Raw genomic sequence first — 72,089 nt, forward strand, 5'->3', positions numbered from 1 at the left:
ATCGGTGTTAAGAGAGAGAAAGCGGGAGGACATCCAGTTCTTGATAGCAGGGAGACAGGAGGAGATTTTAAGGTGGAGGTCAGGCGAGAAGGAGGAGAAAGAAAGAAAGAGTTGAGTATCGTCAGCATAGAAGTGGTGAGAAATGCCAAACGAAGAGGTGACAGGGGCAATGAGAGAGGTGTAAAGAGAGAAAAGGAAAGGACCAAATACAGAGCCTTGAGGAACACCGTAGTTAAGAGGGAAGGAAGGAGCGGACTGGCCTCCCCACGATACAGCAAAGGAACGGGAGGAGAGGTAGGAGGATAGCCAATATAGAACAGGGCCGTTAAACCCAAAGGAGGAAAGAGTATGAAGCAGGAGTGGGTGATCAACAGTGTCAAACGCTGCGGAGAGATCAAGTACAATAAGGATAGAGGATTGCTTAGCATGTCGAGCAGAGAGGAGTGAGTTAAGGATAGAGGTGAGAGCAGTTTCAGTGGAATGTTTGGGACAGAAGGCAGATTGGAAGGGAGGAAGGAGAGAGGAAGAGGTAACAAAGGATGAGAGTTGAGAGTAGGCAAGGCGCTCAAGAAGCTTAGAGAGGAAAGGTAGAAGAGAAATAGGTCTGTAGTTAGCAGTGAGCAGTGGATCAGCAGAGGGCTTCTTTAGAATAGGAATAATCGTTGCATGTTTGAACGCAGAGGGAAAGATTGATGAGGAGAGGCAAGAATTGAAGAAGGTGGTAAGGTAAGGGATAAGACGAGGGTAGATCTTGGGGATAAGAACGGAGGGGAGGGGGACAGAGGGGGCAGACATGGGGTGGGCTTTGTAAAGAAGGGAGGAGACTTCAGAAGGGGAAACAGGAGAGAAGATGGACATAGTAGACGAGGGAGGAGTTCAATTGGGAGATATTCAAGAGGGGAGGAAGGGAGTGAGGTGTCATGTTCAAGAGGGGAGGAAGGGAGTGAGGTGTCATCTTAGCGTCTTTCATTTACATTCAGGGAATTTGATGTGGATAATTGGTTGGGAAACGATGAACAGGTACAGGTACAAGTAGGACATTTTCATTGACATAATTGTTGACAAATGTGAGCAATTGCATGACATTATTATTCAGTTCATCCATTTTTGATGATAACCTGATGAGGTCATTATGTACATTTGGGGTTTGGGGTTCTCTGTGTAAATCTTCAGGTTCTCTCAAATGGAATTGAGCCCTGGTTCCCCATTACCACTATGTACTGTTAAAAAGAAAAGCATATTATAGTGACATTTGATCAAATCACAGTACTTTTTTCTTCAGTCATTTCATTTTTGGGAAATATCCCTCTAACCATTCCAGTGTGCTTGTCATTTCTGTTAAAACAACACAATAATACTATTTCTTATAAGTTATGTATGCATAGAAAATGATAATAAAAGAGAAAGAAATATAGTGTACTGCCTATGTCCTAATATCTTCTTCCAAAATAAGTGTACACAGGGTTATACTTTGGTGATACTGTGAGGTGTACAGCTAAGCTTTGTGGTTGGTGTATTCCATTATATTGTGCACTAAATGAAAACATAGTTGTCGTTTTTGAAGTACAGATTTCCTATAAATGTTTATTTTTGGATGTAGTACAAATATCTATTATCACTTTATGTATATGTCTTTGTCGGTTGAAGGATACAACCTTGTAAGATAACCCCTGTGCTTTTGGGCAGTGTGAATGTTGTCCGAAGTCCGCAGACATTCGTGCGGTCCGAGGACTCTTTGACTATCATGTTTGAGGCAGGGGGTCAGTATGATGTAAGGGACATGTAGAAAATTAAGGGTATCCTTGTAAAAATCCATGAAATTCAGTGAAAAAAACTACTCAATATATTAAAGAATGTACTTATCTAAACAAAACATTATATGATGTGGGAGCAGATGCAAGTGGATATTGGTCACATGGCCTAAGCCCCGCCCACCTGGTACCTTCCTGGTTGCTGCTGTTTTTCCCTACTTAAGGAGCCCTCCAGCCTCTTTTCCTTTGCAGATGGGGAACAGGTGCAAGAGGATCTAGGTCACCTTGCATAAGCACCACCCATCTTCTTAGCCCTACCTCTTCCTTCTTGTTCTTAGCTCTTAAATCAAGGTGGTCTCTCACCCGGGCATCCGAAGCAAAGACTGACTGACTGTTCTGACCAGGAGGATCCAGGGCCTGAACCCCTGCTCAGGCAGCAGGTAAGCATGCACCAATCTGTGTTTAGTCCCTCTGTCCCCACAGGCCATCCCCCACCCCTCTGGTCCCCCCGTGATGTCTCCTTGTGCCCCCCCTTCTCTCACACAGGTGTTGCCTGTTTTGCTTGATTCTTCTACACTGCTTCCCATCCCCCGTTACCGGACTACTTCTGCAGGAGTTTGTCCTGATACATTCTGGTTTCACCATCACTGTCTTGTGGCCAATGCTGGATTTGACTTTAATGGACTTCATTGATTCACAGTGCGTCACCCTTTCTCAAGGTGGCCCTGAATCATGCTGTTCCCATCTTCATCTTGTATCCAGGCTTGAAACATGTGTTACTACTGACTTCTGCAATTGCATTTGCTCTCCCCTCTTGCTTCTCTGCTCTTTTTGACTGCTTACTCTGCTTACTCTCTGTTCTCTCCCCCTCTCCCTTTCTCCCTTTTCCTAGCTCCTCCCATCCTCTCCTTACTTTCTTCTATGCACTTACTCTATCAGAATTGTTCCTGGACCTAGTATGATAGCAACATCGTCTGCCTCCTCCCCCCTCCCCTTACTTGTTTTTTTCCTCCCCTCACCCCCTCCAGCACTATCTGAAATGTTGTCAGGCCGAGTACAAAAGTCGCTTGTTTTGTTCCTCCCCTCCCTTTCTGCACCCCTCTCCATCACCTTTTGTTTTCTCCGGCTGTACCAGAAATGTAGTCAGGCCTAGTACGATAGTCGCCTGTCTGTTTCCATTCATTCCCACTTTGCCCCTCCTTTCCTTATCTATGTCTTAGCTCTTGCACTATCTGAAATGTCGTCAGGCCGAGTACGACAGTTAATTTCACATGCTTACTGTTCATGGCCTGTAAGAATGTCATTTTTTTTTCCCTTATTCCCTCTCTTGCCTTGAAGCGCTTTGAAACACATCACAGGACTGAAATCTCTGCACTGGCTCCCAGTGGCGGGGAGGATTAAGTTCAAAACCCTCTGCATTGTCCAAAAAGCCCTCTGGAAGATATTTAGGAATAGACAGTTGTAGGCCTCGATACCTTCAACTCTCTCTTCCTAAATATCTTGCTTCCCGAGCACATCGCTCATCCGCCTCCAACTCCCATAGGGTTAGTCTCTTCTCCAAGCAGCAAGTTGGTGGTAGATCACTTTCTTCTGCTGGGGCCTCCCTCTGGAACAGCCTCCCTGAAACACTGAAACTTGAGGAGAACCATCTCTGGTTTCGGAAGTACCTCAAGACCTTCCTCTTTGCTTCTGCTTTCTCTCCTCCTCTCTCCTGCTGATCTCCTGGCTGAATCTGAAACTGCACTGGTTACCTGGCTACCCTCTGATCTTGGGCCCATGTACCCTCCCCACCAGTTGCACACCCGCACTGCCACCCTGGCAGCCTTTGCACTCGGGGACTGTTTCTGTATCCCTACAGCCCTACTAGCACTTGACAACTGATGTCTGTACTTACCCCTGCACTTGCCACCAGCTGGCCGCACTTTCATTTATTTATTATTTATTGTCTTTATTTATTGTACTGTTATGCTATCTAATGCACTGCCCCTCCCCTTTCCCCGTGCACTTTTCCCCTTCCCCCCTCCCCTGCACTTGCGCAATCTCAATATCACCTGGCCTAGTAGGATTGCTATTTCTTTCTTCCGTCTGTTTCCCCTCCCTTGCCTCATCGCTCCTTGAAACAATTGTGTATAGGCGCGTTATAAATGCCATATCATATCATATAATATCATTATAGGTGCTATATAAATAAACTATTATATCATATTATATCATATTGGAGAATTGTCATTAATATAGGAACCTAATCATACCTACACATAAGAAAAAGCTGCAGCATTCACTGTAGATGTACAATATTTTTATTCTGGTAATTTTGGCTGGTATTATAATGAAAGCTATCCTTGCAGAGTTTTGAGTAATGTTAAGCATGGAATACATAGCTAATAAATCAACACTTACTACATACCCGTGTTAGTACAATCAATACATATAAAACCCCACAATGCATACAAATTAGAGGCACATACAAAGAAACTAAAGTAAGGAAGACAGAAAGAACATCAATATAAAATTTCAATAGATTGGCCACCAGCGGGGGCAGGAATGAAGTAGTCTCTGCCGCTTGCTCAGCTCCCAAGAGCCGAACAGTGGGTAGAGCCCCCCCCACGAAGCCTCCACTTTAGGTATTTGCCCCTTCGTGGCATGTGAAAACCAGGGGCATCCTCCGGTTTAACTCTCATTCGCATGAGGTGAAGGGAGACCAAGAGGGAGTGCATCATGGCCAACAGCAGGGATAACTGTGTCTACGTGCCGACGCAGTGTTCCAGGAAGTGGAACAAAGATTGTGCAGTCTGTGGGCGGCCTGCTGGGTTGGTGTGGCCCCTCTTTGCTGCTTGGGATAACCTGAGACGTTGCTGCCCTCCCCTGCCCCCCCACCCACGGTCTGAGACGTAGTGAGGCCCCAGGGGCAACGAGAGGTGGAGGGCGAAGTGAAGGCACACTTCTGAGCTACAAGCGGTGAGGTAGGTGGAAGACGCTTGCAGCCTGGGCCAGCCCGAGGGGGAAGCACATTGGGGGCAGAGGGCACCCCACCTAAGAAGGCAAAAGCGCTGCACAGATGACCGTTGCTCCCCTTGAGTTTCTACGTAGCTCGAGCCCTTTCCAAAGGAGCGTTGAAAGGAGTCTCTCCCCCACTTTCATCTGCAATGGGAGCATTCGATGATTAACATCAGCCCCTCCATGGAACAGAAGGCCGACAGGGACATTTCCTCCCTTCTCGCCCATGAGAGGGAGCAGAAAAAAAAACTTTCAGACTGATGCCAGAATGCCCAGGAGCAGGACAGCAGATGGAGCTCCATCACTGGGGCTGCCAAACAAGTCAATAGGTATGTCACCTGGGAAGGCCCTTCACCAGCCATAATGGGGTGTGGCTCCCCCTCTACCTTAATGTGGCATTGGCACTGGGCCCCCATTGAGGCCATGCTTATAGGCTTCCACCCCCAGCTGCAGATTCACTAGTGGGTGTGGGTTGGTGGTCCCTCCAAGGAGAGGTTAACCACCCAGGGCGTCGCCCCTGCTAGCCTGCGAGCGGAGGGGAAGCAAAACTACTGTAGGGCTGCCGGGAGCACCAAGATTGTGTTTGTGGATGCAATCCTGCCCTTGGCCCCACAACTAGAGACTGCTAGAGTTGTGCCCCCCAGTCGTGGGGACTCGATACCTCAGGTGCGCCCCACTCCTCACCCCACACACCACAAGGGGGATTATAGCCTTTACTGGTCTCCCCAACCATAGTTCTCATCTGGACCAACGAGCCCTGGTATGGTATGCCAGGGACTTTTGACTGCATGGAGACTCCCTCTCTCCCTTTCTGGAGCCCACCGACGCAGAGCAGACAACGGAGAAGTGGCTAGAGACCGCGACCACAGTTAACAGTGACACCACCCCCAACCTCCAATCTGGGCTAAATTGAGCCTCCCTATCCCACCCCTGTCAAACTGTAAGACTCAAATGAACAGGTTCCGGCATCCCTGCAATCCAGTGATCCACCCGGAAGAGGATTGGAGGACTACCGCTGCCTCGCCCCCTCTACCCAGCACCATATCGGGGGCCTTCTTCAGACCAAGCCTAGGAGAACAATCTCTTTGCATTCTCCCATGAACTGGGCAACCTCTCTCCAAAGAGGTTAGATGGATTGGATTGGACAACAAAGTGGACAGCATGGATGACCACATCCAAGACCTAGAAGCCAATTGAACCTCCGCAGGCCTTATGGAAACCTAAATTGACATGAGACTCATGGAGTTGGATAGGAGAGAGGAGAATTGTGATAATTTTGAAAATCATGAACACAGAAATAATCTTAAGGTTTTTTGGCTTTCAAGATCCCAAAGGGGAGACCCAGAGTGACATTATTAAAGCCATAAATGCAGTGGTCAGTAAGATATTTAATGAAGGGAACACCAACAAACCTACCATAGACAGGGGCCATAGAGCCATAGAGGGGCAATAGAGCAGGAAGGAGCCCCAGGGGGCCAAGACCAATACTGACAAGATTCAATTACTGTAACGCTCACCTGATTCCCGTAGAGGCGCCGGTCTTGACTGGGCGTATACCGTATCTTCAAAGGTGATGTGTAACACACGGCTGGCTCTTTGGGCTGGACCTCTGTGCACTGTATGTTTGACTCGAAGGGTAAGATGTCTGCAGATAGAAAATATGGGATTAATGAACTGGGTTATTGAATGTCTCTCTCTTCTTCCCTTTCTCTTCTCCTGTAGAACCCCGAAGGTTAACGCTCTCACCTTAGGTAAGAGAACGCCGTGCTCTCCATCTGCCTCGGGGCAGGGTGCTGTAACCAGTTTCTTCACTGGATAAGGGGAGCAGGCCTCTTGACTTCAGAGGACTGCTGTCCGTCGTTTACTGCACGAACGGTAAGTTTCGAGTAATTCTAATGTCTTTAAAGTCTTTAGTAATGATGTCTCTTGTTTTGCAGGGTTCCGGCGATGTTGATGACGGGCTGAAGTGAGTTGAAGATGGAGCCCGTGTGATGAATAGAAGCGCCTGGAAGCACGTGAGTAAGCGCTTGTTGCCTGCTTCACGATGCGCTCTAACTGTCTTTTTATTTTGCAGGTACAAGTTCGGAGCGGCTGCAGGGTGCCGGAATACCCACTGGGTTAGATGTGGAAAGGAGTAATGGCACGTGAGTATTAAAGTTCCCCAATGTCTTTAAACGCACCTTGTTTTGTCTTTCAGATGTGGGATGCAGCGCCGAAGGCCTCCGGAGCGTGCGAAGAGTTGGTAAGCTTTTGTCTTTCAGATGCCGGAATGCAGTGTGAAGACCTCCGGAGCGCACGAAGAGTAGGTAAGCCTTGGTCTTTCAGAATGCAGCACGAGGCGTTGGTGACAGCCGATGGCCCAGGTAAGTGAAGAGCTGTCACTGAAGACCGTAATGCTAACCTGTTCTTTCTTGTCTTTATAGGTGTTGCTTAAGACTGGATTCAGGATGGTAAGCCTTTTTCCTTAGGCCCAGGATCAGATGCAGAAGACACGATGAGCGTTCTGCTGCAGAGGATGCAGAATAACGCAAAGCAAGATTCATCCATCGGGTGTGGTTTAAATAGCCTCCTGTAGTGCTTAGGTGTCTCCTTCCACAGCCACGCCTAGGTAAGAAAAGAGTTCCTGCTTTCCAGAAGAGTTCCAGTGTTCTGAACCTAGGGAGTGGCTCCTGCCCCACCCAACAGGAAAAGTAGTTCCAAACAGAAGAGGATCAGAGGCTCAACTGGCAGGCAAGTAAGCAGCATGGTCTGCTGCAGGTAAGTCCACCCAAGCATTATGAGCCCGGCGCTTCCAGCGCTGGGACTGGGCATATTTATGAGCCTGGTGCCACTGGCGCCAGGACAGGGTCCAAAAGGTCCCAATTGGGACTGGTTGGCACTCGGAACCTGGGTTATGAATCTTCTTCCAAGGGAGATGGGAAAACCCTGACCTTTTGGAAGCAGAGATCATGACAATTACTTATCTGAGAATTCAAAGATTCTAGAATTGGCATGAAAGAGTGGGGGAACTCCCAAATAACTGTGTACCACAAACTCTCCCCCTTCAATTTGACAAGGAGAAGGCTCTGTGGCCCCCTAACAAAGTGGCTTAACACCAAAGGAGTCCGCTATATGTGGGGATTCTGCTTCTCCCTGTCCTTTGAGTATGAGGGATACAAATACAACCTTGTATCAGAAGACGACATACAGAGAGTGAGCCATGAACTGCTGGGCAATGCCTCCCATGCCACAGTTTTGGCATGAGAGAAAGAACTGAGTTAATCCCAGAAGGCCAATGGATTTGTGGATAGATGCTGCGTTCGGGGCCACAGGAATTTTAAAAAACTAAATACGGCATTAACGTTGCACCCTGAGGAGTGAGGCTGAACATTTGATGGTCCAATGAGGGGGCAATACAACACAACAATTTGCAAGGTCCCGGTGCCTCAATGTTGAAGAAATCGTACCCTCTAGGGTGCAGCGGATCACACAAAGTTAGCCTTGTGAGAGGCATGGGGTTCTTCCGGGCCCTGACTTGTGACTCTGGTGTTTAGGCGATGCTGCAGTGTATCCTCCGGCTATTATTGGTGGGAACATTGATGCTTTGTGATCCATTGGGGGGGATAATCTGAATATGTTGACCAAAACCGGGCTAAATGGGGCGGGGGCTCAGGAGAATTGCTTTGCTTCCTACAGGCCTAGAGGGGGGTGGGGAATGGTGGCCTGGCCCAGAGACACTGTTAATGTTGCAAGTAGTCCATGCCCCGGAGAGGGGGGTGGGGGGAAGTTGAGGGATGTGTTGTTCATCAGAGTGGAGTTTAATTTTTGCAAGCTACCAAAAACCAGGACCATCTGGAGGGGGGTTGTAACACATTCAGTAACATGATTGTGTCCATGGCTTAGGGGGAGGGTACTCTGAGATGCCAAAGCGGGGAGATATAACAGAAAACTGCACTCCCCCGATGGCTGACACAACAAATACACTGCGGTTGGGCTCACTAAATGTCAGAGGCTTAAACTCCCCACACAAGAGGTCCTTAACTGTGTGAGAATTTAACCAGTTAAAACTGGACTTTATGTTCTTGCAGGAGACCCACTGGCAAAGGGGGAGGGAACCGATCTTGAAGGCGAGGTCAATATGGGAGGTATATCATGCTTCCGGTCCAACAAACAAAAAAGGAGTTACCCTTCTGGTATCTAGTAAGTAACATTTCATGTTGAAGTCACAGTCAAAAGACCCAGGGGGCCACCTTGTGATGGTGAAACATTTTCGGAAGGCACACTGATTATAGGGGGTAATTTCAACATGGTCCTCCACCCGGAGAGTGACAGAAAGAGGCTAGGTACTTACATGGCAACTCAAGCACAGTGGAGGACCTCTGCCCACTTCCAGAGAGTGAATAAGGAGCTGAGAGTGACAGACACCCACAGGAAGGGTCAAGGCCAGGACCCTCTATTCACATACTACTCAAAGGTACATGCCACTTTCTCAAGAATAGATTATATCCTCGTAGAACCGTCCCTTCAAGAACATGTAAGTGAAGTCACTGTAGAGGTAATCCCATGGTCTGATCATGACTTGGTGAGTGTCCGAATGGGGACACCCCCGCAGGAGCAGTATAACTATAGATGGTCATATAACGATCAGCTCTTATGGTAGAAAGAGTTATCCCTTACACTCCTGAAGGCGATCAGAGAATTCTTTGAAATTAACAATAACGGGGAAGTTGGGACCAAAGGGGTATGGGAAGCATTTAAGGCCATGCCTAGGGTAGTGTTGATAGGAATGAGGTCAAGGAGAAAGAGGGAACAGGGACTCGGGGAGAGGAACCTTAGGGGAAACATGGAGTCCATTCAGCTGGAGGGGGGATTAAAAACAATGCACTGGAGATGTGCTCTCTCCCACAGTCAATGCTGGCAGCACTTATTGTAGTGATCCCAAAAGAAGGAAAGGACCCCGCCAATGCCAATCCTATGGACCCATTTCCCTGCAGAACACTGATGTCAAAATAATGGCAAAATTGCTGGCCAAAAGAATCGGGTGGCAGATTACTTATTTGGTTCACAGAGACCAGGTGCGATTTATCCCGGGTCGATAGGGAGCAGACAATATAAGAACATCCATAAACCTAATGCATGAGGTAGAACCTAGAGAGCTCAGAGCACACCTGGTTTCAATTGATTCATAGAAGGCTTTTCACTGTGTTGAGTGGCAGTACATGGGTAAAGTCTTGCAGAAGATGCAGCTTGGAGCCAACTTTAGGCAGTGGATATCGGCTCTCTACAATGGCCCCATGGCAAAAGTGGCTGTCAATGGCACTGTCTCCTCCCCCCTGCTGCTATCTAGGAGGACAAGGCAGGGCTGCCCCATCTCCCCCTGCTGTACGCCATGGCCATGGAGCCCATGGCAATTGCCATTAGGGAAAGCCAAGGGATTAAGGGAATTCAATGTGGTGAGGTTGACTTTAGGCCATCCTTTTTTGCCGATGACATCCTCTGCTACCTGACAAATCTACCAGACCAGTGTGTCTCCCCAAACTCTTAAATCAGATATGATGCTTTTGCAGGTTCTCATGCATTAAAATAACCTCTCCAAATCAAGTGTGATGCCTATAAGAGCAGATGACTCAGCAACCAAGGGAAGACAGCATGTGGAAAGAGAGTGGAGGACTCGTCCTCCCTGTACTTGGGCATTTGCCTCCCTAGAGACTTGACAAGACTAGTAGAGGTTAGCTACACTCCCATTCTATAGCCTATAAGATTAGCTCTCCTGTGCTGGGCACCCCTCACTCATTTTTGGCTCGGGCGAATGGTATCGGTGAAAATGAATAGTCTCCCCGACTCCTGTACTTATTTATGTTCCCCCCCTTGCCCCTCCCAGAGACCTTTATTTTTACAAAACTACAAACCATGGCGAGCCAGTTTTTATGGAAAGTTATGAGGCCTAAAATCAAACTCGCCACATTGACTCTCCCCAGAGATTTTGGGTGCTTCGGCCTCCTTGACTTCACAATTTATTATAAAGCAGCACAGCTCCGACAACATGGGCACCTACTGCACTTACATCGAGGACAATCACACCCACCCAAAAATAGTTAGGGGCTTGTTGTTAACCAATGCCAAAGAAAGACCACCTCACATCAGGACCCATCCAACCCTTTCAGTACTGTGGTGTCTCTGGGCACACAACAAAGACCTTGAAAGAACTTACACCTATCCTCCTGACCCTCAAGTTCTTTGTGGGGCCCACCACTGGACCTGAAAAACAAGGGCTTCCAAAACACACATCAGTGGTTGGACAAAGGACTTGAGAGGATAGCCCAATTGTTCAGGGGGAACTCCTTCATTGATTATGAGGATCTATCCAATGCCCTGGGAACTGATCATTTGAATGTCTTGGCATATTGTGCCAACATTCTTTCTCTCATACAAGATATCCTAACTCTATAGAAATCAAAACATTTGTCAAGCTATTTCCACAGTCAAGACTGTATTCTCTGCTCGAGGATAGCTGACTGTCAGTCAAAAGACAAGTTGTTATAATAACATCTATTTGCTGTTCAGCTGCGTTTAGCATTAACACATTTCCTTTCATAATGAACAAAGCCTGATTCATAATGGACAAAAACAGACCACATTTAGCCCTTATAAAACTAGAATTTTCACTATACATAATAACAAGTATATCTTTCTGCATGGCTCTCAGCAAATGTTGATCCATGATAGCTCAGAACAAACCATAGTGCTAAACAGATTTTACATAAATGAATTAATGGATTAGCATATGCTAACCATAAATAAAATGCATAATGACAAACGTTCCTTTTAGCATGTGCTAATCGATTCTAGAACAGCTAAGCTAGGCAGTAATGTGGACGAGACGGTACAATGACATCAGGCAAGTTACATGACAGAGGTTAGTCAAAACAGGGATAGAAAAAAAACAGGAAGTGTAGCTAGATACTAAGGCATACTAAGGCAGAAATATGGACAATGCAATATTCTCTTAGTCTAAGAAGGCAAATCTGTGGCAATTTATCATGAAAGCTGGTAAGCATGTCAGATCTCAGGAAACATGCACATAGCATGGAAGCTAAGACATTGAAGCATTGTATATATAGGCAGCATCCTAGGATGATGCCTGCAAGCACTGCAATGGTGACGAAAATGTGGGTGCTATAATTTCATTAAACGGAAAACAATGCTCTAAGCAGAGCAAAGCAAGCTGTGTAAAAAGTATGCACTCAAAATGAAAACTATCAAGCATGGGTGTATGTACTTGAAAAGAAACATAGCACAGCATAGCATAGCATAGCAAGTGGCATGGACTTGGGCAACAGTTTTCTGAGATAGTGCAGTCTCTAGTACCCAAACAACAGTTATTATTATCATTACAACAGTCATTAGCAGACTATTTATCACATATTTCTTCTGGCTGATCGTGGTCTCCTGGACCTGATCATTTCTGTGCAAAAGTGTCCATATCCTCACTTCTGCACAACCGAACCATGGGCATAGTTTATCAGTGTCCATTAAGAACCTCACTGATATAGGCTCTATAAGTTCATCCGTTGGTGGCACTTGACCACATGTCCTTCTAGTCTTTTGTTCCTTACCCTCTCTACATCCAGGCATCTTTGGGCGAGTATGGTTTCTTGTGGGTACTGCACAAATTGCTGCAACACTTTCCTTCCTCAAAAGTATTTCCTTATCTCTCCTTGGTACAGATTGTATCGTGGCACTCCGTGCACAGAGTGATCTTGGAACAATTTAGGATTATTCAGATCTTAACAGACCCTCAGGTTGCTCAAAACCAGGGTTGGTATTTTTATTTCTCAATGCACACCGGGGTACGTATTTGGTACGTATTTCTCTTTCCCCTACGCCTTCCTTTAACCAGTTGTCGTAGGTGTATAGGCAAAGGTATTAATTTCAGATGTTCAATGTGGATCCAATTTCTTCCTTTGGCATCCATGCAAACAGCTTGTATAATGTACGCATGATAAAAATGTGCATTTCGAAACACATCAGGGAATTCTCTCAATTGCAGGCAGTTTCTACAAGCGTCTTGCACTCTGGGATTCGAGCCAGTAGCTTTATGACTGTTTACTTCTCAGGCGGAGCTGTTATCATGCTCGGCACTACGCATTCCACAGTGCTGCCATTGCTTGCTCGGGAGTTCACTTGGCATGGATATTCAGATGTTAGGCCAATCTGTATGTGGATCAGTAGGCAAGTCTTCCTGCATCAGATGTATCTCAAGAAACCAAAAACAAAGTGGAATATCAGGTATGGCAGATATTGGTAAACCGTTTTCAAACAAGGCAAAGCCAATTATTCCTGTATTACACTGCATAAGCAGTGACCTTCACAATTCAATTTTATACAAGGCGAGACCTGTTCTAGTCTGTGGCAGAGACAGCAGAGACAGCAATGCTAGATTCTGGGTGTCAGGCCATTCCAACTTAATGTGTGCTAGATCAGGAATTGACAAAGGTGTGTCAAACAAATCAATTATTTCTTTGCTCTCTAGTTCAGTAATACACATACAATCATGGTCGCCCTCATTCCCTCATTTTGCAATAGGTTACATCTTGTGATCCTAATGTGTGCTGTGAACAGACTAAGTTAATAATTCGAGGTGATGTGACATGTGTCTATAACTAGCACAACAACTAACACAACAACTGAGTGAGGCACCATGGTTAAGCAGTGGCCCAAACCCATGTCTTCATTTTCTTTGTATGATGCAACTGCTGTAGTTACTGCTCTAAGACATTCAGGTAGCGCATAAGCAACAGGACCCAATGTGAAGGAAAAATGTCCCCATGGACTATTTCTCCCATCATTTTCCTGGATTAGTACGGCTAACGCACATCCATCTTTTACATATACAAACACAACAAACCTTTTCACATAATTAGACAACCCATGATTGGAGCACAACACAAAACTGTTTTTACTCTGACAAAAGTGTTCTGACAGTGAGCATCACGTTGCAATGGTGATGCAACATGTACTTTCTCAAGATCAAGTCTCCTACCTTCTTTCAACATGAGGTACCCTACATAGGCGACCGCATGTTGACAATTTTGACCTGCATTTGGAAGGTCCTTTAGTAAGCTAATAGTGCTATTCTTACATACTTCACAGGAGCCTGCTGCAACTAGTAACAATGTGCAATAATGTGGCAACTGTAATCTATCAGCCTGTTTCTGTAGAGCCCTACTGTAAATGCTAGTACTCTCAGTGTATCCTCGTGGTATTCTAGCAAAGGTCAATGCATCAATCACAGAAAAGTATGTTCCCTGATCAGGAATCATGGTCAATGTGTCCTTTAAATAAATTGCAAAATGGTAGGGCAAAACATTGTCACCCTTTTTAAAAACTGGCAAAATGGCACTGTTACAAATGCTGTCAGATATTTCCTCAATTACACCTTTCCTAACCAAATCAGAAGACAATGCTAAATACTGTGAAGAAATATGTTTCTGCTGGGGCATTGATACACCATCAGTGCTAGAATGAATCATTGTGTACAATTTCTTTCCTTCAATAGGTTCTCTACATAATTGGATGTTAGCAAGAAGTGTCATTTATCTGTAAAGGGCTAACAGTAATGGTTACTGGCTGAAACACAGGGCATATTTCTGGTGTACATACAACACCTACAGAAACCTTCTATTGCCCTGACAGGGCAATATCTGGAACCAATGGGTTGTCAATGAAACATTTATGTGACCCAGCATCTATCAAACATGGGTGTGCACTAGGTAACTGGTGATCCTGGACAACCCCTATCTTCTCATTCTTTTGAACTACCTGGTGTACTAACTTTGGGACCACATCCCAATTGTCCAACATACTCCTCAATCTCCCCCTTTTTGCTCTCAGTTCAATAAGGTACGGGGTATTTCATTCTCTAACCCTGTGGGTTTTTTCTCATTGTAAAAATATGCACAGCATGTGTGAATTTTTCTAACATCGGGCATCTTTATAAAACATTTCTAGCCTGGCAAAATATATGCATATATTTTTTCAAACAAACAAATAACTTGGAGGAAGCTCACATAATATCAAAGAGAAGCAACGCTAAATCCCATAAAATGACAACTCAATTTATGTGCCTGGTGATCTTCATTCAAAAGATGCAAAACAGCATCACAGCTGCAATGGTTCAAAACCCTCGCCAGAGATGATCGCAAATCAGGAATAGCAACTGCAAGGAACTTCGTCCTACTTGGCAGCGATCCCTCTGGTCCAAAGGATGTCTTCGATCATCCTTGGAAGGGTCCCTGTTCTGGCACCATTTGTAAGTTCATAAATATATACTATGGAAACAAAATAAGATCACAAGACACAGAGATAGATATTTAAACAGAAAACAGTTTATTATGCATGGCAGGGGAAGTCAGCTGCTCACTAACAAAAGCCATGCCCCCAGCACTCAGTTGTCACACTAGCAATTAACCCTCGCAGCACACCACAGCACTGAGAGCTCCCTCCCTCTTCTACTGAACAAAAATCCACTGTTTATACATAGTGGCACTGACGTACATTACATGCGTAGAAGCATTCCATGGAAACAGCATGCTTCTACCTACATGCATAAATTTCAATATAGCCATGTACTGTAATGGACATATTCTATTAAAGCAAGGCATATCGTGACAATATTCTTTCTCTTGTACAAGTCTGCAGAAACATGTGTCATGCAACTCCGCAGTCAAGGCTGTATTCTCTGCTAGAGATTAGCTGACTCTCTGCCAAAAGACAAGTTGTTATAATAACATCTATACACTGTTCAGCTGCATTCAGCATTAACACATTTCCTTTCTTACTCAGCAAAGCCTGATTCATAATGGACAAAAACAGACCACATTTAGCCCTTAGAAAATTAGAATTTTCGCTATAGATAATAGCAAGCATCTTTCTGCATGGCTCTCAGCAAATGTTGATCCATGATAGCTCAGAACAAAACCAGTTGCTAAATAGATTTTACATTAATGAATGAATGGATTAGCTAATGCAAACCTTAAAAACAATGCAGATTGAAAAGCTGACACCAAACTCTGAGGAAAGTACTTCTATAATATACAAGAAGAATAACGTCTAGATGTATTGCACTTTTTCCATTTAAAAAATTCTACTGTCAGTTAACAAAACCGGCCTGCTCAGATATGTCAGTGATCAAAACCAAGTGGCCCAGATTTGTGTTATCCTCAGTGATGTCACCAAAGAAAATTGCAATGTCATCTTTGATGTCCTGTGTGTTAGTCTTAGCAGTGCACAGTGGTGGTGCAAGATATGGTTACTTACCTTACTGTAACTGTTTTTTTCAAATTTACCTGCAACCATAACGTCCCTTTAACAACATTTTTTTTCACTGAATTTTATAGGTGTTTATTAGTGCAATTTAGCCATAGCTTATTGTAAGAACATACTTGAAGGATAAGTCTACAAATATACTACAATTTCCACTTTTAATTCCTGACTGTTACTGAAGAAAACCATGTGGCCTAGATATGTCAGTAAAGGAAAAAAGGCGGAACTAGACATGTGATGTCATCAGTGATGTCATCAATGACATTTGTGATGTCATCTTTGATGTCCTGGGTGTTAGTCTTAGCAGAGCACGGTGGTGGCGTGAGTTATGGTTGCTTAGCTTACCATAACTGGCGAATTTCAAGGGTTTTTCGGTTTTACTTGGAACCATAACGTCCCCTTAACAAAGTTTTTTCACTGAATTTCATAGGTTTTTAGCAGCACAACTTAACCATAACGTCCCTTTAACAAAGTTATTTTCACTGAATATCATAGGTTTTTAGCAGCGCAACTTAACCATAACGTCCCTTTAACAAAGTTTTTTTCACTGAATTTCATAGGTTTTTAGTAGCGCAGCTTAAGTACAACAACTTCGCTTCCTCTATCAAAATTTAAAACAAACCAAAAAACAATTAACAGAAAATCACCTATCAGTACAGATAAAACTACTTCTTCAAATTTTAATATAGTGCAAAGTAAGCATACCAAGAAAAGTATTTTAGCCAAAATATACCGTCACAAAGTCCTTCAAAATCTTATAAAAACAGGAGAGAAATCAGGTTCAAAGTTAAAACCTATCGTAGGAAATTAATCTTAGAAGCATTGATGGACAGTGCAATTCTTTTCAAAAGAAATGTATTTATTTTACTGTTAAACAAAATGAAACCACTAACAAAACTAAAAACTAAATTACAAAAAAGACTTCTCAATAAGCGAAATGTCAACAGAAAGAACTTCTTAAGTATCTGCAGAGGTGAATGGAATCACACTACGAGCACAGAACCATATTTTAATGAAGAAGCGTACAAACAAAAGCAAAGAAATACAATTGCCATAAATAGCAGTGGTCGAGGTTATGAAAAAGTGAATAATACCATAATGGAACAAGAAGTACTCCTTACAAAAATATGCCCTGAAAACTTAGAATTACCCCTCCATTCAACTGAATCAGAACGTCTAGTGTACAAATGGCCATGCACGTCAATGTGTAACATTCCCAAACAATGTTTCAAATCTTTACACCAATTCCTCAATAAATATGTAAAAAGCAAAGACAAAACCAAAATTAAATTACTGCAAAATATAGATACCTGTCCAGTGTGCAAGTACACAGGACTACAAGGACATTCATTGGCCTGCATTACAGGACCTACTTGTAAAACCACTTTCCATGATATCAAAAGGATATGAACACATCATTCAACTATAAGAAATCTAGTCTATAAACTGTACTATGCTAAAAGTCCTGCTTTAGCACTAGCAAAGTTAAATAACATCCTTCTACATGGTACAGCAAAAGACCTACTTGAAGAAATTCACTATATCCAGAAAAAATATTTTGGAAGTGAAAGCCATTTACAGAATGAAGTAGCTTAAAACCAATTAAGCAACAATTCTACACATGGCAACCTTTTGCTAAACACATACAAAAAGAAATACTAAAATTTAAAAGTACATCAGCTGAAGTACCAAACCATGTATGTGTATGTTGCCGTAGAATGTTTTATAAAAGTAACACAAAAACTGTGCACCTATCATACAAAATAGAAGACAATGAAGATTCTAAATGGTTTGAATTAGCTCCCTACCTTCTAGCAGAAAACAAATATGAAATAACTGAGCCCTTAATACTTTGCAGTTATTGCACCACAAAACTTGACAACAACCAAACTCCTTCACGTTCTATCACAAATAATTTGGAATTATACCCAGTACCAAAACCTCTACAACAACTTAATTTATATGAGAACATCATAATTCAAACAGTACACCCATTTCAAGCAATAATACGCCTTCAACCAAAAACAGCAAAATTACCTCCCTCTGAATTGGTAAAAGGCATTCGTTGAAAAGTAGTTCATTTACCATTAAATCTAAAAGAAAATGTGCATACTCTAGGAGTGCAACGTCCAATGCACCAATCTTTAATTATATTAGTAAATGGAGTACCTACAAAAGACAAAAAAATATGGCAACAGCTGGTAGATTTATATAAAGTTAGACAAGCCTTCCAATATCTTAAAGAGAATAATGAATATTACAAAGAAATTAATATTGAAGAAAACTTGAAAGATACAACTGAAATAATTCAAGAAACACAAGAAGCTGGTCAATTTGAGCTACTAGATCCTGCTACAATATCAAATACTTTAGACCAGTATACAATTCATCCTGTAATAACACCCTACAAGATGTACTGGAAACTTACCAAATGCGTCAAACAAAAGGATAGCCAATCAGTATATGGGAAAAAAGTATAGAAGCACGTGCTTTTCCTCTACTCTTTCCAACTGGCAAAGGAGGAAGATATGATGATAGACCTATTCAAATATCAGCTTCAGAATACCGCTCATTACGGATGTATTCTGAAGATCCCAGATTTAGACAAAATGTAGAATACATATTCCACCTACTCTTTGAAAGTGAACTAGCAACTTTATGTTACGGAGTTGCACACATATTAGAATCAGGATCACACTTTCAAAATATGACAGCTACACAAATATTAGAGAAAGTGCAACAAAAGGATGAGATTTTACAATCAAATATTACAAATCTATTAGCAAATATGCGTGGTACTAAAGAGTACTGGTTTCGTCGTCATGGAGATGTATGTTGTACGATCAGAAACCTTGGCCCACCCACTTGGTTTGTTACATTAAGTTGTGCAGAATATGCATGGGAAGATTTACATGATTTCCTACGCATATCAAATAAAAACAAAACAAACATAGATATTCTAACACCTGGAGAACTTTGTTCTTTGGATCCTGTTAATGTTTCAAGATATTTTCACCATCGCTTCATTGCTATGCTACATTTTATTTGTAATAAAACTGTTCCTCCCCTTGGAGAAGTGCAACACTTCTTTTGGAGAAAAGAATACCAAGCCAGAGGAGCACCACATATCCACATGCTTTTATGGATTAAAGATGCTCCTAAATGTGGTCAAGACAGTGATGCCACTGTTTTACAGTTTATTGAAAAATATGTCACTTGTCAAATTCCATCAGAAGCCACAAATAGTGATCTTTGTGCACAAATTTTACAATTTCAAAGACACAAATGTGGAAAATATTGTAGTCGCAAATACAAAAACAAAGGCAAAAACTACACAAAATGCCGATTTGGTTTCCCTAGACCAGTTACAAATACAGGTCAAGTAAACAACCTCATGTCTTCAGTTAGACATACTGTTAAAGGAAAGTCACCTAAAAATACATATTACATAAAAAGAAAAGAAGAAGAAAAATATATCAATGATTATAATGCAATCATTGCTCACTTATTGAAAGCAAACATAGATGTGCAGTACATTGCAGACAATTCTACTGCAGTTGCACGATATGTAACAGCATACTTAACTAAAGCAGAAAAGACAGAGCTCCAAGACCTCTGGAATGACCTGTCATCAGATAAAACAGTATCTCAGAAATTATACAGCTTGGGCATAAAAATGCTCACCCATAGAGAATGTGGATCTTATGAAGCAGCTGATCGTTTAATTGGTACTTCATTGTATGGTAAATCTGAAAATATAGTATGGCTAAGTCTTGGTCCAGCTAAATCTAGAAAAAGAGTTCTAAAATCATATGAAGATATAGAAACAATAGCCAAACATGATCCCAACAGCCAAGACATTTTAAAAAACAATTTATTGGACTCATACTACCCAAACAGAAGTAATACTTTGGAAAACATGTGTCTATACCAAATAGCCCAAAACTACACATACAAAAATAATATGAAAACCGATGAAAAAAAGGTAAATATAGAGTGACAGACTGTGAAGGCAGCTTAGTTAAACTCACTAAACCAAATTTAATTAATCATATCAAATTGTCATTGAAGACTCCTCAACATAAAGAAGTATATTACATGTCCCTGCTACAACTCTTCAAACCATGTAGAAAAGAAGAGCAATTACTAGATAACTATGACTCATATGAGGATGCTTTCAAAGCAAATGAAAGCACTATAACTGATGTAAACTTTACACAGTACAAAACAATGTTGCACAATTAACAGCAACATGAAGAAGAACTCCAAGCTCAACTAGATAAGGATACTCCTGACAGTAGTCAACCTTCTGTAACAGGAAGCCAAGAACCACTGGGAGAACCACTAATAACAAATGAGGCAGAATTAGCTATGATAGAAGTAGAAAACACCATGTGTCAGTATGAAGATAAGGAAGACTTAACTATACTACAATCAAAACTAAACAATGAGCAAAGTAGCATTTTTCAAGAAGTAACAAAACAAATTGCACATGGTGTAAAACATGAAAATAAAGAATGTTCCTGTCATAATTATAAACCTATACTACTGTACGTCAGTGGTGAAGCTGGTTCTGGCAAAACATTCCTAATCAAAATCATTAGTAAGTTCCTTCAACAATTGACAAACAACAAACTGTCAGCTGTTGTCGCTGACCCCACAGGTTTAGCTGCCTACAACATAGGTGGTGTTACATTACACCGATTACTACTATTACCAGTTGAACACCAGAACAAATTAGACTATTACAAACTTTCTGCAGAAGCTGCAATGGAATTACGCAGAGTATTGAAACAAATGAAAATGCTACTAATAGATGAAGTGAGTATGGTCTCCAACCTGATGTTAGCTTTGATTCACCTCAGATTACAAGAAGTACTCAAAACAGACTATGAAGAGCTCTTTGCAGGAAAACACATTATTGTTTTTGGAGATCTGCTTCAATTAACACCAGTAAAAGGTGAACCTATTTTTAAAACATTAGGGCACAAACTCTGCCGTAAAACTGTTGGCAGCATTGGAAATGTCAACCTTTGGCAACATTTCCAATACAGAGAATTAACAGAAAACATGTGCCAATCTGCAGCTCTCACATATGACAACATTTTAAAAAGTTTGAGAGTTGGTATACTTTCTAAAGAAGCAGAAGCAACATTGAAAACCCGGCACATTAATGCACTTTATGGCGATAATGCATGTGCTACAGATGTTATGGAACAATTAGCCCACAAAAATGTCAATTGTATGGCCTTAATGCCAACTCTTGCAAGCTGTTTCAAATTCAATGAAATCATGCTAAGTAAAGAAATCCAACCAATAATGGAAATTAGCGCCACAGACAAACTAGATGTACATGGTATGACACTACCCATGTGTGACCAAGCCACAACAAGACTAAATAATTTAGAAAAATCAATCTCAAACACAGCAGGCTTAGAAAAGATGTTAAAATTATCCTTAAATTGCAGAGTAATGCTTAAATGTAACCTTGACGTGGACCAAGGACTAGTTAATGGAGCACTGGGTACAGTTGTTGGCTTTCAAACATACCCACGTGACAACAAAATTCAGTTTGTCAATATACTCTTTGACAAACTTTCAGAAGTAAAACTGATAGGACGCTCAACAGCTAGATTCCTTCTCTTCAAAGATATGTTTGTACGCAGAGAACAATGTTCTCTAACTCTTGCATAGGCAGTCACAATTCATAAATCACAAGGTCTTACCCTAGACAAAGCAATGATAGATATTGGTAACACAGTCTTTAAAGAAGGCATGAGCTACGTAGCACTATCACGCTTACGTACACTTGACGGTCTATTTCTAATCAACTTTGATGCAAGTAAAGTAAACGCTGATATTCCTTGCATTTTAGAATATAATAGACTTCGCTCACTATACACTCCCCATCTAAACACATATTCTGTTCCACAAAAACTAAAACGTTGTAAAAGAAAACTAAATCAAACTGAAATGCAACAGGACGTCACTGGAAATCCTCCAAAGAGAGTAAAAGAAACTAATACTCCATCAAGTACCACAAACACTTTCTCAATTAGTGAAAGTAAACCAGGTACTTCTTTAAAGAAGGAAGACAAACTCCAAAAAAAGCAGTTAGATACATAACTACCTGGACCATTTAAATTTTCAAATATAGTTGGTGTAAGTTGCTATGCAAATGTAGCAATGAATATTCTATTTCAATTACCACCAATTGTTGACAACATTTACTCACACAGTACAAACCCATTGTGTTTGCAAATGTTAGTACTTCACAGAAATGCAGCAAACAATCCTGACAACACATATAGTGTTTTTGGAATAAGACGACAATTGGACTACTGTGCTGGAATGGTGAAATTCACTATAAACTCACAGGAAGATCCACAAGAATTTCTAATGTACTTACTACAAGTACTGGAAAACAAAAACATACCTATAAATGAAATCTTTCAGATTGCATACATGTGGAAACATACATGCACTCTCTGCAACAATGTGACACAAGAAGAAATCCCCAATGAACGCTTCATATATATATATCAATACCAAATTGTGAATCCATTCCATTTCAGCAACTTGTACAAAATGCAAACCATGGTAGATTATGCTCTACCTGCAATTCAGATAATCGCTCCACGTTAGTAATACAAACACATAGTAAATACGTAATACTAATGCTTCTACGTTACAATGCAGATGGTACCAAAAACAACTGCAAGCTGACTGGATTCACATATGGTCAAATATGACTTGGTAAGAAAACCTTCACAACAATAGGTATAATCTACCACGCAGGAGCCACAACCAATTCAGGGCACTACACTGCATACATAAAGAAGAAATGTGGATGGTTTGAATGTAATGATAGTACCATTACTCTAAAGCAGAGATTACCAGAAAATCTTACAAACGCTTATTTGATGTTCTTAAAACCAAAATTTGATAAATAAACTGTATTTTAACATTTAAGTAAATTTGTGTTACAAAAATATAAACTGTTAGAATACTCCAAAAGCTATCTAACTGCTCAAAGATTCTACAACAACTAATCAGATAAATGAATACCACTAAATTAGACCAAAAAATACACAGTTAGAATACGCCAATTGGTATCTAACTGTCCCAAAATTATAAATGTGTGTTAAAGTAATATAAACTGTTAGAATACTCCAAAAGCTATCTAACAGCTCAAAGATTCTACAACAACTAATCAGATAAATGAATACCACTAAATTAGGCCAAAAAATACACAGTTAGAATACGCCAATTGGTATCTAACTGTCCCAAAATTTAACACTATCCAAGGTAAATGAAAACCACTACAATATATTAAAAAATAGACAGTTAGAATACACCAATTGGTATCTAACTGCTCCAAAATGTTATAATATCAAAACAAATGAAGAATCTGTTACTGTTCCAAAAGAAATACAACAAAGCAAAGTATAAAGCATTAGCCAGAAACAACAAGTGAACACTGAAAACAAACAAACAAATAAACTGTAGCATAACAGAAAAAGGGTTTTTTTTAAATCCAACATGGATTTTTTTTTCTCCCACAGACCCAATGATTTTAGCAACAAATACAGAAACTGAGCAAATTGCACAGTACTCTGATTTGTACTCTACTAAATATGAGGGTCGAAAAAAAATAAAAGTATATTGCTTATACAATGTAATAAGTCATTACAAAATACTAATACTAACATGCTATTTTCTTTTATCACAGAAATGAAGAAAAAAAACATGGACTCCGATTACTAGACCAAACAGTAAGTATACAATAATAAGGACAACCATAGCAGCACATCACATCCATAGTATCTAATACCTTTGTTCCTTATACATTTGTTTTTCACCCAAAGTTATAAACAAATATGAATGTGATATGCTGCAGTGGTTGTTGCCAGGGCATAGAGTCTTGGGTGCATGGGAGTCTTGGGTGCATGGCCAAATGGCCATGCACCCAAGACTCTATGCCCTGGCAACAACCACTGCAGCATATCACATCCATAGAGTCAAACATTTCAACTATGATCTATGGGAAACTTTTAATGTCCGCGAACAATGTGAGTGTTCTTAGAACACTTTGAGCTTGCCAGCGAACAATACGGACACCGTTTTCAGGACACCCCCTACGAACATTTCAGAACAACGCGATAGTTCTTAGAACACTTTCAACTTAACAACGAACAATACGGACACCGTCCTAAGGACACCCCCTACGAACATTCCAGGACACCGGGAGTGTTCTCAAAAACGTCTTCAGAACACCCCCATCTTGTTTATTTGCGAACAATTCAGGACACCGCGATTGTTCTTAGGACACATTCAACTTGACAGAGAACAATACGGACAGCGTCCTCAGGACACCCCCTACGAACATTCCAGGACACCGGGAGTGTTCTCAAAAACGTCTTCCGAACACCCCCATCTTGTTTATTTGCGAACATTTCAGGACACCGCGAGTGTTCTTAGGACACATTCAACTTGACAAAGAACAATACGGACAGCGTCCTCAGGACACCCCCTACGAACACTCCCCGGACACCGGGAGTGTTCTTAGAAGCGTCTTCAGAACACCACCATCTTGTTTATTTGCGAACATTTCAGGACACCGCTAGTGTTCTTAGGACACATTCAACTTGACAAAGAACAATACGGACAGCGTCCTCAGGACACCCCCTACGAACACTCCCCGGACACCGCAAGTGTTCTTAGAAGCGTCTTCAGAACACCCCCATTTTGTTTATTTGCGAACATTTCAGGACACCGCGAGTGTTCTTAGGACAGACTCAACTTGACAGAGAACAATACGGACAGCCTCCTCAGGACACCCCCTACGAACACTCCCCGGACACCGCGAGTGTTCTTAGAAGTGTCTTCATAACACCCCCATTTTGTTTATTTGCAAACATTTCAGGACACCGCGCGTGTTCTTAGAACACATTTAACTTGACAGGGAACAATACGGACAGCGTCCTCAGGACACCACCTACGAACACTCCCCGGACACCGCGAGTGTTCTTAGAACAGCTTCACTTTGCTTGCAAACAAAACGGACACATTTTGACTCCTTAGAACACCCCCTAGTCAGTTTATTTAGAAAATTTCAGAACACCCGTGATGTCCGCAAACAAATCAAACACAAAAAGAACGTCTAACACATAAAAAACACAACTTTCATCCTATCTCACACACTCCCACCCTCCCCAAACACTCCTACACACCAACACACTCGACAAAATACACATTTTGAACAAAGTTTCACCGCGCTGTCCGGGGACGTCCGCAAATCCAATATGGCGGGCGCTACCGAAAAATCTGACGCGCTTCACGCTCCACGCTGTCCAATCAGCGAACACTTTGCATGTCCGCGAACATCACGCAAGACGATTGGCCAATCAGGACACTTTCCGCGGAGCGAACAGGGAAGTGTATCCGCAAACCGAACACAGATATCACTAATTTTTTTTACCTACTTTTTGGTCATTTTAAAAAAGAACTACTGGACGAATTTTCACCAAATTTGCAAAAGCACGCTTTCGGGACCAAGCCGCTGCTCCTGGTCCAAATTTGGTGGAAATCCGTCCTGCGGTTTGGGCTGTAGACGCGAGCAAAATTTTTTTCCCATTCACTCTATGGAGATTGACTATAATGTATACAAATATGAGCATATAGAGGGAAGGTAGAGTAATAAAAATAAAACTATGACAAAGTGCTGATACCATAATGATTATCTTCATGCACAGAAAGGATTCCTCTCTTTCAAGCCTGTATCTTCCGCTACATATATTTTTCATATATGATGTGACAGGAACCCAAGTCTACAAATATAGTACCTTTTCAATTTTTACTTCCTGACTGTTACTGTAGAAAACTATGTGGCTTCGATATGTCAGTAAAGGATAAAAAGGGAGAGCCAGCCATGTGATGTCATCAGTTATGTCATCAATGACATTTGTGATGTCATCTTTGATGTCCTGGGTGTTAGTGTTAGCAGTGCACGGTGGCGCGAGTTATGGATGCTTATGTTACCATAACTGGCGAATTTCAAGGGTTTTTCGGTTTTACTTGGAACCATAACGTCCCTTTAACAAAGTTTTTTCACTGAATTTCATAGGTTTTTAGTAACACAACTTAACCATAATATCCCTGATATGTAACATAGAACATACTAACCCCCTCGTAGTGATTTTCATGTCCGCGGACTACCGCCATGTCCGCGGACACATCGAAAATCTGAGCGTGGTGAATGTAAATTTAAATAGTGTGCCCCATTTCCCCTTTGAAGTTGGCTCTAAAAAGAGCTGTTTTTTTTTTTTTTTACAGATGCTTGACAGACACCTGTTATTTTATATTTTTTTCTTGTTTTTTACTTTACTCCTAAAATCTTCACATAACCTTCTCCAAAGCAACCCTTACATTCCAAAATAAAAAGGCATTTCCGGTAAAAGATAAAGAAATGCCATCTTCTTTAAAATTAACAGCATTACTGGCATCAATATTCTCATTGTTACAGAAGAACATACCAGCTCTAAGCATGAAGGCACACATGCCTCGGTTGATGACACACCTAGCAATGTTTTGCTGAGGACAAAAAACTGAACTATTGTCCCATATTGCCCTAACTTTCGCATTTGGAAGGATCTTCACTACGGCTTGAACCAAGCATTCCAAATCAGCCAACAAAGTAGGGGCACTGACGTTGCCCAAATGGAAAGCACCATAGTGCAAAACTACCACATGCGGACTGTTCATCGTGGCCATATCCGCACAAACTTGTACAATTCCCTGTACATTGCAATCAGGCACAGTGCTCCACACCACCTCCACTCCTTTGACATCAAAGTTCTTTGCAACATGCCTGCATTCAGCGTACTGCTGTAAACCATGCACAAACATATCTCCGAGCACCAACACCCTGACTTTCTCCACTTCTGCCATCTTCACCACACACAGTCTCTTTCAACACAAATCCACAACCTCGACATCTGATTGGCTGATCCGTACAGTCTTCTTTCCATGTTGGATTTCCTGGAAAAACCCGGATTTACCACGCCCTGTCCACGAACAGCCGCGGTGTCCGCGGACGGCGTCCACTTTACTCTCTGTACCATTCCCTCATTGCATACAGCTAAGCAATCACACAATACGAATAACGTCCTCAGAACACCCCCATTTTGTGAATTTTCCAACATTTCAGAACAATTATCATTTCATTATTCTACATATTAACATTACAAATATTATACTTTTATCTTGTACTCTGCACACAATGCTATCTTTCTCCATTAGCAGCTCAGTATACTACATAGAATACCATAATACAATGCTATTTATTGATATAAATGCATCGTTCAAAGCACTAATAACGGTATGATATTTATTGCAATATCCTTGACACTTTTTTCGGAACATTATAATGAAAATCCCTAGTACACAAATTCCATAAAAAGTACATACACATGTGATGTCATCAGTGATTTCATCAATGACATTTGCGATGTCATCTTTGATGTCCTGGGTGTTAGTCTTAGCAGTGCATGGTGTTGGCGCGAGTTATTTTTCATAGCTCACCATAACTTGCTATTTTCAGGGGTCTTTCGGCTGTACTTAGAACCATAACGTCCTTTAAACAAACTTTTTTTAATATCACGCAAACAATATACAAACATGGCGTGCAAAAACCAACTTCTACAGATGGCTTTACACAGAATGTTGCAAAGTAAGAATTTATGCTCGTTCACAGTGAAGGTCAGCTGCTTCATTTTTTTCTCGGGCCCCGGAGAGGCTCACGAAGCAGACTATAAGGTTGTATTATGTTTTGACCTTGACAGACAGAGATTGTGATGAAAGACTTCTCTTGAAGGAGTGTTGCTAAAACGTAAGAGAAGATAAAGATGAAATTTCTGATACGAAACCACTTTTACATATTATATCACTATGCGAAAGATCGTTGGCACACGCGGAGTCGTATTTTCGGACTGCACCACTCGTAGACAATGGAAATTGCAATTGTACTGTAAGTAACCCTTTACATTACTTTATACCAAATATAATTACAATAGCGTAGCATTAAAGACCGCTGAAGTTGAACTTGTTCGTTGAAAGTGGCATAATGTTTTCTACCGCGTACTATCACCGCCGAATTGATCCCCTGTCGTTTAGAGGGCTCTGAAAAAGGCAGACGACACAGAGTGGGTTAATAGAAATAATTTAACCGGTCTATAGGCGGTCAAGCGCTCTACTCGCTGTGCCACTTTACTGTAGCCTGTCAAGTGGCACAGCGAGTACAGTGCTCGCTTTCACATCCGTGCACAGCTTGCTAACGCAAGTTCGAATCCCGGCAAGCCCAAACTCAGCCTTTCATCCTTCCGTGGTCGATAAATGAGCACCACACACCGTGGTTAATAATAAGCACCGCTTAGATACCTCACACTTCTTAGCGCTATATGAATGGGAAAATATTGTTATTTTATTATTAACATACTCTGTTGCACTAGCTTCGATAGCAAATAGTTTCACGCCCTAATAAATAAAATGATGATTTTTAATGAAGATCGGCTGATGAGAATAATTCATGTTTTTTAAAACAGGTACGTGGCCCCATTTTGTCTATGTCACGATTTACAGACTCCAGCGGATGGGGTCTTCAACTGCCAGGTGCAAGTCCAAATATGCAACTTCATGACCCTCACCATTTTATGGGACAATCGCCAAGGACCAATATGCCCTTACGCAGTACTAGCGGCTACAAACAACATACCAACCAATACGGTGGTCTAATGGCTCGTTGTTGGAGCAACCTTCCGATTATCAGAGAGACCATTTACTGCTTTTATCATAAACCAACAGCCTATCTAGCGCAAAGGAACAACGCGCAGCTCCAAATAAACTTTTGCTGATCGACAGCAGAGACAATAGCAAATCGCGGAATATTCACTAAACATTTCATGTGAAATAAATGTACTTTACCAAATGTACAATCCTGCTGTTTACTTTTAAACCACAGTTTCATATTCCGAATTGTGGCGCACTGAGTTGTAACCTGATCTAACACTCTCTGTACCGCAAAGGAACATCGCGTGTCTCAACATGAACTTTTGCGGATCGACAACAAAGACAAATGCAAATTGCTGAATATTCTCTAAACATTTGATGTCAAATAAATGTACTTTACAACATTTACAATCTTGCTCTTTGCTTTTAAATCACCGGAGCAGGACGATTAGGCGCGGCCAGTTCGGCGCGGGCCGATTCGCCGCGACCGATTCGGCGCAGGAGACAATTGGGCACGCCCAATTTGGCGCGCCCAGTTCGGCGCTGCGACATTTGGGCGGGGGGATGTTTTGGCGGGGGGGGGTGGTAATTGTCATTGTTTTGCGTCGTTCCGTATTTTTTATTGTGAATTGCCCAAAAAAAATAATACAGCATTTGATATGATATGATAGTTTATTTATATAGCGCCATGAAACACATTGTGTATAGGCGCTATATAAATAAACTATCATATCATATCAAATGCTTTATTATTATTTTTTTCTTAGACTGTTCACTCATGCGAGTTAAATATGTAACTTTTGCTGCCCCAGGCACAAGGCCAGTTTGGTCTTGTGGTTAAGTTCCAAGCCTCACAATCTTGCAGGCCATGGTTCGTGGCTGGGCTAAAGCTTTTAATTTGATTGTATTTGCAAAATATCACATTATTTTTATTTAAAAGGGGAAATTAAAGAAAGGTTCAGTTTATCCACAAACCATGGCCTGCAAGACTCTGGGGTAGAGAACTTACCGCAAGGCCACTACCTCCAGCGAATCCCTGTAATCCCTGGCATGGGGAGAGAGGTGGTAGAGGGCAGGTGGTTCGTGGCATCTTGCGGGGGTGGAGGGGAGAGGTGGTATCTGACAGGGGGTTACAGGTGGTAGTGGGCAGGTGGTGGGAGGGGGGAGGTGGTAGTGGGCAGGGGGTGGAGGAGAGAGGTGGTAGCTGGCAGGGGGTTAGAGGTGGTAGCTGGCAGGAGTTGGAGTGGGCAGGGGGTGGGAAGGGGGAGGTGGTAGTGGGCAGGGGGTGGAGGAGAGAGGTGGTAGCTGGCAGGGGGTTAGAGGTGGTAGCTGGCAGGAGTTGGAGGGGGGTGGTGGTAGTGGGCAGGGGGTGCGAAGGGGGAGGTGGTAGTGGGCGGGGGGTGGAGGAGAGGGGTGGTAGCTGGCAGGTGGTAGTGGGCAGGTGGTGGGAGGAGGGGGGTGGTAGTGGGCAGAGGGTTCTTTTTTTGTGAATTGCCCAAATGCTTTATTATTATTTTTTTTTATCAGACTGTTCAATCATGGGGGTTAAATATGGAACTTTTGCAGCCCCAGGCAGAAGGCCAGTTTGGTTTTGTGGATAAGTTCCAAGTCTCACAATCTTGCAGGCCATGGTTTGTGGCTGGGCTAAAGCTTTTAATTTTATTCTATTTGCAAAATATCACATTATTTTTTTTCAACGATTAGGACGATTAGGCGCGGCCAGTTCGGCGCGGGCCGATTCGCCGCAACCGATTCGGCGCAGGAGACAATTGGGCGCGCCCAATTTGGCGCGCCCAGTTCGGCGCTGCGACATTTGGGCGCGGGGATGTTTTGGCGCGGGGGGGGTGGGAATTGTCATTGTTTTGCGTCGTTCCGTATTTTTTATTGTGAATTGCCCAAAAAAAATAATACAGCATTTGATATGATATGATAGTTTATTTATATAGCGCCATGAAACACATTGTGTATAGGCGCTATATAAATAAACTATCATATCATATCAAATGCTTTATTATTATTTATTTCTTAGACTGTTCACTCATGCGAGTTAAATATGTAACTTTTGCTGCCCCAGGCACAAGGCCAGTTTGGTCTTGTGGTTAAGTTCCAAGCCTCACAATCTTGCAGGCCATGGTTTGTGGCTGGGCTAAAGCTTTTAATTTGATTGTATTTGCAAAATATCACATTATTTTTATTTAAAAGGGGAAATTAAAGAAAGGTTCAGTTTATCCACAAACCATGGCCTGCAAGACTCTGGGGTAGAGAATTTACCGCAAGGCCACTACCTCCAGCGAATCCCTGTAATCCCTGGCATGGGGAGAGAGGTGGTAGTGGGCAGGTGGTTCGTGGCATCTTGCGGGGGTGGAGGGGAGAGGTGGTATCTGACAGGGGGTTACAGGTGGTAGTGGGCAGGTGGTGGGAGGGGGGAGGTGGTAGTGGGCAGGGGGTGGGAAGGGGGAGGTGCTAGTGGGCAGGGGGTGGAGGAGAGAGGTGGTAGCTGGCAGGGGGTTAGAGGTGGTAGCTGGCAGGAGTTGGAGGGGGGAGGTGGTAGTGGGCAGGGGGTGGGAAGGGGGAGGTGGTAGTGGGCAGGGGGTGGAGGAGAGAGGTGGTAGCTGGCAGGGGGTTAGAGGTGGTAGCTGGCAGGAGTTGGAGGGGGAGGTGGTAGTGGGCAGGGGGTGGGAAGGGGGAGGTGGTAGTGGGAGGGGGGTGGAGGAGAGGGGTGGTAGCTGGCAGGTGGTAGTGGGCAGGTGGTGGGAGGAGGGGGGTGGTAGTGGGCAGAGGGTTATTTTTTTGTGAATTGCCCAAATGCTTTATTATTATTATTTTTATCAGACTGTTCAATCATGGGGGTTAAATATGTAACTTTTGCAGCCCCAGGCAGAAGGCCAGTTTGGTTTTGTGGATAAGTTCCAAGCCTCACAATCTTGCAGGCCATGGTTTGTGGCTGGGCTAAAGCTTTTAATTTTATTCTATTTGCAAAATATCACATTATTTTTTTTTCAAATAGAATAAAATTAAAAGCTTTATCCCAGCCACGAACCATGGCCTGCAAGATTTTGAGGCTTGGAACTTAACCACAAGACCACACTGGCCTTGTGCCTGAGGCAGCAAAAGTTGCATATTTAACTCTCATAATTGAATAGTCCAATAAAAAAAAATAATAATAAAGCATTTGGGAAAATCACAATGAAAAATTCTGCACTTCACGGCAGTCACTTGACCCCAAATTATTTTCAAATGCAACACGTTGTCAGGCACAGTTCCTGTCAACGTGCTGCATTTGAAAATAATTATGCTTTAAAATTTGGCGTGAGGGGGTTTAGATGTGGCTGCAATGTCAGCCACGTCCAAACGTCCCTCGCGCCAAATCGGCAGCGCCAGAAAGGCTCCCGCGCCGAAATGGGCACGGCGAACTGGCCGCTGCGGCCAACTGGCCGCGCCGAACCGGCCCGCGGCGAAAAGGCCGCGCCAAAAGGGGGTGTACCCTAAATCACAGTTTCATATTCTGAATTGTGGCGCGCTGTGTTGTGACATAATGTGTGTTGTCTTCCGGGTTCTGTGTAAAGTCGCGTAGTACTGGAGATGACTGGGCGCGTTTCATTACGCACCCTGTAACGTCACGGAGAGAGGCGGGGAATACGAATGCTTTGATAATATCAGGATTAGTGGCGGGACATATGATTTAGTGTCGCAAAAGCAAGTCAGCCAGGTCAATAGCGCCAGTCATAGGATTATCACATAATCTCGACGCACACCAGCCGGATTTATCGTTTCTTTACTGGACAAAAAGTCGGTTGACGCCCCTAGGAAATTGTACTATTAGCGGACAAAAAGAGTGCTCTTAAAACACTTTCACCCTGACAACGAACAATACAAACAACGTTCTCAGAATACCCCCATTTTGTGTAATTGCAACCATTTCGGGACACTGCAAGTGTTCTTAGAACACATTCAACTAGACAGATTACAATACGGACAGCGTCCTGAGGATACCCCCAGTTTGTGTATTTATGAACAATTAAGTACACCGCGAGTGTTCATAGCTCATTTTTACCTTCCTTGCGAACAAAAATGACACATACTCCGTCCTCTAAACACCCCACCATTTAGTTTATTTACAAAATGTCAGAACAGCCGTGTTCTCCGCGGACAAATCGAACGCAACAAAAACGTCTAGCACATAAAAAAACAAAGCATTGAACCTATCTCATACTCCCCCACCCTCCCCAAACACTCTTACACACCAACACACGGCACTAAATACAATATTTATCCACGTTTCACTGCGCTGTACGCGGTCGACTGCGAATACAAGATGGCGGGCGCCACAGAAAATCTGACACGCCCCACGCCCCTCGCCGTTCAATCAGCGAACACGTCGCATGTCCGCGGACATGACGCAAGCCCATGGGCTAATCGGGGTGCTGTCCGCGGAGCGAACAGGGAAGTCCGTCCGCGAAGCGAACGCAGATATCACTAATTTTTTTGCCTTACATTTTAGTCATTTTTAAAAAAACTACTGGACAGATTTAGACCAAATTTACAAAAGCATGTTTTTGGGACCAGGCCGCCGCTCCTGCCGCAAATTTGGCGTAAATCCGTCCAGCGGTTCGGGCTGTAGCCGTGCGCAAAGTTTTTTCCCATTCAGTCTATGGGAAAAAAAAAAGTTTTGGGACCCCCCCTATAACTTTGCCCCCCCCTGGACAAATCCTCACCAAACTTTGCAAAAAATTCAGAGTGACCCAACTACTTTTTTTGCAAAGTTTGGTGAGGATCCGTCCAGGGAGAGCGAAGTTATAAGCCGCCCAAAAAGTGCTCTTCCTCTGGGAACAGCAACTTAACCATAACTACATGGCCACCGTGGCCATGTAATTACGGGGCCTGCGGTAGCAGCCCTGTAGTTTTGTTAAAGTTGCTCAACCCATAGCAAGAGCGCCATTTGGGCACCTAATAACTTCACCCCCTGAGCGAATCCTGACAAAACTTTGCACAAACAGAATATGACCTAGTCAGACTTGGTCCCTTAAACATGCTTTTGTAAATTTGGTGTAAATCCGTCTTTGTTCAGTCCGTGGACGGGCCTCCGATTGGTCCAGAGTGTGACGTGATGTCCGAGGACATCAGATGCACCCGCTGATGGGTCAATACAAAACATGAGATGCAAAAGATTTTTGGAAATGCCTGCCATGTTGGATCTGCGGATAGCCTCAAATGACTGCGGATGGAGTAGTGGGGAAAAAGTCTGGAAAATACATTTTGGGTCATTTGGTGGTGGAAAGTGGAGCTGGCAAGGGTGGAGGAGTGAAAAAATGATGATATGGGGTTGTTTTAGTTGGTTGAAAAAGGCTGGCAGGAGTCGTAGCTATGCGCGGACACCATGGTAGTTTGCAGACAGCACAGTGAACGGACATCTTGGAAAAGACATTTGGGGTTATTTGATGGCTAGAAGAGGGCATAGACATGTTAGGGAAGTGGAATGAAGGTACTGTGGAGCTGTTTTCATAGGTGAAAAAAGGGTTTGGAAATTCCACTGTCAATTTCATTGTCCGCAGACATTATTTCAATTGCGTGGGGGTGAGTTTTATAAGTTGACCGTGTATGAAATGTACTTGTTACACAGTTAATTGTATTGTGGTTAGTGGCCAGATTCTGGGGGGCTTGGCCCCAGAATATGTACACTGGGCACAATCATCACTGTAGTAATGCAATGGGAGTTCTCAGTGTTTGTAATATGGAGGAATGATGTATTTGAACTGTATACAGTACTTATTATTGTAGTACAATTGATGATAGTGCTCCCAGAATATGTATTTGATTAAGATTGCTGTGCCTACTTAGTGTTGTAGTGTCATAAGGCTGCAATCTTTGGTTTCTTTTCTGTGGAAAAAAACCCAGTACAATTGTTTAAGCATGATATTTCAAAAGCTGTAGTGTTATACAGTTTTCAATATGCAGCTTCTTTTAGGCCCTGAAAAACAGTTCATTCTAAGTAATATGTTTGGTACATCATTAGTGTGTGACACACTGCTCTTGTTTTGCCATTGTATAATCATTGCGTCATTGAGAAAAAATATGTGCTGGATAAAAAAAACACGATTCCAGTTACATGAGTGTAAAGGTAATAGTATGTTTGTTTGAAGTATGTTGTAATTGAGGGACTGCTTGAAATAGATACCTGCTGGAATCTAGCTAAACTAGACGTTAGAAGATGTGATATGATATGATATGATATGATATGATATGATATGATATGGTATTTATAATGTGCCTATACACAAGTGTTTCAAAGATATTTTGTTATTTAAGAATGAGATGGCATATTTGAAGTGCTTTCCATGAAGGTGGTTTTTGAAGTAGTTAGGTACTTGTTTTCATATTCTAACTAGGTTGACTTTCAAACGTGTTCTTGCACTATTATGGATGTATTTAGATACCTGCTGGCATATTCGAACTGTTAATTGTGCTATAGTTTTGTGACAAAATTTGGGTTGAAGGAATATTAAGAAGGCATTTGTTAAATGTGCAGGTAAACTATGTTTTGGGGTAACTGAGGTATTGTTACATTCAAACCAACACATTTTTTATTTTACATATACAAATAGTGCCCTGAGGTAGTTGCGGCACCAGCGTGGTATATTATACTTACTGTTGTGAAGGTTTTCTTTCCAAGAGATACTTGTCCATGTGTTAAGCATGTAAGGTTACAGTTATTTTTGGTACTAGTTGCATTGTACCATAGCAGCATTAGTATGAGCTATCAGCTTTGTGAGTTTATTTGTATGGTGGAACGATTGTCTGAACTGCAAAAAGGGCATAATATGCCATGATTTGCATTTTGCAGAAGCTGGTGAAATGGAATAGATTCACAATTTGGTATGTATACATATAGAAAATGTTCATTAGGGATGTGGTCTTGTGAAACATGGTTGCAGAGAATGCATGTATGCTTACACATATTTATATGGATGTTTTTGATTTCCAGTACTTGGAGTATGTACATTAGGAATTCTTGTGAATCTTCTTGTGTGTTTATGGTAATTGTTACTATTACTGCACAGTAGTCTAATTGGTGCCTTATTCCTGAGACACTGCAAGTGTTGTCAGGATTATTTGTGGCATTTCTGTCAAGGGCGAGCATTTGCAAACACAACTGGTCTGAGCCATTTAAGTAAATGTTGTGAACAATTGATGCAGTCGGGTTTCTGAATTTAAATAGAACAGAGAGTTCTGTTTGTGGATAAACGGTAAATGGGCCTACAGATCTTTGTGTCTTTCTTTTCTGATGGATTTGAAGTTGACTTTGTTCTAGAAAATTTTGTGGTTGGATTCTTTGATGCAGGAGTTGGTCATTGTTTTTTTAGTGGTATTGTTGGGAAATCTGCTATAGCTTCTGTTTCTATTATGCGGGTAATTCATATAATTCAGCGCACAAGTGGCGCACACGGCAAATCTATGTGCCAGCCGCGTACGCTAAAATCCTTTTCCGCACACAGCGTATTCATGGATTTCCGTACCAAAACCAGATGTGGCGCACAGTGGCGCAGCGACCCTGCAGCAGCGCCAGTTACGCCCCCAAGAACTCCCCTCGCGCAAGGAAAAGCCATCAAAATCCCCAATCCAGCGCAAAGGGCTGCGATAACCCTGGACCAGTATACAGGGCCGCCACACAGCACACGGCAAGCGGGGAACGTGTATTACTGGGGTTCGCAGGAAGTTTTACACGCGATTGGCCCTCTGCGAGTGGGGTACATGTATTCCTGAGATGCGCTGGAAGTTTCCAACGCGAAAGGGCCTGTGCGAGTGGGGTACGTCTATTCCTGGGGTGCGCGGGAAGTTTCACAAGCGATTGGCCCTGTGCGAGTGGGGTACGTGTATTCCTGGGGTGCGCGGGAAGTTTCACACGCGATTGACCCTGTGCGAGTGGGGTACGTGTATTCCTGGGGTGCACTGGAAGTTTCACACGCGATTTTGCTGTCAGAGTGGGGTACATGAATTTTGGGGGTGCGCAAGGAGTCCTACGCATGAATTGGCAGTGTGGGTCCTCCCAGATATTCCCTCTACACCCTCCACGGCCCCTGCAGGCAGCCCACACCACAGGGGACTACCCTGCATCCCTGGTCATGTCCTGCAGGCAGCCCATCCACCATGGGCATGCCCCCCAGCCAAGCCACATGTCAGCTTGCACTACCAATCACCAACTCATGTCCCACTGCACCCCCACCCCCCAGCAGTCAGGGGCTCCTTCCAGCAGGTCCCCACTCATGTCCCACTTATGTCCACTTGCACCCCCACCCCCCAGCAGTCAGGGGCACCTGCCAGCAGGCCCCCACTCATGTCCCACTCATGTCCCCTTGCACCCCCAACCCCCAGCAGTCCGTGGCACCTGCCAGCAGGCCCCCACTCATGTCCCACTCATGTCCCCTTGCACCCCCACCCCCCAGCAGTCAGGGGCACCTGCCAGCAGGCCCCCAATCATGTCCCACTCATGTCCCCTTGCACCCCCACCCCCCAGCAGTCAGGGGCACCTGCCAGCAGGCCCCCACTCATGTCCCACTCATGTCCCCTTGCAAACCCACCCCCCAGCAGTCAGGGGCACCTGCCAGCAGGCCCCCACTCATGTCCCACTCATGTCCCCTTGCACCCCCACCCCACAGCAGTCAGGGGCACCTGCCAGCAGGCTCCCACTCATGTCCCCTTGCACCCCCAACCCCCAGCAGTCAGGGGCACCTGCCAGCAGGCCCCCACTCATGTCCCACTCATGTCCCCTTGCACCCCCACCCCCCAGCAGTCAGGGGCACCTGCCAGCAGGCCCCCACTCATGTCCCACTCATGTCCCCTTGCAAACCCACCCCCCAGTAGTCAGGGGCACCTGCCAGCAGGCCCCCACTCATGTCCCACTCATGTCCCCTTGCACCCCCACCCCCCAGCAGTCAGGGGCACCTGCCAGCAGGCCCCCACTCATGTCCCCTTGCACCCCCACCCCCCACCAGTCAGGGGCACCTTCCAGCAGGCCCCCACTCATGTCCCACTCATGTCCCCCCTACACGAAATAAAGATGCACAATCATGGCCCACTTCTACACCAAAAAACCACATCACGCCACCCCATTCTTGAGACGCAATGATTCCCCAATCCACCCCACACTGACATGCCTATCTCAAGACACAAACCAAAACTCAACTATGTACATCAACACATTTCCATCACACACATACACTGGTTGGCATTGCTTGTGTAAACCCACATTTTCACATGCATCAACCCAATGAGCAAATCCCACACATGGAACTAAAATATGAAAATGTATTATGTACATGAATAAATAAATGAAATGAAAGCATACCAAAATATCAAACATGAAATGAAAAGCATGTGAAAAAGAAGAGTGAATGAAAATGATAACCAATCCATAAAAAATTTAAAAGAAAAACAGTCCAAACTCTCCCTCCACCAACGCAAATCCAAAGGAAAGGTAAAAAAAAGATATCATTGTTTCATGTTCATAATGAAAAATAAAAAAGAGAAATCAATCCATAGTCCAACTATTTACAATACATTGTCCTGAAAAAAAAATCCATTACTCCATGTCCATAATGAAAAAAAAAATCCAAATTAATCCATGATCTAACTATATACAATCCATTGTCCAAAATAGAAATCCATTAATCCATGTGCAAAATTACTAAAAAGAAATCAATCCATTGTCCAACGATGTAAAGGGTCCATGAGCCCAACCAAACAAATGAAACCTACATAAGAAACTGCCTAAAAATAAAACTATATACAAATGTGTGTGGCATTGTCCATTGACCACAAATAAAAGGAAAAGGAAAAGGAAACCTAACTCTAAAAACTATTTACAATGGCAGCGGGCTAGTCCGACAGCTCACTTTTGGATGTCCCGGGCCAGGGCATCATCAAACTCCTGCTCAATGTCCTGGAGGCGGTCCTCTTCCATGGCCCCTAGGGTTCGCAGGGACGATGACATGTTTTCCTCCAACTCCCTGCGAATTGCCTCGAGGCACTCGGCCCACCTCAGAGCCCTACGCATGGAGTTCTCCGCCCTGACCATTGTGAGCCGTGTCTCTTCTGCCCGCTGCCGCTCCGCATCTATAGCATGGCCTAACTGCTGCCACACGGAAGACACTTCCAGTCCTGGGTCCTCCTGCCCTCTGGCAGATGCCTGCCCCTCCGATGTTGAAGGCCCCGAGCCATCATGGCTCCCACCTTGTTGCTGCTGCTGCTGTGCCTCTGCCTGTGCCCTGGCTCTTGCTGCCTGCACATGCTCCTTCGGCTGGGGTGCAGTTGTTGAGATGGCCACCCCTGCTGGACGTTCGACTCCTGACTGTGGCAGGGATGTGTCCTCCACCAGCCTGGCCGCAGGGTCAGAGGCAGCTCCACAGGGTACCCAGGTGATACATGGGTGGGAAGATGGCATGGAGGACGGCTGGCGCATAGGGGGTTCAGGTGAGGAGGGGGTCGCAAGAAGGCCCAGCACAGCGAGGAATCCAGCACTGGTGACCCGTCCCAGCAGGTCAAAGTGGTCAAAGAGGCACCCGAGATGACGTGCAGTCTCTTCACGAAAAGACAGCACGTCAACTCGCATGCCCCGTTGACACAACGCTATCCCGGCCAAGACAGGCTCAACACGGTCCTGGATAGCCACATCTGCAGGGAGAGGAAGGCCAGTTGTTGTGCGCTCATCCCCTCCCTGAAAACAGGTCTGGACGTAGGCATCCCTGCTGGTGCCAGATGATGCAGTGACAGGATCAGGGACAGGATTGCACACAGGCACCTCTGCGGCGGCCTGTGCTGCCTCCTGTCCCTGGTCCTGCACTGCATCACTAGCACCAGTGGAATCCCCACCTCCAGACCCCGTGTGTGTCCCTTCCACGGCCTCCTCCTCCACCAAACCCCCCACCAACCTGATGACTCCATGCCATCTTCCTCCGTCAGACCCTATGGGGTCTCAGCTGCCCCTTCTGCTGCCAAGGAGTGCACCTCCAACCTCCGCCTCTTGGACCTACCCTCGGCAGCTGGGGCCTGGGACGCGGCACCAGACTCCTCACTCCCCGATGAGATGACAATCTGGGAGGGGAGCTGGGCCTTGCGTCTCCGGCTGGTGGTGCGATCCCCGCCGCTGTGCTCCACAGCACCCTCTCCGCCCTCTTCAACAGTCGACACTGCAGACAGGGAGAGATAGAACACAGGCATCAGGGCACTGTACATTGGACTGATACACACATGACAGTTGTACATGAGTGGTATTGTCAAACTTCAGACACGGCATCACACTCCACGACACACATGTCATTTTTACTCACACACATGAGCATTTCCACAGCAAAATTGCATCAGGCAGCACCATCCATACACATACAACAGCATGTACAGCCAAAGGTGAGCCTGACATCACATGAAACACTGGGAGTGCACTAGACAGACATGCACACATGCCACCACACTTACATGCATGTCTACATCTCCTCCAACTGTTGCAGTGATGATATTGCCATACATGTCACATCTGACATTCAGCCTTCTACATATCAGTGCCACGTGCATCCCTGTTGCATCACAGTTGCACACTAGTCAAATACACACACATGCATATGTAAACAGTGCAGATACATGCATTATGAACCACCATCTATGCCACAACCATGCCAATGTACATACACAGAAATTCAAACATGTGTGCTCCCACACCTGCATTTGCCCAGCATGCTTACCAACACATACACCATCAATGTGTCTGACACCTGAGAGGACTCACATGTGGCAGCCTCACGCCCATGTTCATACACATCCCTACATGGCCCGACAAAAACACATGTGCAACCTGCACACTACTGGCACACCACGACACGCACAGCGTCCAATCACCATGCATGTACAGTTACCGCTCGACTCCAGATGGGTCTGCCTCTCAAGGATCTGGACGTAGAGTGCTGGGCATATGTGTTCCAGGACCCTCATTTGGTGGTCCGACAGCTGGCCCCGGCGCCCCTTGGCATCCACTGCCTTCGAGAGGCGCCGGGCCTTGTTGAGGGTCCTGGACCTGAAGTCCTCCCAGCGCTTCTTGACATGATGTAAGTCACGGACTGCCACCCCCTCTGCATTGATGGCCGTCACAATGTCCATCCAGAACCTGGTCCGTCCTTCATAGTTGGCGCGCAAACTTCCAAAGAGGGCATCACACTGCCCCAGGACTTGCTCCACCAGGACACCAACTTCCCTGGCACTGAAGCTGGTGACCCTCTGCCTCTCTGGCTGGGGGTTGCCAGTGGTGCCAGATGGTGTTGTGCCCGACATGGCAACCCCAGAGGCAGGAGTGGGTGGGCAACTGGGTCCTGGGGCTGGGCTGTGGAGCAATGGAATCCCAGTCGGGAGTCTTCGGTTCCAGCAGGGGTGGTCACAGCAACTGCACCCCTGGCTGACGTGCAGGCAGCATATATTAGGGCACGTGGGCAGCAGGCAGTCAGGCAGCAGCAGGTGGCAGGTGGGAGCTTGCTCGGGCCACAGGGGGGCAGTAAATCGGCCTTCTGGCAGGAGCGTGGTCTTCCGTGTGTTTTCGCGTGGCCAGCTTGATACGGAGTTTTGGCATGTGAAAAAATTGCACATCAGCGTGTAATTGGAGGAAAGGCCCTTAGCGCGCAAGCGCGTCAGCACACGTACGCGTTTTCGTTGGACCAAAGTCCCTTAGCGCGTAAGCGCGTAAGTTACATTACGCGCGCGGGCGTTTCCCTCATAGCACGTGATGACAGAGCACACATGGAAAAACTGCACGTTCGAGTGTCATCACGTGTAATTGGAGGAAAGGGCCGCGTACACGCGTATGTGATGTGTACGTGTGGGCCAGTTTAAAAGCTACGTGCAGGACACCATTTCCTTGTACGTGCTTTTCGTTTAGAGCCAGTGGGTGAAATCTGTACTTCTTGTCAGTTCACACGCGATTACTTCACAGCGTTTCTAGTTCGTACTCCCTGTTAGCTCTGACAGCTCTTTTCTGATTTTTTGTTGGGCCTGTTTCCTTAAACAGCGTTCACTTCTTCTTTTGTCCTGTCTCCTCAGACAGCGTACAATTCTTCTTTTGGCAGAGGTGTTGCCAACGCGCACATGCGTGTATTTTTCATGTTCTTTTTCCAAGCAGACGGTGAGTTGCGCACGTATTTAACAACTGTGCTTGCCCCGTGTGTCGCGTACCCAATCAGAGGTCATTGTAGGCTGCGTGTATTACGCGTACACTTATTTTTGTGTTTCTGGGTGCCACAGCTAAGTGCGGGTTCATTATTTCACGCACGTGGTCTACGAGGGGTTGCGTGCACGTTATTTTTTGATTTTGGGCTGCCTGTGCGTTGCGTGACCCGTCATCTTCCCCCAGGGGTCACAGACAGCCTTGTTAGTGCACTAGGGTATGAATTCCAGCTAGTACCCTAACCCTTTGACCCCCAAATGCCCAGGACAATAGTTTACTGCAACTCCCATACGCACAACAACATCAGTGCCATGGTTGGGAGGCGACCAAGCGGTAAGGGAGGCAAAGGTGGCCGACCTCCAAGAGGTGGGCGTGGTGGGCGCAGTAGGGGACGTGGCCAGGATTTGCAGGGTGTCCCTATACCCCCATGTGTAGAGGACCAATCAGGGACACCCATGCCCCCCCCCATGGTTGAGGGAAACGTGGCTGACAACATCCCAGCTCAGCCCCTGTTGCACCAGCCCATTGTGGCACCTGATCTGGCACAGGATGACTCCCAGGCTGACTTCCAGGTCAGCAAGTCTAGGCCAAGTGTGGCGGTGCAAGTTGTTGTCACCAAGCCACGTGGATCTGGGGCAGCTATGTCATCTGCTGCCCCAAGTATGCAGGTTGGGGAGGCTGCAGGGGCAGGTGCAGCTCCATCCGCCCCAGCTCTGACTCTCCCAGCCAGGACAGTGTCGGTCCAGGTCCATCAAACTGACGTTCCCCCTGCCAACATTACCCTGCAACCAATGCCTGCACCAAGACCAATGGTCATTGTGCATTCCCACACTCCTACTACCCTGTCCACCGGTGCTTCTGCCCCTACTGACCAGAGCGGCGTAAGCCACTCTGGTTCCGCTCCACCTTTAAAGAAGAGGAAGAAGGGTGCTCTGGCACAACAGGCTGAGACCCCAGACGCGGCTACACACTCTGGCACGTCAAAGAAGCCTAGCTTTAATGATCCGGAACTTGATGCACTTGTGACCTATGTGTCGGCACATAGCCGCAAAATGTTGGTGACTGCAGGGTGCAAGACCACACCTGGTCAATGTAGGGCACACTGGCAGACCATCGCGGACCGCATAAGTGCCCTTGGATTTGTGAGGCACACAGCTGATGATTGCTACAAGCAGTGGAATGACCTGAAACGCAGAGCAAAGAAGAAGCTGGCCTCAAATCATGCCGCTACTCTGGTGACTGGCGGTGGGTCTCCACAAGAGGACAACGAACTCACTGAACATGAGTCTGTTGCGGGGACCTTCGTCACAGAGGAACAGATCCAAGGTGTGGGAGATCTACCTGATTAGGAAGCATTGTCCGGTGAGTGGCCATGCGTGTGTGTTTAATCCATGTGTATGTTGTTTGGGTGACGGGTTCTGATTGAGTGCTAGGTGAGGGTTTGTACTCCTGAGTGTTATGGGTCACCCATTTACTTCCTCCCATACATTCACGTGCCTTCGATTTGGGTATGACTGTATCCCTTCTGCCCACAGTTGCCAATTAGGCACACATTAGTGCACTTTACCTTGAACTGTGATCTTGCAACTACATAGTTCACATTTTGTAAGTGTTCATTCAGGCTGATTGTTTCCACTCTCCCCTTTTTGCTAGACATTTTTCTGCACTATTTCGACATATGTGCTATGTTTCGGTCATTGTTCACAGCCCGCACTGGGGCACTATTTTCACATGGTTATGTTAATGATTAGACCATTCAAGCCGATGGAGTCTTGGCCTGCAGAACATTTTCATAAGGGCCTGTTTGCATGTGGAAGATGACAGGTGTTTCCTGTGAAGTCAAAGGGACCAACCATTGATCGGCCCACAATGACTGTCTTATTGGACACTGGATGTGTTTCAGTGTGTGGCACATGCATATTTTACAACACTATTCAGCATCAATCTTCGCATCATGTCAATGTGACATGGATGTGTGACATTACTCATTCACTGACATATTGCTGTCGTTTTGTAATTTACCGTGGCTATGCTATATGACATCTGTGTGGTGGCATGTGTCATGATTGTGTATTGGACATGCCACTCCCAGCCTGATGTGTGATGCCAGTGCTACCCAACATGCTGCAAATGTGTTGAATATCCATATTGCTCTCCCCAGTGTCTACCTTTTTAACTCCACTTCCAACTCTTTGACAGCACATGCATGGCAGGGTTATAGTCATGTGGGACATGTGTAATTCATGTACTGGATCTCTGGCTTGTCACGGCCTATGTGTGTGCTATGGTGCTCATGACTGTTTCCATTTGTTGTCTTTCATGTTTTTGCAAATGATGACGCACTTGGTGGTGTTGAGGTTGAGGAGATGGTGCAGACCCAGGAGGAATCTCAGGCACGACCGGGCACCAGTGGGGGACGTGGTGTGGTGGTGGGTGAAAACCCAATGTTACTGCAGACCATACTGTCCAGGGGTGCCTCTGGGTGCACCTCCCCAGACCTCTATTCAGGTGCTGAGTCGGATGATGAGACTTATGTGCAGTCGCAGGTAAGTGCTTCTGGCAGGGATTCTGTTCTGTCCAACCCACCTGGACCAGGGGTAGAACCCTCTATGGGGATGTCAGTGTTGGTAGGTCCTCCTTTGGCGGTTATGGATGCAAGGTCACACTCGACAGCATCCGATCCAGTTCCAGGGATAGCAGATCAGAGGGGGAATGCAGTCCTGCAGCCTCGGGCAGTGCCAGCACAGCAAGGTGCAGGTCGCTTTTCCCCAAAAAGGTGTGGTGCCCGTCAACGCAGTGGCCGTGCGCCACCAGGCAATACTGTATGGGAAAACTCCATGTACGGTATTGCAACCCAACAGGCAGCATCAGTAGAAATGATGGCTCAGACAATGGAGAGGGTGGCCACTTCCATTCTGCCCCCTGAAAGGCAGATGAAGCAACAACAGCAGGCAACAGACTCCATTTGCCAATCACACAGGGAGGACATGTTGGCATCCAACAGGGATAGACGGGCGGCACTGGAGACTCTACGCCAATCGATATCAATAGAGTCACAGGGCCACAGGGAACCCCTGAGGGTAGAACTCCATCACCTCAGGGATACTCTTGTTGACCTTGAGGCTTCCATTAACTTGAGGACAGAACAGCAGCTGGAGCGGCTCACACGTTCACTCTCAGCTGAGATGCAGGCAACTCGGGAGGAGATCCGGGCATCACGTAAGGTGGTGCATGGGGATCTCCGCACTATAATCCTAAAGAACGAGACCTTCCACACCCGCATGCTTGCTGCCATGGAGGACCATACCAGGGCTTTGCGTGGGCTGCCTCCCATAGCACCACCACCTCCTGTGGCAGCAGCAGAGGGTGATGAGAGCGACAGCAGTTCTCCCACAATGGCATAGCCATGCAGGCCATGAGCCCAAAGAGGTATTTTTTTTTCCGCAACATCCACGCAGGTGGGTGTTGGTGTTCACCATGTCCTCGAACCTCCTGGGTGGCCTCCCCCTCCCTCCCTGGCCCCTACAAGGCCATTTTTGATTTTTTTATTTTTTTTTACAGTGTGTTGCCTTGTGTGGCTCCCTTGGGCATCCACTGTATTCCGGCTGAGCACATACAGACTTGTCCTGAGTTTGGGTTAGATGCTTGGGTTCGTGAGACACACACCCCTCCTTCTTCCCGTTTCCATGGGCTTGCAAAGGGTGTGACCAAGTGACAGTGAATTACACAGTGACGTTGGGCTCCCATGAGCTGTGTAGACATTCCTAGTGGATATTGTTGTTGTTTTGTACACTGCATGGTGTATTGATATGTGCTTGTGCATCCATGTCTTATTCCTAATTTGCAGGTTCCTTCCTCATGTCTTCACAAGGCCGTCTACTTTGCAGATGGAGTTCATGTTGTATGCAGTACACTGAGACATTTGCGTGGCAGTAACTCTGTACAGTTGGAAGGGGTTGATGTGCTGGCGTATTCAGGTTGTAAGATTTGCACTACTTTGATTTTGCACTGTCATATTTTGCCACTGTTTCATCCTGAGTTTCTGTATTGTGTTGCTGGTAAGTATTTGTATATGTGTGCTGTTTCTTATTGATTGCTGGGAGCATATTGTCTGTGGCCTGTTTCCATTTCGGACAGTACACTTTGTGACACTTGTGTCATGTGTTGTGCATTCATTTGGTTGCTTTCACATTGCATGACATGCCATGGTGTGTTGGGTAGCTGAGATGGGGAGGGGTTGGGTGACATGGCACTAGTTTCATGTTGTATTTTGCAAGTGGGCAGTCATTCATGCAGCATGAATATGTGTGTCTTTTTATCACACATCATTGGTTGTCTTTAAGTAGTTAGGGATGCACACAATGTAGCACTTCCAGGTGACCAATCTCAGGCTGGTATGGTAGTGACAGTTGGCTGTCCCTTATGTCATCATCATTGATTGTCAGCTGGTATGTGCCAGGGCTGTGTGCACTCTGCAGGGGTGTGATTTTAGGTGAAGTAATTAGCCACCAGCTGCGTACGGGCTGCCTCACCACGTGCCCTTTCCCCTCCCATGCGCAGCAGGCGTGCATGTGGTTGGGGATGTGGGGGCACCACCATGTCCACCGGCAGGCCCCGGCGTGTTGCAACGTTGTGCAGGACACATGCTGCCACTATGATCCTGCACACTACTGGGGGAGCGTATAGTAGCTGCCCACCAGAACGGTCAATGGAGCGAAAGCATGACTTGAGCACTCCGAATGTGCGCTCCACTATGCCCTGGGTTGCAATATGGGCTGTGTTGTATCTTACCTCAGGTGGCGTGGTGGGGTTCTGAATTGGCGTCATCATGTGGGTGCTCAGAGGGTAGGCACTGTCCCCTGGAGAGGTGATGATGGGTATCATTAGTGGGGTTGTGACATTACTCAGTATGTGACATGCATGCATGTGCAGAGGCATTTATACTCACCAAGCAGCCATGTATCGCCATGCCGCCCAGCTTCTAGGTCCCGGTTTAGGGTTGACATTCTGTAAATGAAACTGTCGTGGGTGGACCATGGATAGTTGGCATATACTGAGGTGATGATTCCCTTGGCATCACATACTACCTGGACGTTGATGGAATGCCAGTGCTTGCGGTTTCTGTAGATGTGCTCAGGTGCCCTGGGGGGACGCAGAGCCACATGGGTGCAATCAATGGCACCTAGCACTTTGGGGAATTGTGCCACCCCGTAAAAATCGTAGACGGCAGCCTGCCTTTCTGCAGGTGTTCTGGGCAGGTATATGTGCCTGCGGACTGATGGGCGTGCAGTCATGATGGCCAACACCTGGTGTAGGCAGCGTGACTGCGTGGCCTGTGCCACGCCCTCCCACTTTGGCACTTGTCCGCTGAAATGATCCGGTGGCCAAAAAGTGCAGTACATTGAGGACCTTCTCCAGGGGGCTGAGTGCTTGTGAGCACAGGGTGGGTGATGTGAGGTCATCCTCCCACTCACTGACCAGGTCGAGTATTATGTGAGGTGGAAACTTGTACCTCCCATACACCTGGTCATCAGGCATCCCAAAAAGGCTGGTTCTGGCTGTAAAAATTCAGGTCCTGACTATCCTCCTCCTCCTCCTGCGGTATCCCACGACCACTGCTGCTAGGAACGGTATATTCATCCTGGCGTCTGAGCTTGTTTGTTGTTTGCGCGCACTTTTATGCTGCGCAGGTCCACGTATGCCTGCTTTCTGCTGGCATACGTGTTTCCGGATTAGCGCGTCTTCTTTGGCACTCGCGTTAGCCCCGTTCGATTCCATAAATACGTGTTTTGAACGTGTGTGTGGGCGTTCCGAGCATTTGCCTCCTGTACTTCCCCCATGACGCCCACATTTTCACGCGCTGTTCCCCATTCCGCGTGTCACGCCCCCTGTTCCGCCTACTTTTGTTGTGTGCGCCGCGCTATGTGCGATTTCGCTGGGCGCGTAGCGCACGCTGTATGGAGACGTGTGCGCCAGCATGCGCCACGCAGAATTTTGCCGCACATCCAGGGATTTACATGCGCACGGACTTCCGTGAATCGCTGTGCGCGGATTTCGATGCGATTTTCACACTTGCGCTGCGATTCGCACTCTTTCGCACACTTTCGCACGCTTGCGCCATACATTTCAGTGCACATTAATTCCATGAATCGGCCTGTATATGTCCTTTAAAAGATTTCTTTTTTTGAGGTACAGGGTACATATCTATATGGGGGGGTGTATAGTGCCCATAGCATGTTGTATTGTAGGATGCAAGGAATGTCAGCATTGACTTGGTTTGCATCAAAGTTAACTAGGCATAGACCATTGAGTGTAGGCAGACATGAAAGTGCCACGTAACTCATACCTTCTTTGAAGACTGTGCTGCCAATGTCAATCAATGCTTGATCTAGGGTTAGACCTTGTGATTTGCCAATAGTGACAGCATATGCAAGTGACAGCATATGTAAGTGACAGAGAAAATTGCTATCTGCATACGTACATGCCTTTGAAAAGAAGGAACGTCCTATTGTTCGGCCAAATGTTTTAACTTCTGCAAGTTTGTCAAAGTGGATATTGATAAACTGAATGTTGTCATGCAGATATGTTTGCAAGCCAACAACTGTACCAATTGCTACATTGACTAAGCCCTGTTCTACGTCAAGTTTACGTTTTAGAATTACTCAGCTTTTCAGAAACAAAGTTGATATTTTCTCCAATCGGCTGTGTTGGAGATACAGTTATTTAGTCGTGCTGTTGCTTGTTGACACATAGGAAGTGTTTTGCCGTACACGTCTAATTTCTCTGTAGCACTGATATGCAGTATAGGTTGCATTTCATTTTGAAACATTGTCTCGTTGAATTGACTACAGGTTGCAAGAGTAGGCAGTAAGGACATACATTTTAGATTTTGTTGGGTTAATTGTTCCATGGCATCAGGAGCAGATGTTTTTCAACCATATAGCTCATGGATTAGTCTACTATTTAAGATGGATTTTGCACCTTTAATAAGCAGCCCAGTTCTAATGCTTTTTAAAATGTTTGCATATGTGAGGTCTGCAGACTGGGGCATGTTTTCATTTAGTTCTCTATAGTAAAAATGTTGCCAGAGATTTACATTTCCAATGCTGCCGGGAATATTATGGCATTCCTTGTGTCCTAATGTTTTCCTCCAAACAGTTCCTCGTAGTGGTTTTTTGGATTTCTTGCATTCTGAGATGAATTAAAGCCGACATGAGGTTGGACACCATGCTTACTTCATCTATCAGGAGCACATTCATTTGTTTTAGAATTTTGTGTACCTCAGTAGCCGCTTCTGCTGACAATTTGTAGTATTCTAATTTGTTTTGATGTTCTACGGGGAGGAGTAGTAGGCAGTCTAAAGTGACACCACCTACGCTGTAAGCAGCTAAACCTGTGGGGGCTGTTACTACAGCCGAATGGTTGTTGCTTGTTAAGTTTTGTAGAAATTTGCTGATTATTTTAATTAAGAATGTTTTGCCTGAACCAGCTTCACCACTTACATACAGGAGCAGAGGTTTATAATTTTCACAGGTACATGCTCAATTTCTTGAGTGACATTTAGGTAAATTGTGAGTTGTTCATCATTTAGCTGAGATTCTAGCACTGTCAAGTCGTCTTCAGATTGTTTAGATTGATAGATGGTATTTCTACCTCAGTCGTGGCTATGTTTGCTTCATTTAGAATGAGTGGTTCTCCAAGAGGGTCTTGGCTTCCTTTAAGGGAAGTTTGACTGCCCTCACAAGTGTATTTGTCTAGTTGAGCTTCAATTTATTCCTCTTGGTGGCATTCATTGTCCAACATTTGTTTGCATTGTTTGAAATTGTCATTTGTTATACTGCTTTCATTTACTTTAAATGCAGCTTCAAATGAGTCATCAGCATCTAATAATTATTTTTCTTTTCTCCAAGGTTTAAAAAGTTGGAGTAGGGCCATGTAATATAGTTCTCTATGTTGTGTAGTTTTAAAGGATAACTTTACATGATTAATTAGACTGGGTTTGGTTAGTTTCACTTGGCTTCCTTCACAAGTTGAAACCAAATGTGTTCCAGTTGTCTCATTTGGTGTGACATTGTTTTTGTAGTGGTAGTTTTGGGCAATGTCCTACAGACACATGTTTTCCAAAGCAGTACTTCAGTTTGGGTAATATATGTCAAGTAAATAGTTTTTTTAAATGTCCTGGCTGTTTGGATCATTTGTGGCAATGTATTCTATCTCTTGGTAGGGTTTTAATACTCTTTTCCGGGAGGAGGCTGGTCCAAGGTTCAGCCAGACAGTGTGTACAGATTTGCCTTATAAGGCAGCACCTGTTAAACGTTCTGCAACTTCGTAGGACCCGTATTCTCTGTGGGAGAGCATTTGTATGCCGAAGCTGCACAATTTATGTTATAGTGTTTTGTCAGATGATATGTCATCCCAAAGGTCTTTTAGCTGTTTTATCAGCTTTGATGAGATAGGCTGTGACATATCTTGCAACTGCAGTGGAATTGTCTGCAATGTATTGTATGTATATGTTTGCATTCCACAAGAGTGCAATGATTGCATTGTCATCATTGATGTACTTGGATGCTACGTTCCTTTTAATGTTGTATGTATTTTTAGGGGATTTGCCATTTACGCTGTGTCTAACAGAAGACATCAAGCTATTTACTTGTCCTTTTTTTCACACTGGTCTAGGGAAGCCAAAGCGACATTTGATATCAGAGGTACCTTTGTTTTTATGTCTATGTCAGCAGTATTTGCAACATTTATGTTTTTGGTACTGTAACACTTGTGTATGTAGGCTTATGAAGGGATGTTGCAGGTAATGTATTTTTCAATAAACTGTAAAACAGTGGCATCAGAATCACAGTCAAATTTTGGAGCATCTTTTATCTACAAAAGCATGTGGATATGTGGTTCTCCTCTGGATTGATATTCTTTTCTCCAAAAGAAGTGTTGCACTTCACCCGAGAGGAGGGGTAGTTTTTTTTGCAGATAAAATGCAGCAGGGCTATGAAGAGATGGGGAAATTACCTTGATACATTTACAGGGTCCAGTGAACATAGTTCTCCTAGTGTTTTTATGTCTATTCCATCTTTATTTTGGTTTGCAGTGTGTATGAAGTTGTGCAGGTTATCCCCTCTGTACTCTGCACAATGTAAAGTAACAAACAATGTGGGTGGGCCTAGGTTCCTTAGCATACAACGTACATCAGAGTGCCGTCGGAATCAGTGTTCTTTTGTACCACGTATATTTGCCAAGAGATTTGTGATATTTGACTGCAAAACTTCACTGTCTTTTATCCTTTGAAGCAGTTGGGTAGCAGACATGTTTCAAAAATGTTTTAATGTATGTACAATTCTGTAACATAGAGTTGGTACTTCACTTTCGCAGAGGAGGTGGAAAATGTATTTGACATTTTGCCTGAATCTGTGGTCTTCAGAATACTTTTGTAAAGAGCGATGTTCTGATGCACTAATTTGTGTGGACCTTTGATCATATGGTCCTCCTTTTCCTGTAGTAAAGAGTAGAGGAAAAGTACGTGCTTCTACACTTTTTTCTCATATGCTCATTGGGGTTCATTTGGCTTGATGCATTTGATATGTTTATAATGCATCATCAATTGCTTCTTTAGAGTGCAGTGGGGGAAGTGAATACTGGTCTAAAATGTTGGCTGCTGTAACAGGACCTACACATTGTCATTGGCCAGTTTCTGGTGACTCTAGACTAAAGTGGGTGGTTTCTCTTAAGTTTTCCTCTCTGTTTATATCTTTGTAGTACTCATTGTTTTCTTTTAGTTCTTGTAGGGCTTGTCTAACTTTGTTTAAGTCAACTAGTTGTTGCCAAATTTGTTTGTCTTTTGTTGGCACACCATTAACTAGTACAATTGAAGATTGATCTATTGGCCATCATAGTCCTAAAGTTTGAAAATGTTCTTTTAGATCCAATGGTAAATATACTACTTTGCCATGGATGCCCTTTAGTAGCTCAGATGAAGGTAATTTGGCTGATTTTGGTGGAAGGCATATGATATCTTGAAATGGGTGCACTGTTTGTTTTACAATGCTCTCATACAAATTGAGCTGTTGGAGAGCTTTCGGAAGTGGGCATATTTCTAGGTTATTAGTGATAGCACGTGATGGCATTTGGTTATTGTCAAGCTGTGTGTTGCAGTACGTGCACACTGTTGAGGGGTTAGGCATTTTGTATTTAGCTTCTGATGTTAGATATAATGCTAATTAGAACCATTGGGATCTACTGTTTTGTGCTCTTTTTATAGAAAGTTCTGTGGCAACAGACACATATTTGGTCTGGTATTTCAACCGAAGTGTCTTGAAACTTAGCTATTTCTTTTTTGTATGTCTTTATTAGAGGGTTGGTGTTCATGAGGTTTTCGGTAATGTTTTCTGAAGGTACAGAATTTTATAAGTCATCTTCAGTTCCAAAGTATTTACATTGGATGCGCTCTATTTCTTCAAGGAGTTCTTTGGCTGTTCCATGTAGGAGAATGTTATTTAGATTTTGCAGTTGTAGAGCAAGACATTTTACATAGTATAGTAGAATGGTGTCTTGCTAACATTTTCATGTGTTGGAAAGTGCTTTTGCAAGCATTTCCTGAAATGCGGGCTAATGAATGTCCTCGCAGACCAGTGTGGATGCGCACTGTACAGGATATAAACTTTTCATTTTACTTTTGTCTTTTAGTTTCACATAGTGATTGAGGTATTGTTGTAAAGATTTAAATGATTGTTGACGTACATTACACATTGAGCTGCATGTCCATTTGTACACTGGAAGGTTTGTTTGGATGAAAGGAACATTTGGTTCAAAGTTTGTTGGGCACTTTTTTTCCTATAAGGGTTTCTTATGCCATAATGGTTTGTTCCACCATTTCATACCCTCGATCATTATTGTCTGTGACTATTGTTTTTTGTTGTTCTTGTTTATAAGCTTCTTCATTGAAGTATGGTTCTGTGCTACTTGTGTGATTCAATTTACCATCACAGAAGTTTGAAAAGGTCTCTATATTGAGACTGCTCATGTTTAGACATTTCTTGGAATGTATTGATCCATTTAGTTAGTGGTTTCATTCTGTTTAAAATCAATATAAACAATGTTATCTTCAGTAGAAAAGGGCTGTCCATTAGAGCTTGCAGGATTAGTCTCCTGTTGTAGTTTTTAAGGGTAGATCATGACTTTTCAGATGTTTTTATAAGATTGTAAAGAACTCTACAGTGGATCATTTTTTATAAAATATTTTTTTTGGATTGCTTTACTGTGATTACGTTAACACTGGTAGGTAGAGGATTGGGTTTGTTAGTAGGTCTGCATTCCTTTGTTCATAATGTTTTACTTTTTGTTTTTGCAAGAGGGGTCTTACCTTTTTTAGTCATGGTTGGTATAGTTTTTTGTAGTGAGGTTACTAGCTCTTTCGTTTGAATGTGTTCTATACATTGTTTTAGAGGTGGTTGACTATGTGGTGTACTTTTAGTCTTATTTGATCTACTTTTTCTTTCTTTTCTATGGAGTTGCTTTTTAGTAGGCATTTTGCTGTGTCTGTTGGGAAAAGAGAAAGGTTGTATTGGAAAGTTGTGCAATGTATATGCATGTAGGGTGCATGGGTGTCTGGGTGTAATTGTAGAGATGAAAAGAGTGCTGTTTGATTGTGAGGTAGTATATTAGGTGTGGTTGGGAAGGTTGTAAGAATATGAGTGTACAGAGTGTGCTGGTGTTGGGTTAGTGAGGAAGAGAATGGGTGTTACAAGGGTGGTGTGTAGATGGGAATAGTAGGAGTGTGAATGGTGGAATATAATGGGTTGAGTGAAATAAATGTTGGCTTGAAATGAGTAGTCTGGGGTAATATATATAGTCCAACTGTGCTGCTATAATTACATACTTACACTTGGTTCATTAATGTACTTACTTTGTTGGCTGCAAAAGGGTATTTGTTTTCCAGTTGTTGATTGCAGTGATGTGTTCCTTTCTTGTAAGTGTAAAAGCAAGTTGGTGGGAATATGTGTTAATGGTGAAGTACTGTTTGGAAGCTAGGTTCATATTTACAATGGAAGGAGGAGTAGTGGGGAAAAAGTTAATAAAATTTGTAGTTGCTTTTGATTTTCATGAAATTTAAGAAATGTGTATGTGCATTTACAGAAGCTCTGTAACATTTTATAAAAAGAGTAAAAGAGAGGAAATATTAATGGAAAAGAGTTGTAGTACACTTTTAAATGGCAGTTGGTGTTTATACGTTTAATGTGTAAGGAGTATATGCATACTTGCCAACATGATGCATTCTATTGTGTAGGTGTTTATGTAGTCAAAGAGTTTTTGTTTTCATTTTGGGACTTGTAGTTCCCATTTTACCATTGTGAAAGTTGGAGTGCAAGTCACAGAATTTAGAGAAAAAAGTGGGACTCCATAAGCAGTTGAAGATTGGAATGGGTTATGTTAGGAAGTACACATGTACTGTTAATATATTAAACTGGCACACACTGAGTGATAATTACAAATGGTATACAAATCTATTTTTTCTGCTTTTATGAAAAAGTGACACAGTGCTGCCGGAAATACAGATATGCATTTTTTAAGTTTCTTAAAAAGGGTTACAAAAAATATTTTAAAAGGCACAGCATTTCAGATGTTTATTTGATATACATGTCACTGTTTCAATTTGTGAAGTTTAGTCGTCTTTTTTTCTTTGCATTCCGGGACTTGTAGTTTTGTAATGAGCACAGACAATTGGAAGTGACCGAATGCAAAGGTAAAAAGAGAGACTTAATTGGAATGTACGTTGTTGGCATGTATGCATGTGCTGCCAAGATATTAAACTGTGAGACACAACGTTCCACTTCAAAATGGTGTACAGGTCTATTTTATCTGGTTTTCCTTTATTTTAAGGACCTGTGACAGTGCTGCTGTACATACACAAATGCATTTTTTTTACTTTCATCAAAATTCTTGTAAAATAATAACTTTGAAATGCAGAGCATTCTAATTGTTTGCTGCTTCATGTGAGCAGGTGAGGAATGCTGCACTGCATGGCATTTGCAAGAGCACTTAAATAAGAGAATATGCTTATTGCAAAGCTTATTACAGGGTAAGTAACTGGAACCCTCTGTATACATATAACATTTGAACAACTAAATAGAAAATCATAGAAACATAAAGCTAGGCTTATATAGCATTATAGCACATATTTTAAAATCCTTTTTCTCTTTTGGAAATAGCTCTATTTTCTTTTTATTATTTCTTTCTTAGCACTAAGCACTTTCTTTGTTCATACATGAGTCAAGGCTCATGTTACTGTTGGTTTAAAAATGGACAAGATCAGATAAATAATTAAGACCTGTACTAATGGGTGTTACACGAGTGGAGCATTATTCATTCAAATGTATACATTCACATTGGTCCAAAAATGTCAAAATAGAAATGATGTGCGAGGTGCCATGCATTTTTATAGCTGAATGCTTAGAATTGTTGAAGTACAGTTGTCAAAAAGTAAGTCATAGATATGATGACTCATGTCTAGCAAATGGTATAGACTAATGGAGCACTATGCACTTTAGGATATGTGTGCACACTGACTCAACAACAGTTAAATAGGATTACTGCGTAAGGCACTATGCACTTTACAGCTGTTTATTTGGAAACTGTCGCCATGATGTTGCATTCTACTTCATGAGAGAAAGATGACTGAATGTGTTGACTATAACACAGAAGGCAGCTAAATTTTGTTTTTTGTAACTGTTCGAACAAAGCACTATGCTTTTTGATTCGATGCATTTAGACCTGGACAAAAACTGCTATTTAAACAGATTGCAGAAAGCAATATGCACTTTAAAATTGAATGTTTTAAAATGATGGTTGTCAGTTGAAAGGATTGTAATATGCACTATACACTTTACAGTTGCTTATTTGAAAACTGTTGGCAACAAGTTGCATTTTAGTTCATGAGAGAAAGACGCCTTAAGGCGCTGATTATAGCACATAACTATATATAAAAAAATATTGTTTTTTATAACTGTTCGAACAAAACACTATGCACTTTTGAGATAGTGATATCCGGATAATAGCTGCTATCTGAATAGATTGCACGAAGCACTATGCACTTTAAAATTGAATGATGGCTGTCGGTTTAAAGGATTGGAAAAGGATTGGAATAGGCACTATGCACTTTACTATGTATTTTTTATAGCTGTTGCATGATGTAAGCATGTTGCACGCTATTTTAAATGTGAACATGTTTCAGGTTGCTATCTCTAAACATGTATGCAATACAACAATAACATTTGTCATGGTTTCTAATGGGGAAGATGATTGATCATTAGTAAGGAGCGCTGTGAGTTTGAATGCATTGCTAACTGTACTATGTTCCAAGGTTAGAAAAAGTTAAAGATAGCCGACACAAAATCTTGCAATTGTTGGACAGAAAAACAAGTCCTTTTTCAATGTTTACCTGTTCCCCAAACACATCGGGTATTTTAATGTGCGCTTTAAATGTGGGCTAATATTGTGAACAAAGGGCGAGGGAAATGTGAAACATGTAAACGCCATTTATTTTGCCACTATGGGAGTACCAAACTTTTGGTTTTTAATCTTTTTTGCTGTGACTGCTCTATGAAGTGAGTAAATAAAGGAAGAATGTATTTTTTAAACTGGAATTGCATCCTGAAGATTATTAGTGACGACAGAGAGTGCCGCTCATTGACTGATGTATGTTCAGTAAGGAACCAATATATATTACATGGCCACAGTAGTGGCCATGTAGTTATGGTTAAGTTGCTGTTTCCATAGGAGGGGCACTGTTTGGGCGGCTTATAACTTCGCTCTCCCTGGACGAATCCTCACCAGACTTTGCAAAAAAAGTATTTGGGTCACTCTGAATCGTTTTGCAAAGTTTGGTGAGGATTCGTCCAGGGGGGGCAAAGTTATAGGGGGGGTCACAAAACCTTTTTTTTTCCCATAGACATAATGGGAAAAAACTTTGCTCACGCCTACAGCCCAAACCGCTGGATGGATTTACACCAAATTTGCAGCAGGAGCGGCGGCTTGGTCCCAAAAGCATGCTTTGCTGTATTTGGTGTAAATCCGTCCAGTAGTTTTTTTAAAAAATGACAAAAATGTAAGTGAAAAAAATTAGTGATATCTGTGTTCGCTTCGCGGACACACTTCCCTGTTCGCTCCGCGGACAGGACGGTGCTTGGGCCAACAGCTTGCGTGATGTCCGCGGACATCTGACATGCTCTCTCATTGGATGCAGTGAAAGCGTGCAGTGCGTCTGGATTCAGAGACGCCCGACACCTTTCTTTCCCGCATGAGCGGCTTTGTCAGGTCAGCAGGAGCGTTTCTGTCTCCTGTTCCTCCCACCCCCCACTCATGACCGTGTGTCCTTTCTGTCCCCCCCACCCCTGCTCATGCCCCATGTGTCCTTCCTGTCCCCCCACCCCCGCTCCGTGTGCCCCCTGTTCCTCCAGCCCTTCGCTCACGCCATCGCACAAGGTGGCCAGCGGAGGGCCGAGGAGCGGGATCTGCCGCACAAACTCATGTTCGTGCGGCATGTCTGTGTTTTTGTTTGTCCCCCCCACCCCCGCTCATGCCCCGTGTGTCTCTCTCCCTCCCCCCACCCCCCGCTCATACCTCATGTGTCTCTCTCCCTCCCACCCACCCCCCGCTTATGCCCCGTGTGTCTCTCTTCCTCCCCCCCACCCCCGCTCATGCCATGTGTGTTTCTCTCCCTCCCCCCACCACCGCTCATGCCTCGTGTGTCTCTATCCCTCCGCTCCACCCCCTGCTCATGCCCCGTGTATCTCTAGGCCTCCCACCCACCCCCGCTCATGCCCCGTGTGTCTCTATTACTCCCACCCACCCCTCGCTCATGCCCCGTGTGTCTCTATCCCTCACACCCACCCCACGCTCATGCCCCATGTGTCTCTATCCCTCCCACCCCCGCTCATGCCCCGTGTGTCTCTATCCCTCCCACCCACCCCCTGCTCATGCCCCGTGTGTCTCTATCACTCCCACCCACCCCCTGCTCAAGCCCCGTGTGTCTCTATCCCTCCCACCCACCCCCTGCTCATGCCACGTGTGTCTCTATCCCTCCCACCCACCCCCCGCTCATGCCCCGTGTGTCTCTATCCCTCCCACCCACCCCCGCTCAAGTCCCGTGTATCTCTATCCCTCCCACCCACCCCCTACTCATGCCCCGTGTGTCTCTCCCCTCCCCCACCCCCTGCTCATGCCCCGTGTGTCTCTATCCCTCCCGCCCAACCCCCGCTCATGCCCTGTGTGTCTGTATCCCTCCCACCCACCCCCCGCTCATGCCCCGTGTGTCTGTATCCCTCCCACCCACCCCCCGCTCATGCCCTGTGTGTCTGTATCCCTCCCACTCAGCCCCCACTCATGCCCTGTGTGTCTGTATCCCTCCCACCCACCCCCCTGCTCATTCCCCGTGTGTCTGTATCCCTCCCACCCACCCCCCTGCTCATGCCCCGTGTGTCTGTATCCCTCCCACCCACCCCCCGCTCATGCCCTGTGTGTCTGTAGCCCTCCCACCCACACCCGCTCATGCCCCGTGTGTCTCTCCCCTCCCCCCTACCCCCCGCTCATGCCCCGTGTGTCTCTATAACCTGCTCATGCCCCGTGTGTCTCTATCCCTCCCCCCACCCCTGCTTATGCCCCGTGTGTGTCTATCCCTCCCACCCACCCCTCGCTCATGCCCCGTGTGTCTCTATCCCACGCTCATGCCCCGTGTGTCTCTATCCCTCCCACCCACACCCCGCTCATGCCCCGTGTGTCTCTATTCCTCCCACCCCCCTGCTCATGCCCCGTGTGTCTATCCCTCCCACCCACCCCTCGCTCATGCCCCGTGAGTCTCTCCCCCTCCCCCAGCCCCCGCTCATGCCCGTGTGTCTCTATCCTCCCACCCACCCCCTGCTCATGTCCCGTGTGTCTCTCTGCTGTTGCCCCCCACCCCCCGATCATGCCCCGTGTCTCCCTGCTGTTGCCCCCCACCCCCTGCTCATGCCCCGTGTCTCTCTCCTGTTACCCCCACCGCCTCTCATGCCCCGTGTCTCTCTCCTGTTACCTCCACCCCCGGTCAAGCCCCGTGACTCCCTTCTGTTGCCCCCCACCCCCTCTCATGCCCCGTGTCTCTCTCTTGTTGCCCCCACCGCCTCTCATGCCCCGTGTCTCTCTCCTGTTACCCCCACCCCCTCTGCTCATGCCCCGTGTGTCTCTCCCCTCCCCCCCACCCCCTGATAATGCCCCGTGTGTCTCTATCCCTCCCACTCACCCCCGCTCATGCCCCGTGTGTCTCTATCCCTCCCACCCACCCCCCGCTCATGCCCCGTGTGTCTCTATCCCTCCCACCCCCGCTCATGCCCCGTATGTCTCTATCCCTCCCACCCCCCGCTCATGCCCCATGTGTCTCTATCCCTCTCACCCACCCCCTGCTCATGCCCCGTGTGTCTCTATCCCTCCCACCCACCCCCTGCTCATGCCCCGTGTGTCTCTATCCCTCCCACCCACCCCCTGCTCATGCCCCGTGTGTCTCTATCCCTCCCACCCACCCCCTGCTCATGCCACGTGTGTCTCTATCCCTCCCACCCACCCCCCGCTCAAGCCCCGTGTGTCTCTATCCCTCCCACCCACCCCCGCTCATGTCCCGTGTATCTCTATCCCTCCCAACCACCCCCCGCTCATGCCCCGTATGTCTCTATACCTCCCACCCATCCCCTGCTCATGCCCTGTGTGTCTCTCCCCTCCCCCCACCCCTTTCTCATGCCCCGTGTGTCTCTATCCCGCCCGCCCACCCCCCGCTCATGCCCCGTGTGTTTGTATCCCTCCCACCCACCCCTGATCATGCCCCGTGTGTCTGTATCCCTCCCACCCACTCCCGCTCATGCCCTGTGTGTCTGTATCCCTCCCACCCACCTCCCACTCATGCCCCGTGTGTCTGTATCCCTCCCACCACACACGTGCTCATGCACCATGTGTCTGTATCCCTCCCACCCACCCCCCGCTCATGCCCCGTGTGTCTGTATTTCTCCCACCTACCACCCGCTCATGCCCCGTGTGTTTCTCCCCTCCCCCACACCCCCCGCTCATGCCCCGTGTGTCTCTATCCCTTCCCCCCACCCCCTGCTCATGCCCCGTGTGTCTCTATCCCTCCCCCACCCCCTGCTCATGCCCCGTGTGTGTCTATCCCTCCGACCCACCCCTCGCTCATGCCCCGTGTGTCTCTCCTCTCCCCACCACCACCCGCTCATGCCACGTGTGTCTCTATCCCTCCCACCCACCCCCGCTCATTCCCCGTGTGCCTCTATACCTCCCACCCACCCCCCGCTCATGCCCCGTGTGTCTCTATCCCTCCCACCCCCCCGCTCATGCCCCGTGTGTCTATCCCGAACCGCCCACCCCCCGCTCATGCCCCGTGTGTCTCTCCCCCAGCCCATGCCCCGTGTGTCTCTCTGATGTTGCCCCCACCCCCCGCTCATGCCCCGTGTCTCCCTGCTGTTGCCCCCCACCCCCTGCTCATGCCCCGAGTCTCTCTCCTGTTACCCCCCACCGCCTCTCATGCCCTGTGTCTCTCTCCTGTTACCCCCACCCCCCGGTCAAGCCCCGTGACTCCCTTCTGTTGCCCCCACCCCCCCTCTCATGCCCCGTGTCTCTCTCCTGTTACCCCCTACCGCCTCTCATGGCCCGTGTCTCTCTCCTGTTACGCCCACCCCCCGGTCAAGCCCCGTGACTCCCTTCTGTTGCCCCCGACCCCCCGGTCATGCCCCGTGTCTCTCTGCTGTTGCCCCCCCACCCCCAGTCATGCCCCGTGTCTCTCTCCTGTTACCCCCCACACCCCTCTCATGCCCCATGTCTCCCTCGTGTACCCCCACCCCCGCTCAATCCCCGTGTCTCTCTCATGTTACCCCCCACCCCCCGCTCATGCCCCGTGTATCTCTCCTGTTGCCCCCACCCCCGGTTATGCCCCGTGCCTCCCTCCTGTTTCCCCCCACCACCCACTCATGCCCCGTGTCACTCTTCTGTTACCACCCACCCCCCTCTCATGCCCCGTGTCTCCCTCGTTTTCCCCCACTCCCCGCTCATGCCCCATGTCTCCCTGCTGTTGCCCCCCACCTCCCCGTTCATGCCCCGTGCCTGTCTCCTGTTGCCCCCCACCCCCGGTCATGCCCAGTGTCTCCCTGCTGTTTCCCCCAACCCCCACCTATGCCCTGTGTCTCTCTCCTGTTACCCTCCACCCCCCGGTCATGCCCCATGTCTCCCTGCTGTTACACCCCACCCCCTGCTCATGCCCCGTGTCTCTCTCCTGTTCCCCCCACCCCCCGCTCATGCCCTGTGTGTCTCTCCTGTTGCCCCCCACATCCCGCTCATGCCCCGTGTCTCCCAGCTGTTGCCCTCCACCCCCCGCTCATGCCCCGTGTATCCCTGCTGTTGCCCACGCTCATCCCCCGTGTCTGTCTCCTGTTCCCCCCAACCCCTCTAATGCCCCGTGTCTCCCTGCTGTTGCCCCCCACCCCCTGCTCATGCCCCGTGTCTCTCCCCTGTTACCCCCATCCTCCGATCATGCCCCGTGTCTCCCTGCTGTTGCCCCCCAACCCCCTCTCATGCCTCGTGTCTCTCTCCTGTTACCCCCCACCCCCCTTTCATGCCCCTTGTCTCTCTCCTGTTCCCCCCACCCTCCGGTCATGCCCCGTATCTCCCTGCTGTTGCCCCCGCTCATGCTCCTTGTCTCTCTCCTGTTACCCCCACCCCCCGCTCATGCCCCGTGTCTCTCTCCTGTTACCCCCACCCCCCTCTCATGCCCCGTGTCTCTCTCCTGAAGCCCCCCACCCCCCAGTCATGCCCCGTGTCTCCCTGCTGTTGCCCCCCACCCCCCACTCATGCCCGTGTCTTTCTCCTATTACCCCCCACCCCCGGTCATGCCCCGTGTCTCCCTGCTGTTACCCCCCACCCCCCGGTCATGCCCCGTGTCTCTCTCCTGTTCCCCCACCCCCCGCTCATGCCCTGTGTCTCTCTCCTGTTGCCCCCACCCCCCGCTCATGCCCTGTGTCTCCCTGTTGTTGCCCCCGCTCATGCCCCGTGTCTCCCTGCGGTTGCCCCCCACCTCCCTCTCATGCCCTGTGTCTCTCTCCTGTTGCCCCCCACCCTCTGGTCATGCCCCGTGTCTCCCTGCTGTTGCCCCCCGCTCATGCCCCGTGTCTCTCTCCTGTTACCCCACCCCCGGTCATGCCCTGTGTCTCCCTGGTGTTGCCCCCCCACCCCCCGCCCGCCCTGTGTCTCTCCTGTTACCCCCAACCCCACTCTCATGCCCCGTGTCTCTCTCCTGTTGCCCCCCACCCCCCGGTCATACCCCGTGTCTCCCTGCTGTTGCCCCCACCCCCTGCTCTTGCCCTGTGTCTCCCTGCTGTTGCCCCCACCCCCCGCTCATGCCCAGTGTCTGTCTCCTGTTACCCCCCAACCCCTCCAATGCCCCGTGTCTCTCTCCTGTTACCCCCCACCCCCTCTCATGCCCCGTGTCTCCCTGCTGTTGCCCCCCACCCCCCGCTCATGTCCCGTGTCTCTCCCCTGTTACCCCCATCCTCCGCTCATGCCCCGTGTCTCCCTGCTGTTGCCCCCCAACCCCCTCTCATGCCTGGTGTCTCTCTCCTGTTACCCCCCACCCCCCTCTCATGCCCCTTATCTCTCTCCTGTTCCCCCCACCCCCGGTCATGCCCGTATCTCCCTGCTGTTGCCCCCCGCTCATGCCCCTTGTCTCTCTCCTGTTACCCCCACCCACCGCTCATGCCCCGTGTCTCTCTCCTGTTACCCCCACCCCCTCTCATGCCCCGTGTCTCTCTCCTGTTGCCCCCACCCCCCGGTCATGCCCCGTGTCTCCCTGCTGTTGCCCCCCACCCCCGGTCCTGCCCCGTGTCTCTCTCCTATTACCACCCACCCCCGGTCATGCCCCGTGTCTCCCTGCTGTTACCCCCCACCCCCGGGTCATGCCCCGTGTCTCTCTCATGTTCCCCCCACCCCTCGCTCATGCCCTGTGTCTCTCTCCTGTTGCCCCCCAACCCCCGCTCATGCCCTGTGTCTCCCTGTTGTTGTCCCCACTCATGCCCCGTGTCTCCCTGCTGTTGCCCCCCACCCCCCTCTCATGCCCTGTGTCTCTCTCCTGTTGCCCCCCACCCTCTGGTCATGCCCCGTGTCTCCCTGCTGTTGCCCCCCGCTCATGCCCCGTGTCTCTCTCCTGTTACCCCACCCCCGGTCATGCCCTGTGTCTCCCTGGTGTTGCCCCCCACCCCCCGCTCATGCCCCGTGTCTCTCCTGTTACCCCCAACCCCACTCTCATGCCCCATGTCTCTCCTGTTACCCCCAACACCACTCTCATGCCCCGTGTCTCCCTGCTGTTGCCCCCACCCCCTGCTCTTGCCCTGTGTCTCCCTGCTGTTGCCCCCACCCCTCGCTCATGCCCCGTGTCTGTCTCCTGTTACCCCCCAACCCCTCTAATGCCCTGTGTCTCTCTCCTGTTACCCCCACCCCCTCTCATGCCCCGTGTCTCCCTGCTGTTGCCCCCCAACCCCCTCTCATGCCTCGTGTCTCTCTCCTGTTACACCCCACCCCCCTCTCATGCCCCTTGTCTCTCTCCTGTTCCCCCCACCCCCCGGTCATGCCCCGTATCTCCCTGCTGTTGCCCCCCGCTCATCCCCCTTGTCTCTCTCCTGTTACCCCCACCCCCCGCTCATGCCCCGTGTCTCTCTCCTGTTACCCCCCACCCCCCTCTCATGCCCCGTGTCTCTCTCCTGTTGCCCCCCACCCCCCGGTCATGCCCCATGTCTCCCTGCTGTTGCCCCCCACTCATGCCCCGTGTCTCTCTCCAATTACCACCCACCCCCGGTCATGCCCCGTGTCTCCCTGCTGTTGCCCCCCACCCCCCACTCATGTCCCGTGTCTCTCTCCTATTATCCCCCACTCCCGGTCATGCCCCGTGTCTCCCTGCTGTTACCCCCCACCCCCCGGTCATGCCCCGCGTCTCTCTCCTGTTCCCCCACCCCCCGCTCATGCCCTGTGTCTCTCTCCTGTTGCTCCCCACCCCCCGCTCATGCCCTGTGTCTCCCTGTTGTTGCCCCCGCTCATGCCCCGTGTCTCCCTGCTGTTGCCCCCCACCCCCTGCTCATGCCCCGAGTCTCTCTCCTGTTACCCCCCACCGCCTCTCATGCCCTGTGTCTCTCTCCTGTTACCCCCACCCCCCGGTCAAGCCCCGTGACTCCCTTCTGTTGCCCCCACCCCCCCTCTCATGCCCCGTGTCTCTCTCCTGTTACCCCCTACCGCCTCTCATGCCCCGTGTCTCTCTCCTGTTACGCCCACCCCCCGGTCAAGCCCCGTGACTCCCTTCTGTTGCCCCCGACCCCCCGGTCATGCCCCGTGTCTCTCTGCTGTTGCCCCCCCACCCCCAGTCATGCCCCGTGTCTCTCTCCTGTTACCCCCCACACCCCTCTCATGCCCCATGTCTCCCTCGTGTACCCCCACCCCCGCTCAATCCCCGTGTCTCTCTCATGTTACCCCCCACCCCCCGCTCATGCCCCGTGTATCTCTCCTGTTGCCCCCCACCCCCGGTTATGCCCCGTGCCTCCCTCCTGTTTCCCCCCACCACCCACTCATGCCCCGTGTCACTCTTCTGTTACCACCCACCCCCCTCTCATGCCCCGTGTCTCCCTCGTTTTCCCCCACTCCCCGCTCATGCCCCATGTCTCCCTGCTGTTGCCCCCCACCTCCCCGTTCATGCCCCGTGCCTGTCTCCTGTTACCCACCCACCCCCCACTCATGCCCCGTGTCTCTCTCCTGTTGCGCCCCACCCCCCGGTCATGTCCCGTGTCTCCCTTCTGTTGCCCCCCACCCCCGGTCATGTCCCGTGTCTCCCTGCTGTTGCCCTCCCACCCCCCTCTCATGCCCCGTGTCTCTCTCCTGTTACCCCCCACCCCCTTCTCATGCCCCGTGTCTCCCTGCTGTTGCCCGCTACCCCCGCTCATGCCCCGTGTCTCCCTGCTGTTGCCCCCCACCCCCCGCTCATGCCCCGTGTGTCCCTGCTGTTGCCCCCCTCCCTCCTCTCATGCCCCGTGTCTCTCTCCTGTTACCCCCCACCCCCCTCTCATGCCCCGTGTCTCTCTCCTGTTCCCCCCACCCCCGGTCATGCCCCGTGTCTCACTGCTGTTGCCCCCCGCTCATGCCCCGTGTCTCTCTCCTGTTACCCCCCACCTCCCGCTCATGCCCCGTGTCTCCCTGCTGTTGACCCCCACCCCCCGCTCATGCCACGTGTCTCTCTCCTGTTACCCCCCAACCCCCTCTCATGCCCCGTGTCTCTCTCCTGTTGCCCCCCACCCCCAGTCATGCCCAGTGTCTCCCTGCTGTTTCCCCCAACCCCCACCTATGCCCTGTGTCTCTCTCCTGTTACCCTCCACCCCCCGGTCATGCCCCATGTCTCCCTGCTGTTACACCCCACCCCCTGCTCATGCCCCGTGTCTCTCTCCTGTTCCCCCCACCCCCCGCTCATGCCCTGTGTGTCTCTCCTGTTGCCCCCCACATCCCGCTCATGCCCCGTGTCTCCCAGCTGTTGCCCTCCACCCCCCGCTCATGCCCCGTGTATCCCTGCTGTTGCCCCCGCTCATCCCCCGTGTCTGTCTCCTGTTCCCCCCAACCCCTCTAATGCCCCGTGTCTCCCTGCTGTTGCCCCCCACCCCCTGCTCATGCCCCGTGTCTCTCCCCTGTTACCCCCATCCTCCGATCATGCCCCGTGTCTCCCTGCTGTTGCCCCCCAACCCCCTCTCATGCCTCGTGTCTCTCTCCTGTTACCCCCCACCCCCCTTTCATGCCCCTTGTCTCTCTCCTGTTCCCCCCACCCTCCGGTCATGCCCCGTATCTCCCTGCTGTTGCCCCCGCTCATGCTCCTTGTCTCTCTCCTGTTACCCCCACCCCCCGCTCATGCCCCGTGTCTCTCTCCTGTTACCCCCCACCCCCCTCTCATGCCCCGTGTCTCTCTCCTGTGGCCCCCCACCCCCCAGTCATGCCCCGTGTCTCCCTGCTGTTGCCCCCCACCCCCCACTCATGCCCGTGTCTTTCTCCTATTACCCCCCACCCCCGGTCATGCCCCGTGTCTCCCTGCTGTTACCCCCCACCCCCCGGTCATGCCCCGTGTCTCTCTCCTGTTCCCCCACCCCCCGCTCATGCCCTGTGTCTCTCTCCTGTTGCCCCCACCCCCCGCTCATGCCCTGTGTCTCCCTGTTGTTGCCCCCGCTCATGCCCCGTGTCTCCCTGCGGTTGCCCCCACCTCCCTCTCATGCCCTGTGTCTCTCTCCTGTTGCCCCCCACCCTCTGGTCATGCCCCGTGTCTCCCTGCTGTTGCCCCCAGCTCATGCCCCGTGTCTCTCTCCTGTTACCCCACCCCCGGTCATGCCCTGTGTCTCCCTGGTGTTGCCCCTCCACCCCCCGCCCGCCCTGTGTCTCTCCTGTTACCCCCAACCCCACTCTCATGCCCCGTGTCTCTCTCCTGTTGCCCCCCACCCCCCGGTCATACCCCGTGTCTCCCTGCTGTTGCCCCCACCCCCTGCTCTTGCCCTGTGTCTCCCTGCTGTTGCCCCCACCCCCCGCTCATGCCCAGTGTCTGTCTCCTGTTACCCCCCAACCCCTCCAATGCCCCGTGTCTCTCTCCTGTTACCCCCCACCCCCTCTCATGCCCCGTGTCTCCCTGCTGTTGCCCCCCACCCCCCGCTCATGTCCCGTGTCTCTCCCCTGTTACCCCCATCCTCCGCTCATGCCCCGTGTCTCCCTGCTGTTGCCCCCCAACCCCCTCTCATGCCTCGTGTCTCTCTCCTGTTACCCCCCACCCCCCTCTCATGCCCCTTATCTCTCTCCTGTTCCCCCCACCCCCGGTCATGCCCGTATCTCCCTGCTGTTGCCCCCCGCTCATGCCCCTTGTCTCTCTCCTGTTACCCCCACCCACCGCTCATGCCCCGTGTCTCTCTCCTGTTACCCCCCACCCCCTCTCATGCCCCGTGTCTCTCTCCTGTTGCCCCCACCCCCCGGTCATGCCCCGTGTCTCCCTGCTGTTGCCCCCCACCCCCGGTCCTGCCCCGTGTCTCTCTCCTATTACCACCCACCCCCGGTCATGCCCCGTGTCTCCCTGCTGTTACCCCCCACCCCCGGGTCATGCCCCGTGTCTCTCTCATGTTCCCCCCACCCCTCGCTCATGCCCTGTGTCTCTCTCCTGTTGCCCCCCAACCCCCGCTCATGCCCTGTGTCTCCCTGTTGTTGTCCCCACTCATGCCCCGTGTCTCCCTGCTGTTGCCCCCCACCCCCCTCTCATGCCCTGTGTCTCTCTCCTGTTGCCCCCCACCCTCTGGTCATGCCCCGTGTCTCCCTGCTGTTGCCCCCCGCTCATGCCCCGTGTCTCTCTCCTGTTACCCCACCCCCGGTCATGCCCTGTGTCTCCCTGGTGTTGCCCCCCACCCCCCGCTCATGCCCCGTGTCTCTCCTGTTACCCCCAACCCCACTCTCATGCCCCATGTCTCTCCTGTTACCCCCAACACCACTCTCATGCCCCGTGTCTCCCTGCTGTTGCCCCCACCCCCTGCTCTTGCCCTGTGTCTCCCTGCTGTTGCCCCCACCCCTCGCTCATGCCCCGTGTCTGTCTCCTGTTACCCCCCAACCCCTCTAATGCCCTGTGTCTCTCTCCTGTTACCCCCACCCCCTCTCATGCCCCGTGTCTCCCTGCTGTTGCCCCCCAACCCCCTCTCATGCCTCGTGTCTCTCTCCTGTTACACCCCACCCCCCTCTCATGCCCCTTGTCTCTCTCCTGTTCCCCCCACCCCCCGGTCATGCCCCGTATCTCCCTGCTGTTGCCCCCCGCTCATCCCCCTTGTCTCTCTCCTGTTACCCCCACCCCCCGCTCATGCCCCGTGTCTCTCTCCTGTTACCCCCCACCCCCCTCTCATGCCCCGTGTCTCTCTCCTGTTGCCCCCCACCCCCCGGTCATGCCCCATGTCTCCCTGCTGTTGCCCCCCACTCATGCCCCGTGTCTCTCTCCAATTACCACCCACCCCCGGTCATGCCCCGTGTCTCCCTGCTGTTGCCCCCCACCCCCCACTCATGTCCCGTGTCTCTCTCCTATTATCCCCCACTCCCGGTCATGCCCCGTGTCTCCCTGCTGTTACCCCCCACCCCCCGGTCATGCCCTGCGTCTCTCTCCTGTTCCCCCACCCCCCGCTCATGCCCTGTGTCTCTCTCCTGTTGCTCCCCACCCCCCGCTCATGCCCTGTGTCTCCCTGTTGTTGCCCCCGCTCATGCCCCGTGTCTCCCTGCTGTTGCCCCCCACCCCCCTCTCATGCCCTGTGTCTCTCTCATGTTGCCCCCCACCCTCTGGTCATGCCCCGTGTCTCCCTGCTGTTGCCCCCCCTGCTCATGTCCCGTGTCTCTCTCCTGTTACCCCCACCCCCGGTCATGCCCTGTGTCTCCCTGGTGTTTCCCCCCACCTCCTGCTCATGCCCCGTGTCTCCCTGCTGTTTCCCCTCCCACCCCGCTCATGCCCCGTGTCTCTCTCCTGTTGCCCCCCACCCCCCGGTCATGCCCCGTGTCTCCCTGCTGTTGCCCCCACCCCCTGCTCTTGCCCTGTGTCTCCCTGCTGTTGCCCCCACCCCCTGCTAATGCCCCGCGTCTCTCTCTCCTGTTACCCCCCAACCCCCTCTCAGGCCCCGTGTCTCTCTCCTGTTATCCCCCACCCCCTCTCATGCCCCGTGTCTCTCTCCTGTTGCCCCCCACCCCCGGCTCATGCCCTGTGTCTCCCTGTTGTTGCCCCTCTCATGCCCTGTGTCTCCCTGTTGTTGCCCCCCACCCCTCTCTCATGCCCTTTGTCTCTCTCCTGTTGCCCCCCACCCTCTCGTCATGCCCCGTGTCTCCCTGCTGTTGCCCCCCGCTCATGCCCTGTGTCTCTCTCCTGTTACCCCACCCCCGGTCATGCCCTGCATCTCCCTGGTGTTGCCCCCACCCCCTGCTCTTGACCTGTGTCTCCCTGCTGTTGCCCCCAACCCCACTCTCATGCCCCGTGTCTCTCTCCTGTTGCCCCCACCCCCTGGTCATGCCCCGTGTCTCCCTGCTGTTGCCCCCACCCCCTGCTCTTGACCTGTGTCTCCCTGCTGTTGCCCCCACGCCCCGCTCATGCCCCATGTCTGTCTCCTGTTACCCCCCAACCCCTTTAAGGCCCCCTGTCTCTCTCCTGTTACCCACCATCCTCCGCTCATGCCCCGTGTCTCCCTGCTGTTGCCCCCCAACCCCCTCTCATGCCTCGTGTCTCTCTCCTGTTACCCCCCACCCCTCTCTCATGCCCCTTGTCTCTCTCCTGTTCCCCCCACCCACGGTCATGCCCCGTATCTCCCTGCTGTTGCCCCCCGCTCATGCCCCTTGTCTCTCTCCTGTTAACCCCACCCCCTGCTCATGCCCCGCTTCTCTCTCTCCTGTTACCCCCCACCCCCCTCTCAGGCCCTGTGTCTCTCTCGTGTTACCCCCCACCCCCTCTCATGCCCCGTGTCTCTCTCCTGTTGCCCCTCACCCCCGGCTCATGCCCTGTGTCTCCCTGTTGTTGTGCCCGCCCCGCTCATGCCCTGTGTCTCCCTGCTGTTGCCCCCCACCCCCCTCTCATGCCCTGTGTCTCTCTCCTGTTGCCCCCCACCCTCTGGTCATGCCCCGTGTCTCCCTGCTGTTGCCCCCCGCTCATGCCCTGTGTCTCTCTCCTGTTACCCCACCCCGTTCATGCCCTGTGTCTCCCTGATGTTGCCCCCCACCCCCCGCTCATGCCCCGTGTCTCTCCTGTTACCCCCAACCCCACTCTCATGCCCCGTGTCTCTCTCCTGTTGCCCCCCACCCCCGGTCATGCTCTGTGTCTCCCTGCTGTTGCCCCCACCCCCTGCTCTTGACCTGTGTCTCCCTGCTGTTGCCCCCACGCCCCGCTCATGCCCCATGTCTGTCTCCTGTTACCCCCCAACCCCTTTAAGGCCCCGTGTCTCTCTCCTGTTACCCACCATCCTCCGCTCATGCCCCGTGTCTCCCTGCTGTTGCCCCCCAACCCCCTCTCATGCCTCGTGTCTCTCTCCTGTTACCCCCACCCCTCTCTCATGCCCCTTGTCTCTCTCCTGTTCCCCCCACCCACGGTCATGCCCCGTATCTCCCTGCTGTTGCCCCCCGCTCATGCCCCTTGTCTCTCTCCTGTTAACCCCACCCCCTGCTCATGCCCCGCTTCTCTCTCTCCTGTTACCCCCCACCCCCCTCTCAGGCCCTGTGTCTCTCTCGTGTTACCCCCCACCCCCTCTCATGCCCCGTGTCTCTCTCCTGTTGCCCCTCACCCCCGGCTCATGCCCTGTGTCTCCCTGTTGTTGTGCCCGCCCCGCTCATGCCCTGTGTCTCCCTGCTGTTGCCCCCCACCCCCCTCTCATGCCCTGTGTCTCTCTCCTGTTGCCCCCCACCCTCTGGTCATGCCCCGTGTCTCCCTGCTGTTGCCCCCCGCTCATGCCCTGTGTCTCTCTCCTGTTACCCCACCCCGTTCATGCCCTGTGTCTCCCTGATGTTGCCCCCCACCCCCCGCTCATGCCCCGTGTCTCTCCTGTTACCCCCAACCCCACTCTCATGCCCCGTGTCTCTCTCCTGTTGCCCCCCACCCCCGGTCATGCCCCGTGTCTCCCTGCTGTTGCCCCCACCCCCTGCTCTTGCCCTGTGTCTCCCTGCTGTTGCCCCCACACCCCGCTCATGCCCCGTGTCTGTCTCCTGTTACCCCCAACCCCTCTAAGGCCCCGTGTCTCTCTCCTGTTACCCCCCACCCCCCTCTAATGCCCGTGTCTCCCTGCTGTTGCCCCCCACCCCCCACTCATGCCCTTTGTCTCTCCCCTGTTACCCACCATCCTCCGCTCATGCCCCGTGTCTCCCCGCTGTTGCCCCCCAACTCCCTCTCATGCCTCGTGTCTCTCTCCTGTTACCCCCCACCCCTCTCTCATGCCCCTTGTCTCTCTCCTGTTCCCCCCACCCCCCGGTCATGCCCCGTATCTCCCTGCTGTTGCCCCCCGCTCATGCCCCTTGTCTCTCTCCTGTTAACCCCACCCCGCGCTCATGCCCCGTGTCTCTCTCCTGTTACCCCCCACCCCCCTCTCATGCCCTGTGTCTCTCTCCTGTTGCCCCCCACCCCCCGGTCATGCCCCGTGTCTCCCTGGTGTTGCCCCCCACCCCCCACTCATGCCCTGTGTCTCTCTCCTATTACCCCCCACCCCCGGTCATGCCCCGTGTCTCCCTGCTGTTACCCCCACCCCCTGGTCATGCCCCGTGTCTCTCTCCTGTTCCCCCCACCCCCCGCTCATGCCCTATGTCTCTCTCCTGTTGCCCCCCACCCCCACTCATGCCCTGTGTCTCCCTGTTGTTGCCCCCGCTCATGCCCCGTGCCTCCCTGCTGTTGCCCCCCACCCCCTCTCATGCCCTGTGTCTCTCTCCTGTTGCCCCCCACCCTCTGGTCATTCCCCGTGTCTCCCTGCTGTTGCCCCCCGCTCATGCCCCGTGTCTCTCTCCTGTTACCCCCACCCCCGGTCATGTCCTGTGTCTCCATGGTGTTGCCCCCCACCCCCCGCTCATGCCCCGTGTCTCTCCTGTTACCCCCAACCCCACTCTCATGCCCCATGTCTCTCTCCTGTTGCCCCCCACCCCCGGTCATGCTCTGTGTCTCCCTGCTGTTGCCCCCACCCCCTGCTCATGCCCCGCGTCTCTCTCTCTCCTGTTACCCCCCACTCCCCCTCTCAGGCCCCGTGTCTCTCTCCTGTTACCCCCCCACCCCCTCTCATGCCCCGTGTCTCTCTCCTGTTGCCCCCCACCCCCCGATCATGCCCCGTGTCTCCCTGTTGTTTCCCCTCCCACCCCGCTCATATCCCGTGTCTCTCTCCTGTTACTCCCACCCCCCTCTCATGCCCCGTGTCTCTCTCCCGATACCACCCACCCCCTCTCATGCCCCGTGTCTCCCTCATGTTCCCCCCACCCCCCGCTCATGCCCCGTGTCTCCC

Source organism: Ambystoma mexicanum, chromosome 4q, assembly GCF_040938575.1.
Source record: "Ambystoma mexicanum isolate Mex_15411 chromosome 4q, UKY_AmexF1_1, whole genome shotgun sequence".
NCBI classification, from domain to species: domain Eukaryota; kingdom Metazoa; phylum Chordata; class Amphibia; order Caudata; family Ambystomatidae; genus Ambystoma; species Ambystoma mexicanum.